Consider the following 69754-nt stretch of genomic DNA (forward strand, 5'->3'; position numbering starts at 1 on the left):
GTAAAGTGAGAATAACGGAAATGGGTAACTGGGTTATTGTTGGTTGATAATAATTAATTTAATTATTTATTGTGGGTTGAAAACCCTATATGCTCACCAGGCTCCCAATCCTGAACCACTCAGTTTTATTTGTATTACAGGAAGTGGCGCAAGGGCGTAAGATGGATGAACCATCAAGTTGTTTTGTTTACAAGTCTATATATGTATATATTTGTTGAATGACTTGTAATGTTATCGTTTATGCTTATTGGTCTATATCGGAACATGACACCCCGAGTTTTGATTATATAATGAAAAATACATTTCTTTTATGAAATGCTTTGGTAAACATTGTTTTATCATGTTTTGTTTTTGGGAACAAATTCCGCAACTCTTTCAAATCAAAAGGATTTACTCTGAAAATATTTAAAAGCATAAATGAAAATCGGTCTTTTCTGGCCGAGATTTTGGGGATGTCACACCCAAGTGGGACTTTTGCCTATAGACGCATGCCTTTTGGGCTATGCAATGCACCTGCGACTTTTCAAAGGTGTATGACAGCTATATTCCACGATATGGTGGAAAAATTCATGAATGTTTTTATGGATGACTTTTCCGTTTTCGGATCTTCTTTCCATGACTGTCTCACAAATCTTGACTCAATGCTTGCTAGGTGTGAGAAAACCGACTTGGTCCTCAATTGGGGAAAATGTCACTTCATGGTCAAGGAGGGTATAGTTTTGGGCCACAAAGTTTCCAAAAAGGGAATTGAAGTGGATCGGGCAAAGATTGACACCATTGCCAAATTACCCCCACCAACTAATGTGAAGGGCATTAGAAGTTTCCTAGGACACGCAGGTTTTTACCGGCGTTTCATAAAAGATTTTTCCAAAATAACTAGGCCTCTAACACAATTATTACTCAAAGATGCACCATTTAATTTTACTAAAGAGTGTTTAGAGGCATTTGAATTTTTAAAAGAAAAATTAACTAATGCCCCGATCATTATTGCACCAAATTGGAACTTGCCCTTTGAGATTATGTGTGATGCTAGTGACTATGCATTAGGAGCTGTCCCTGGTCAAAGGGTTGATAAGCACTTTCAACCCATATATTATGCTAGCAAGACTTTAAACCCAGCCCAAGAAAATTACACCACCACTGAAAAAGAGTTGTTAGCCGTGGTATATGCTTTTAACAAATTTCGCCCTTACTTGGTTCTATCTAAAACTACTGTTTTTACTGACCACTCGGCTATCAAGTATTTGTTTTCCAAACAGGATGCTAAGCCAAGACTGATACGATGGGTGCTACTTCTTCAAGAATTCGACATTGTGACAACCCGAAATTTCCATTCTGAATAAACCATATCAAGCCAATAGATGTAGATCAGTTACAGTGAAAATTCAGACTTAGAATATAAGTTTGGCAGTTTCAAGGTTTTACATCAAAAAGGGGTATTCGGAGAGTGGTTACACTAGGATTTTGTGCAACACTGTAAATCCCATTACCCTAGATCATTAGAATCTATTCCGAGAATAGAAATATTTTCTGCCAAAAATCTCAGGACTATAAATAGAATTCTGAACCAAATTGGTTCATTAGTTGAATTCCATTTAGAGAAAAACCAATTTCTCTCTCACGGATCTTCGGGTTTTCATCCCAGATTGTGAGTCTACTTCCCTAGATGTGTTTTAATACTTGTTATATACCTAATAACATTATTTACATATCCAAAACACAAGATCCGGGAGCTTACGACCCAAGAACGTTCTTGGGGTGTAAACTCCAAAACAAGGCCTAAAGGCCACCTAGTCCCAATTCCTTCTTAGGTATCTAGCTTAGGATGATATGTATGAACATATGAGACTAGAAATCAATCAAAACCATTTACTTTTAGGAGTTTATGGCCAAGGAACATCTCTTGGGCCGTAAACTCCAAGTGAAGGCACAAATGAGTGCCTAATGTCCCCATAGCCTTAAAACAAAAACCTAGTAGCCTTAAACTCATGATTTATGCCAACAAAACCATTAGAAATCATGGCTAGAAGGGAGTTTACGGCCAAGAAGCTCCCTAGGCCGTAAACTCCATGTTGTAGGTGCCAAAATGCCTTCAAACTTTCCCTAAGGCTTAGACTTTATTTTTGGCATGTACTCCTAAGTGTTTAGAACCTAGAAAACTCATGTAAACACAAGTGTGGAAGAGTTTACGGTCAAGAGTATTTCTTGGGCCGTAAACTCCTTTAAAGGGGTCAAAGGACACCCTAAACACTTCCTTAGGCCAAGGGACAATTTGGACAAGTACCTAGATGAGTTATGGACTAGCTAAAACAATTAGAACCCCATGTGTGAGGGATTTTACGGCCCAAAATGTTCTATGGCCGTAAACTCCAAGAAATGGGACCAAATGGTGCCATAAACCCTCCTAAAGCCAAGTACTAAAGCCTAGACTTGTTCCTAGAAATGTTTGAGACTTGAAAGCACCATAATCACCCTCCCAAGGGAGTTTACGGCCGTAAACTCCAAGGGAAAGGGTCTTTGGGCCGTAAACTCCCCAAAGGAGTCAATATGGTGCCCAAACACTTGTATAGGCCTTGAAACAATTCCCACTAAGGTTGTAGTAATTCTAAGTATCATTCCAAGCCTTGGTTCAGAGTTTACGGCCAGGAGCTTACTCTCTTGGGCTGTAAATTCCAAAGAATATGGTCTTTTGACCTTAAACTCACACTAGGGGCATTGCACTCCTTTGTTGCAACCCTTTAGCCTCCTAGCACTTGACCAAAAGTGTTGTCCTCGCGCTTAAATGTTATTACTTGTATAATTAGTGTAATAAACACTAATTATTTATACACATATGTTTTCATATGTAATTAGGATCATTGTGTGTGTCTAAGTCTCCACTTGACACCAAACACTTGTCCGATCCTTCCGTACGATAACAGTCCGTTCAATTCCAGTCACTTACTGCAGGTGAGTTCATACCCCTTAACTAATGTTTTAAACTCTTTTTAAATGTTTTATGGGGGGGGGGTACAAGTAGAATCATGCTACTTATTATGTCAATCACATGTGATTAGTAAGTAGGATTATATTACTTATTACATCAATCACATGTGATTAATATACAGCATTCAAATGATTTGGCTACTCATTAGCCGTTTTACCAAACAGTTTCCTCAAATGACTTTTTATAAACATTTTATATGTTTTAAACTCCTTTTTACACTGTACAGCTTACTCCGTACATTTCCTTTCAAACTTATTTACAACTGTGTTTCAAACAAATGTTTCCTTATACTTAAACTGTTTTATTAAACTTATGCCTTCAAATTGTTTTATAGATTGACATCAAGTCGATCTTTTCTTAAAATAATACTTATATTTCAAATGTCTTACAAAACTTATTTATGCTTTTATATTATAAATTGCATGCCTCTATATGTATAGTTATATAAGAAATGTTTAAAAGACTTAGGAAGGCTATCCACCCTATTTCCTTTTCGCGCCTTGAGATGTGGTATGGTGGGATATTGGGTATTCGTCCGAAGGTCGTTTAAATATTAGTTATATATCATGTGTACATATATAGTCATAAAAGGTCCTTCCAGTTCAACATATGCCCTTGGGTAGCAAGGGTATACATCCATGTCCATACGTACCACTTAGATTACTAGAAAGCTACCATATGGGTAGTTCAGGAAGATGCTAGAACCATTACTAGAATACGATATCATAAAATGAGTCAGTTCATTCATGAGTCAATACTTTCTAGAACTTTTCAGTACATTACATATACAAATATACTAGGACGAGAACATATACAGCTATACTAGAATGATTACATTACTATACTTGCTAGATAGAGAGAACACACATTACAGCTAGCACACGTAGAACATTACAGTACACTACTTTACTATTACATGATCGCTCTTACTTGAGTACAATTACATGATCACACTTACATGAGTACACTTACATATACATATAATAGACGTCACTAGGGGATATAGCACGGAACCAGTTCAGGATCTAACTATACTGATGAATCACACCGCAATTGTGATAGTTATATCGAGTATACATGATCATTCGGTAATGTGGATGCTCACGGCTTGCATTCAGGCAGGGGTCGTGGGTAGGTCCCAAAATCCCTTTGATAGGGGAGCGTATAGTCTGGGATCTAGACATCACATTATACCTTATCCCTCAAATAAGGCAGTTGAGTACCGATGTAGTTATTTATATTAAATACTACAGTACTTGGAAGTATTACCCTAGATTTAAGGTAATAGGTACGGTTGTAGTCTGCACTACACCATAGTATTGCATAGATTTTTCCATTACATATTTTTAGTGATAACCTCACTTAAACATAAATGTACAAACTATATTTTTGGATAATGATAGTTATACTTTGGAAAATACATCCTCTTACAAGAGACACACACACACAAACAGTTAGGTCTTGGTAGAAGACACTTTCATATACTAGAAGGAATCATAGGGATTTCTAAGGTTTTTCAAATGTTTACAGTTGTCTTACAAACAATTTCATACTTACAGTTCACATACAAATTCTTACATACAAATTAAGACACTAAATACTTATGATCTCACCAACTTCAAAGCTGCTACTCGCTTTCAAAATTACTTGTATCCTCAGGTCATCATAGACAGGTACCGATGCAAGGAGAAAAGAAGATGGAGCTTGTTCAAGACTTATCTTTCATTTTGATTTATGCTTTAGTGTTTATCAAAATTTGACAGAACACATTTGTATAATAATTATATTATTAATGTAATGGATGATGTTGTTGCTTGTTTACTACTTTACATTGTTGTTGATGTTATACATGACGTTCTCCGCCCCAGAACATTTCCGCCGTTCCTGGTTTTGGGGTGTGACAGACATAGAGATACGAGACAAGAAAGGAATGGAGAACGTAGCAGCTGATCACTTGTCAAGGCTAGAGAACCCGCAATTGCAAGAAGACAAAGATGGAAACGACTTTCCGGACGAATACATTATGATGTCAGTGGGAGAAGAGCCATGGTTCACAGACATAGCTAATTATTTAGCTACAAAATACATCCCGAAGGACTATAGCAGTCAACAAAAGAAGAAATTCTTTGCTAAAATAAAATATTACTTTTGGGACGACCCATACCTCTTCCGAAGCTGTGCGGATGGTATCATACGAAGATGTGTGTTCGGGAAGGAAAGCCGGAGAATACTAGAGCATTGCCATAGCGGGCCCACGGGAGGACATCATGGAGCACACTACACTGCAAAGAAGATCTTTGACATTGGGTTTTATTGGCCTACATTCTTGAAGAAGCTATTTTCACGCTTTGGCGTTCCGAAGGCCTTAATCAGTGACCGAGGCACACATTTTGCCAATGATCAATTGGAAAAGGTGCTAAAGAAATATGGGGTTACCCATAAGTTCTCCACATCATACCATCCACAAACTAGTGGACAAACCGAAGTGACAAATCAAGCCTTGAAGCGAATTTTAGAGAAATCGGTGGGAAGCAACCGCAAGGAATGGTCGGATAAGCTAAATGATGCGTTATGGGCTTTTCGTACAGCTTTCAAAACACCTATTGTGTAACACCCCCCTCTGGCACGTATCACAATATTGTCCGCTTTGGGCCACTCGGCACGAGGACTTCCCAGGGGGTCACCCATCCCGGTACTACTCCCGCCCGAGCACGCTTAACTGCAAAGTTCTTATGGGATCTGCTGCCCTCACGGCTTTAAAACGCGTTGTGTTAGGAAAGGTATCCACACCCCTTATAAGGAATGCTTAGTTCTCCTTTCCAGCCGATGTGGGCTCAGATCTAAACCACTTTTACCCCCCATTATAGGGTTCGACGTCCCTGTCGAACACATCGACCCGTGCCCTAGCTCTGATACCATTTGTAACATCCCCTCTGGCACGTATCACAATATTGTCCGCTTTGGGCCACTAGGCACGAGGACTTCCCAGGGGGTCACCCATCCCGGTACTACTCCCGCCCGAGCACGCTTAACTGCAGAGTTCTTATGGGATCTGCTGCCCTCACGGCTTTAAAACGTGTTGTGACAAGGAAGGTATCCACACCCCTTATAAGGAGTTATTTCGTACTCCTTCCAAGCCGATGTAGGATCAGGTGCAACCCACCATAAAGTGGTTTAGATCTGAGCCCACATCAGCTGGAAAGGAGAACTAAGCATTCTTTATAAGGGGTGTGGATACCTTTCCTAACACAACGCGTTTTAAAGCCGTGAAGACAGCAGATCCCATAAGAACTTTGCAGTTAAGCGTGCTCAGGCGGGAGTAGTACCGGGATGGGTGACCCCCTGGGAAGTCCTTGTGCCGAGTGGCCCAAAGCGGACAATATTGTGATACGTGCCAGAGGGGGGTGTTACAAATGGTATCAGAGCCAGGGCACGGGTCGATGTGTTCGACAGGGACGTCGAACCCTATAATGGGGGGTGAAGGTGGGTTGCACCTAATCCTACATCGGCTTGGAAGGAGAACGAAACATCTACTTTTAAGGGGTGTGGATACCTTCCTTGTCACAACGCGTTTTAAAGTCGTGAGGGCAGCAGATCCCATAAGAACTCTGCAGTTAAGCGTGCTCGGGCGGGAGTAGTACCAGGATGGGTGACCCCCTGGGAAGTCCTCGTACCGAGTGGCCCAAAGCGGACAATATTGTGATACGTGCCAGAGGGGGTGTTACAAATGGTATCAGAGCTAGGACACGAGTCGATGTGTTCGATGGGGACGTCGAACCCTATAATGGGGAGTGAAAGTGGGTTAGATCTGATCCCACATCGGCTGGGAAGGAGAACTAAGCATTCCTTATAAAGGGTGTGGATACCTTCCCTATCACAACGCGTTTTAAAGCCGTGAGGGCAGCAGATCCCATAAGAACTCTGCAGTTAAGCGTGCTCGGGCGGGAGTAGTACCGGGATGGGTGACCCCCTGGGAAGTCCTCGTGCCGAGTGGCCCAAAGCGGATAATATTGTGATACGTGCCAGAGGGGGATGTTACAAATGGTATCAGAGCCAGGGCACGGGTCGATGTGTTCGACAGGGACGTCGAACCCTATAATGGGGGGTGAAGGTGGGTTGCACCTGATCCTACATCGGCTTGGAAGGAGAACAAAACATCTCCTTATAAGGGGTGTGGATACCTTCCTTGTCACAACGCGTTTTAAAGCCGTGAGGGCAGCAGATCCCATAAGAACTTTGCAGTTAAGCGTGCTCGGGCGGGAGTAGTACCGGGATGGGTGACCCCCTGGGAAGTCCCCGTGCCGAGTGTCCCAAAGCGGACAATATTGTGATACGTGCCAGAGGGGGATGTTACATATTGGTACTACACCATATAGGTTAGTTTATGGAAAGCAATGTCATTTACCGGTTGAGCTAGAGCATAAGGCGTATTGGGCTTTAAAGAGGTGCAACTTCGACATGGAAGAACTAAAGAGCAACCAGTTGATGCACAAATGATTGCCCTTGAAGAGCTATGGAATGATGCATACTCTAGTTCTTGCTTTATAAAGAGAAGACCAAGAAATGGCATGATAAAAGGATTAAAGATAAAGAAATCCATGAAGGCCAAAAAGTGTTGCTTTTCAATTGACGGCACGCCCTTCAAAGTTGATGGTCATAGAGTAAAAAAATATGAAGAAGGAGTCCCCCAGAATGAAGGATTGGAAGAGTTACTGCTGGAAGGGATTGCAACTACGTAGAAGGGGAGGAGTCCAGCTAATGACTCCATAAAAAGAAGCGCTTCTCGGGAGGCAACCCGAGTCTCAAGTTTGCATTTTCTTTCCTTTTCTTTATTTTCATATTTTTTTTCATTTTTCTTCATCTACTTTTATGCCCATAATTGCTTGAGGACAAGCCATGCTTAGAGTGTGGGTGGATGGTTTAAAAACATGAATTAATACACTAATTTTTCTAAATACACAAAATTTTTCAATATGTGACATTTACTCGCCGAGTAGAGTCGTGTACTCGGCGAGTAGATGCCCGGTTCAGTTAAGATGTTGTTTAAAAGCACTTCTACTCGGCGAGTAGACCCATTCTACTCGGCGAGTAGCCAGTTTAAAAAGAGTGAAACATAAATCTGTAAAAAAGTGTTTTTTCACCATTCCATCCCATTACTCGCTGTGCAGCATCCTCTCAACCATTTTCAAGTTGCTTTCAAGATTTCTTCACTTTTCTACTCAATTCTCCCTATTTGAGCAAAAAGGTAACATCTTTACCCTTTAAATTCATGAAATGTTTGATTTTTATCATAGATTTGTCCAGGTTTTAAGTAATTTCGGATTTGGGGAGCTTTCCTCAAACTCTAGGGTTTTGATTTAGTCACGAATTAAATAATGTTAGGAGTATTTTCTTCAAGATCTATGGTTAGATAAGTAATTACAACAAAACCCTATGAAAAATTTGGACTTTTGGACAGTTTACACAGATCCGACACTCGATCTGTCATGGTGTTCATACTACTCGCCAAGTAGAGTCGTGTACTCGGCGAGTAGGTAACAGTCAGACCCAATTTTTTTTGTTTTTAATTACTGGGTGTTGTTTGTTTCTGTGTTCTTGATGTTTGTATATAGGTAACATGGCAAGAAGGGGTCAATCTTCGCGAGGGGGAAGCCATGGTGATATGCCATGGCTATCTTTTCAACAAATTACTTCAAAATCGTCAAAAACAAGAGCTCTAAACAGACTGGAGGCACTCAGGTAGAAGGAAACTCACCTTCCAAATGCAGTGGATTGGGGGTGGATGGGAAATGTTGGTTTGGAAGAAGAACTCACCCCGTACTTGGTAAAGGATTGCAATTTGGGATATGCCAACATCACTTGTGATGGGTGGTTGCAGTTATTTAAGATCCAAGAGCCGGTTTACGCTGAATTGTGCTAGGAATTTTTTGCTACCATGTCATTTCGAGGTGGTAGTGAGTTCTATAATCCTAACACAATCTCTTTCTCTTTGGGCGGGGAGCTGCGACAATGCAGCATAGTGGAGTTCTCATGGAGGTTGGGTGTTTATGACCAAGACATGGTGATGACGGACTATTTTGAAGCTTTCTTGGAAAATTGTCACAAAGAACTTCCCGAGGAGGTGGTGGCGTCTACATGGTGGAACACAATTGCCAACCGAGTCTACATTCCTTCCACCGTGCAAGAAGGTCACATTCGTTCTCCGATCCACCGACTCATTCACCGGTTTGTGGCTAGTACAATAAACATGCGGAAGGATGGGGACAAAGTCCCCACCCTTGACATCTTCTACTTGTGGAGCATCATCACTCTAGACGTTTTTTGCAACCTTCCTTACTGCATTGCCAAATTCCTTGCTGAGGGGGCGGTCAAAGAGAAGATCAATTCAAAGATAAATGGAGGCATGTTTATTACCCGACTAGCCAAGTTATTTGGGATCTTGGATTTGCCACAAGCTCAATCACTAACGGTTATCCACCCTCCACCATTCAACACTGCACTTTATAGGAGGGCACGGATAGTTGAAAAGTTTGGTGACTCCTTCACTATTCCACATGAAGATGAGCCGGTGGTCCCCGAGGAGCCGGGAAGGCGGGTCCGACAAAGGAGCGAACGGGTGCGGGAAGATCCACCGGTTATTCCGGTGGAGGACAATGATGGTTGGAGCCAAGTAGAGTACCGACACTACTTGGATGATATTGGTCGAGGGGTGAACTACACTAATCAATCTTTCGAATACCTCTTTCAACAAATGCAAATTGCCCCGAGACCTGGACCCGGCTATCCCTATATCATGAATTGGGATGAGAGGATGAGACAAAGAGACGGAGAGGGAGGAAGTGGAGCAGGAGGAGCTGGAATGGATGATGAAGATTGAAGAATTTGTTTTGTTTTTATGTTTTATGCTTATGATGTTTTGTTCTAGACAATTGTTAAACATTTTGGATTTTTATGGTGGTTGGATTATTATTGTCACTGTTAGTTGTTTATTTTTTTCAGGGATTGAAGATAGGGAAGCATACTAACTAGTGAGGGTCGAGAAAGGAATGAGAGATTTTCAAGCAATTATGGAGTTTTGTCCTTAGGATTGAGTCCGCGAGAGTCGAGGGTTATAGGGAGTGTTGCTGCTGAAGGAATTCGAGTGAGGGTCAATTTACATTTCCGATTTCAACACCAAAGTCGAGAGAAGCAGCAACTAGACCAATTTTGGAAAAACACTCACTACTCGCCGAGTGCACAAACTCTACTAGGCGAGTACATGCGATATTACACGATCTTATTTTGCATCAAGGCCTACTCGCCGAGTCCACGAGCCTACTCGCCGAGTAGCCTGCTACTTTTGGATTTTCAGAATTGTTTTGAGCACTTTCACTGCAACATTCATACACTCTTTGTGAGGGATTGCTACTGGAGACTTTCTAACGACCTTGTTACGTGGAATTTTCGAGCTGTCAACCACACGAGACGCATGCCACCCGTGCCATGGATGAGCTGTTCCCATGGCTAAAGTCAATTGAAGAAGGAGCTGAAGAAGAGAGTGTCAACCTATCGACTGCTACCCCAGGGGAGTTTGTTCCAATTCTCTTTATATTTTTATTTTTATTTTTGCATAGTATGCAATGAGGGCATTGCATAAAATAAGTGTGGGGTAGGTGGTTAGTCACATTTTAGAAAATTTAGAATCTTAATTTAGGCTAATTTTAAAAATTGTTGCATACCAAAAATATGACTTAGGGATTTAATTTAGAAAATTTTGGTAAAAGAAAATTAGGATTCCATGTTAGAATTATGTTGATAATTGCATGAAAACCCAAATGTTTAGTTGAGCCTATACACGTTCTAGTCCATTTGTGGCTTCCTTATTTCAGTGAAATCATAAGACAAAAACACGACCTTGCTCAGTCTGAGGGATGCAATATGTTTAGCAGCCTAAACCTGAAATGTATCCAGGAGAATTGTTATCATTAGCCAATAAAGGTTGAGATTGAGCGCCCCTGCTTAAGCATGTAGGGATTTGAGTGAAAAAAGTGAGGAATACATGTAAAAAAAAGAGAGAGAATTACTAGAAAAGTTGTAAGAATTTTGGAGCAAATAAAGTGAAGATCTAAAGATCAAAATTCCAAGAAATCCAAAAAGTTGAAGATACCAAAAATCAATCAATACAAGGTGGTGAATGCAAAGAGATCAAAGATCAAATTATCAAGGAAGTGAAGAATTCAAAGAGCTCCATAGTGGTATCGAAAAGTTGTAATTCTAGATTATGTATGCTTGGGTTGCTCAATTAAAAATACCTTGAGGGTAAAGAGGTTTTCTGAGGATGGATTCGGAGGGTTGCATAAAATGAGCATAGTTCGGGGTGAGTGGGCGAATGTTTATGAGGATTGTGAGTATCTGAAGTATGGGGGGTCTTTAGGAAAATTTTAGACACAAATGCATGCGTTGCGGTCTTGGCATAATGGCTGGGTTAGATTGGAGTTACTATATGTGATTCTAATATGCTTAAAATTTAGTTTTGCTTGGGGGCAAGCAAAAGTCAAGTGTGGGGTATTTTGATATGTGCATAATTAGTTAATTATTTAGCACATATTCTTAATCATTTTTAATTAATTATGTGTGACATCCCCATTTTCACGGCCAGAAAAGACCGATTTTGTTTATGCTTTATAAAAATCAGAGTACATCTTTTAATAAAAATGTTGCGGAATTTGTTCCCAGAAAAATACGATAAATACGTTATTAAAACATTTTCGAAGAAACGTATTTTATTCATTTCAAAATGTTTGGGATGTCATCGTTAATACAGAAACATAAGCATAAACAGAACTTACATTTATTTACACTAGCGATCTACATCTCTTTAAATCTCTCAGTGTAAAGTGACTTCATATCAACACCTGTGATATAAATAAACTGAGTGGGTCAGGTTGGGAAACCTGGTGAGTACATAGGGTTTTCAACCCACAATAATATAATTATTATGTTTAAACAATCAAACAATCAACCCAATTACCCATCCCCATTATCTTCTTTAGTCTTAAGGATCTACCCTAAGAATCAGTTATTCCTCGTTTATTTATTCCTAAGGATCATCCTAAGGAATCGACACGAAGTCCATCATTACCAAGGCTTATAGAATATATCTGGTGAACACATAGTCCGAAACATCTGGTAAACACTTAGTTCAAAAGTAACTAGTGAACACACTTAGTTCAAAATACCTAGTGAACACACTCAGTTCAAAGATACGTAGTGAACACACTCAGTTCAAAATACCTAATGAGCACCTAGTTCAAAAACACCTACAGGTTACGAGCTTACTAGCGTTCCATCGGACCATCTAGTATCGCCCATGGTCATCATCTATACTCCACTAGATGACTGGATCACTGACAACATCGTGTTATCAAAAAACAACTATTTCATCTACCCATGTTTTACCCAACACATTTTGTAGATATAAAATACATATACAGTTTAAATCATTTAAAACATGTATAAAAATCTTTCACCCAGCATAGACAACAAGTATTCAGACAATATGCACACACAACACGTAATATATATTAAAATACTTCATATCTATGTGTAAGATGAAATGGACTATGCACTCACAACACGTAAATTATATAATAAATACTTCATATCTATGTGTAAGCTGAAAGTAACTATGCACTCACCTGAGTAGGTGGTGACTCAACACTCGGACAGCGCTTCGATACTCTCAAAACGATATTCCTTCGATAAAACCTAGTACCGATACCACTAGGGTTTAGTTTAACGATAACCGCGACAAATTAATAGTCTGAATATTATTATTATTATATAAGCGTTAAATAACACTCAATATAACTCATAATAATAGCCCAAATAATTATTTTCAGGTCCTAATAATGTTACTATAATTAATTAGAAGTTATATTAAAACTAGCGTAGGCGTAGCTCACTTACAGCGGGTTTTTCGCAAAACCGGGATTCGCTGGAGCAGCGTTTCCCGAACCGAAAGGCTCTTTTCTCGGAACTCCGGGAGCCTCGGGGCTTCCTTCGGGTGCTAGGGGGTTTACCTAGGCTTTAGGGGGCTTAAGGAGGCTTAGAGAGAGAAACTAGAGAGAGAAAGAATGTTGGAGAGGTGTGAAGAGAAGTGAATGCCCGACACCTCTATTTATAGGAGGCCTGACTGGTGGACTCGCCGAGTCTGAGTCATGACTCGTCGAGTTGGTCCATGTGGTGGCCTTCTGGTGGTGCCACGTCACCCCCTATCGCGTATCAGCCCCCGAACTTAGAAAAATCATAACTTTCAAATACGATCTCCGTTTTCGACGTTCTTTATATCCACGCGTAGGTAAAATCAAGATCTACAACTTTCGTTTAGACTCCGTTGGCTAATTCTCGACCGATCTCATATTTAACAGTAGGAGGCGTTTAGACTGTTAAATGACCACGAAGAGTTCATAACTCCTTCATACGGACTCCGTTTTCGTCTGTCTTTTTACTGTCGAGTTCCTATTAATGAGATCTTCAACTATCATTTAGGTCGCGTAAGCCAAAGACCGCTCGAACTAAAATTCGAGTTTCGGGCTGTACACTGCTAAGCCGAATCTTAGAAAAATCATAACTTCCTCATACGAAGTCAGATTTGGGCGTTCTTTTTATCGATGTTCTTAGTTTAACATATTCTACGACTTTCATTTAGATCACTAAGGCTAAAAAGTCCTCCATCGTAAATTCACTATTTACGCTTCCCGATGTCGTGCCGGTTCCGTCGCGAAACTTCGACGGGCCATAACTTCTTCGTTATAACTCGGATTTTGGCGTTCTTTATATGTACGGAAACCTTGTGACATATTATACAACTTGGTTAAGACTATTTATTCTAAATAATCTTTTGTCGAAAAGTCATTTTTGACCCCTATTGCCTCTAAATTGACTAGCCCGGATCTGCGGGCGTTACATTATGTGAACAGTGTGGATAAAAGGTACTTAAAATGGTTTGAATTTTGTTTTCAGTCCAGAAGACATACTTGGAAGTAAAAGGGAGCAAGGGAAATCAATTGAAGACCAAAGAATGAAAATAAGAGACAAAAGACCACTTACTCGGCAAGTAGACGACTCTACTCGGCGAGTACATGAGGATGTTCCAGAAGATAGCTACGATTCCTAATTCAAGACGGATAACTATGCACCTACTCGACGAGTTGGTCCTGCTACTCGCCGAGTACACCCTGTTTTGAGATATCTATAAAAACCGAATCTTTATCCAATGGGGCAACATTCCTGTCAATTTTTGAAGGTTAAGCTGCGACTAAGTGCCCTAGAAGACGCTGAGGAACCCTAAGCTTCAATCTTTTTAAGAATTCAAGCAACTAGGTTAATCCTACCACTTAGATTTTGGAATTGAATATGTTTTATCTAGAAAAACTTGTTTTTGTTTCTACTACAACTATGAACTAAATTTGTTTTTGTTTCTATTTGGGGAATACCAAGGAAGTCCTATGGTTTAATTATTAGTTTTTGTTTGATTGTTTATTGGTGATCTAGTAAATTAAGTTTGTTAAAGAACCTTATGCATTAATCACTACTATTTTCTGTTAATTGGAAGACAATTAGGTTGCATGAACATCTCTTAGTTGTTCACCTCATATGTCTATGTGAACACTAAACCATATGCTTAGAAGTAATGATTATGAAACTAAGATTAATAAGACAATAGGAAGATTAATGTGTGAGCTTGTTTGAGAAACCATCAAACAAGAGGTTAATTGAATTAGTAATAAATTGACCACTACAAATCTTATTTAATCCAAATCATTAATCTAAGGAATTAATTAGTTTAAACACTTGATCACTGCTTAAATTAGTTAATTGTCTAAGGGTTAGGAGTAATGAACATGGACCTAACCATCATAATTGGTAACCAATAACAATTAATCTATCATAAATACAAATAACCATAGGAGTGAATTGGTTGAACCTAAATAGAAACATCTTTATCAAATTTGGTGAATTAGTTGTTGCCTTAGTTATTTAGTTAATTTAGTGTGCCTAAGTTTCTAGTCTTGCAAAACTAGAAGAAACCCCTTTTACTTTTATTAATTGTTTTAGTTAAAATTAGTTATTAGTTTAATTTTCCGTTCCCTAAGTTCGACACCTTAGTTACTAATCTATACCACTAAAAGACAGGTTCACTGCCTTTGTGTGCTAAATTTATTAATAAAAAAGTAGGGATAAAACAATTGCATTTTACACACATCAATTGGATAGAAATCGCATGTGATTTCGGTTAGGCTTAATATTATATTTTTTGGGTTTTGGGTTGGGCTTTGGTTATTAGGTCTAGGTATAAATAGTGTTATTTAGGCCTAGAATAGAGTAGGGGGCGTTCTTGGGAGCTTCCATATGCATAGGACATGATCTATAGAGAAAACAAGAGAAAACAGTGTGTAATCGGAATCTTGTCTACCGGACGATTAATCAATATATTGTGCACGTTGAAGATTAATTATCTTGTTCTTATTCATCTTATATCTTGCATTATTCACTTGATTGGGATTCCACACTATCAAGTGAATCCGATTGATACATCAAAGATTTTTTGGGACTTACAAGTGGTATCAGTCTATCAGAACATGGTTCGGTATCAATCGGGTCATTGCAAACGGTTTTTCTTGGAGTTTCTTAGTTTTTTTATTTATATTTTATGAAATTTTGGCCATTGTTCTTCGTGTTCTTCATATTTTGGAGTTTTGATCGAGTTTGGCTTTCAAGATTTGAAAATCCCATGTTTTTGGCAAATTTTGGGCATTTTAGGTCAAGATTTGTGAGATCTAAGCGGCAACCGTGGCATCCGGTCAAACCCTAGGCGGCCATCAGCGTGTTCAGAGCTCATTAGCGATTTTGGACGAAGGCGAGATTCACGATGCGAAGAACTCAGAATGAAGATTTACGGTCAGCAGCTTCGGTTCTCAGTCTGCACGATTTCGGTTCATGATTTCAGTATCCTGGTTAGGATGTTGCTATGCTATATGATCTGTAAGATCGATTTGTTTGTCTATGGACTGTTATGTGATTATATGTTATATGTGCACATGGTTGTTTATTTGGGGTTGGATTGAGGCGGGTCCTGCTTTTTGCTGTAGGCCAACATACCTACGGTAGACTGGATAGACTGCAGACCCGGAAGGGGCACATAGTCAGGCCGAAGGCCCAGTGAGAGGTCCGGATAGGCTGAAGGCCCGATAGGGCGGCCCAGACGTGTCGAGGCTCGGAGAGTGGACTAGACAGACTGAAGGCTCGGTGCGGGCGGTCCAGTCATACTTTAAACTCAGGGCGTGGACCAGGTGGACTGAAGGCCCGGTGCGGGCGGACCAGTCACACTGTAGACTCAAGATGCATGGTTGTTCTGTATTTGTTGATATGATATGATTGTGGTTATGCGATGTTGGTATCTTGGGGGTAACTCACTAAGCTTTCGGGCTTACAGTTTCAGTTTATTCTTTCAGGTTCAGCGGATGACTGCGGGAAGGCGAAGGCGTGACCGTACACTTCCTCAATTAACGATTATGATTTCTGGGAACTCTGATGTTTTAAACTATTTCAAAAAAATATTGTACTAAATGAATGGTTTTATATGAATTAAAAAGTTTTAATTTGGTTTGAATTTTATGGATGTTATAGATTACCATTCTGAAACCCCTACAATACCTAATTCTAGACTAAAACAAACGATCTGAAACACTGATGTGTGTAAAACCAACTAGTTTTAATCCTACTAACTTAAACACAAAGACAAACACATGAAAGGCAGTGTACCTATCGATTAGTAGTTTAGTTCAGGTAAGTAGGGTATCGAACACAGGGAACGGTAAACAATTAAAATAGAGGCTAATATTATCTAAATAAAACAAGTAATAGAAAGGAGTTTTCTCTAGTTTTGCAAGACTAGAAACTTAAACAATTAACTAAAACTTAAACTAAGAAACTAAGAGCTAAGCAAATAAAAATCAACTAAATTCAATAATAAAGAAGACTTCTGTTTAGGTTCGACTCATTTGTTCCCATGGATGATTTCGATGTATCAGATTAATTCTTAATTAGCTACCGACTAAGATGATTAGTTCCACTTTCGCTATTACTAATCCTTAGGAAACAAATTAACTCAAGCAGTGGCCAGTTGTCTAAATCAACGGATTTCCTAGTTATTGATTCGGGTTTAGAAAGACTTGTAATTAGCTAATCAAATTGGCGATTCAATTAACCTCTTGTTGATGGTGTATCACACAAGCTCACACATTAACTTACATATCTTCAAGTTAATTCTAGTTTCACATTCGTTATTCCTAGACATACAACTATGTGGTCACGTAAATCATATGAAATTAGCAACTAAGAGATGTTCATACAACTTAATTACTGATTTATTAATAGAAGAATAGTTATTGTCAACACATAAGGTTCTTTAACAAGCTTAACAAAACATAATTACGAATCAAAATTAATCCTACTCAAATAATCAATCCATGTTCACAAAATTCATCTACCTAAACAGAAGTTATGAGTTTTTAGCTCATGATTACAACAGAAACAAGCACAAAAACGAAATCAATTGGTAAAAACATAGTTCAAACAAGAGATTAGGTAAGAGTAAACTTGATTTTGACTTGATTCTCCTTAAAATTGAATGTAGGGTTGATTCCCTTGCTTCCCACGCTCCAACATCACCTTTAGTCGACAATTGGCCTCCAAGGGTTCATCTATCTGCTAGGGTATCGATCTGAAAGTCCCTTTATATAGATTTTCACAAAACAGGGGCTACTCGGCGAGTCCATTGACCTACTCGGCGAGTCCATCACTTAAAACCCATGTGCGGCAAGTCAGCGCGTCCAGAATCGCGAAACTTCTAACCAACTCGGCGAGTAATCGACCCTACTCGCCGAGTACGTTTGGAATCAGCATTTTCTCAAAACACGAAACTCGTCCGAAATTGTGTCTACTTTTCAGAACATTTTGAATCTCATCAATCGGAGTTACGGTTCATGAGATATGGCCAAAACACTGATGAGGGGTCAAGCTGTCCAGCAACGTCCTTCTTTCTTCAAAATCCAAGATCCAAGCCTCCAATCGCTAGTTCCGCTTCCTTTTCCTTCCGAGCATGTCATTATTACTGAAAAATGAAATTCTAAACTAATTAAGTACCTTTTGTTCATTAAATGAGATAAAATCAACATAAAGTATTAAGATAATGCATGAATTTTATAACCAAATATGCCCATATCAAAATACCCCACACTTGACTTTTGCTTGCCCCCAAGCAAAACTGAATTTTAGTACACTAATATTACATAAGACAATCCCAATCAAACCCAACCATTATGCCAAGACCGCAACGCATGCATTTGTGTCTAAAATTTTCCTAATAACCCCCCATACTCCAAATACTCATAATCCTCATAAACATTCGCCCACTTTTTCCGAACAATGCTCATTTTATGCATCCCTCCGAATCCATCCTCAGAAAACCTCTTAACCTCAAGGTATTTTTGGTTGAGCAACCCAAGCATACATAATCTAGACAATTACAATTTATGATACTACATTGGAGCTCTTTGGAATTCTTCACTTCTTTGACATTTGATCTTTAATTTGTTTGAATTCACCACCTTGTTTTTTGATTTTTAGTATCTTCAACCTTTTGAATTTCTTCGGAATTTTCGATCTTCTAATTTCATACTTAATTTTGATGCTCCAAAAATTCTTCAAACTTTTCTTGTAATTCTCTCTTTTTTTTTTAACATGTAACTCACTTTTTTTCACTCAAAACCCTACATGCTTAAGCAGGGGCGCTCAACTTCAACCTTTATTGGTTAACGATAATAATTTTCCTGGATAGATTTCTGGTACACGATGCTAAACATATTGCATCCTTCAAACTAAGCGAGGTCATGTTTTTGTCCCATGATTTCACTGGAATAAGGAAGCCACAAATGCACTAGAACGTATATAGGCTCAACTAAACATTTGGGTTTTCATGCAATCATCAAATATAATACTAGCATGATCCCTAATTGTTTTTTACCAAAGTTTCCTAAATTAGATCCTAGTAATTTTATGCATTTTTTTAAAAAAAAATTAAGCCTAAATTAGGATTCTAAATTGACTAATGTAATGTAACCAACCCCCTACCCCACACTTAAATCATGCAATGTCCCCATTGCATGTTATGCATGAAAAAGAAAAACACAAAAGTAAAGAGGGAATTGGAATAAACTCCCCTGGGATAGTAGTTGCGAGGTTGATCTTATTCATGTAAAGATCCAACTTCAGCTTCCTTTGGCATGGGAACAGCGCATCCATGCCTTGGGTGTCATTCGTCTCGTATGATTGACAGCTCCAAAATATCAAGGAAAAAGCTTCTTGGAAATGCTCGGAAATGATCTTCAAAAATATAGAATTTGCTGCCTTGAATTGAATCAAACCGTTGACTCAAAGATAAAAGAATGAGCAACTCGTCGAGTTATAAGGGTGCACTCGACGAGTTGAATCGTCATATAGGCAGAAATCGTGAATTTTTGTTGGAACTCGTCGAGTTATAAGGGTGCACTCGACGAGTTTTCGGCTCTGATCGCGCAAATTCTTCTTTCTGCTTCAAGTTTGTTTTTGAGGTCAAAGAGGGTATTAAGGTAATACACCTCCTTATATTCTTCAATGACAAAACTTGTTTTTAACCGTTAAAACCATCGGACTTATAAAATCACACAAATCTTCTAATCTTCTCGTCTACGACTCGACCACTCACTTTATTTCCTCACGCTTTATTCATTCATTCTATCCCTCACCCTATATTCTGAAAAGATCAAAAACAAATACCAAGTAATAATAAAAATAAATCAAAATAAAAATCCTAAATTATCCTTTAACACTAGAAGTTTAGAAAGAAAAAGAAAGGCAAACTCTAATGACGGGTTGCCTCCCGCAAGCGCTTCTTTTTGTGCGAGTCTTTAGCTGGACTCCCAACTTAATAAACATCTAATAAATTTGATGCCCATCCATCCATTGCATTAAATATTTTCTTTCGACCAATTTGTAAAATTCGACTCTTTGCTTCAAAAATTAACCAAATGAGATTGAATTCATAAAACCCAAGAATATTGACAAGGGTTGGAATCGGTTGGATACTAATCAAAAATGGATCGTGCTCAGAACTTTCTCCAAAGTTGGAGTCATCACCCCACGCTTCGAAACACAAACCGAAAGAATAGGGGGCCACGTCGTGGTAATGGTCAAACCACAACTTGGTTCCTGCAACTCAGGTTTTTCTTGTTCTTCATCTGACCCCTCTGCTAGCAATCTTTCTAGTTCCTCCAAATCTCTTTCTGGATTAAATTCTTCAGCTTTTAACTCTAGCTCTTGTGACTCAGATTGTTCTTGTGTGTTAGGCAAGATGTTATCTAACCATCTATCAAATTTCTTCAAACCTTCATCCCATCCACACTCCTCATCTTCTTGCTCAATTTCCTGTACTACTTCCTCAAGAAAAGCATCAAAAGCATCGAGATTTGGAAAATACATAATAAATAAAAATAAAAATAAACTAAATAAAAAAAATTAATGAACAAATAAAAAAAATAATAACAATTAGCAAATAAAATTAACTATTTAGAACCGTTCCCCGGCAACGGCGCCAAAAACTTGATGTGTGTAAAACCAACTAGTTTTAATCCTACTAACTTAAACACAAAGACAAACACACGAAAGGCAGTGTACCTATCGATTAGTAGTTTAGTTCAGGTAAGTAGGGTATCGAACACAGGGAACGGTAAACAATTAAAATAGAGGCTAATATTATCTAAATAAAACAAGTAATAGAAAGGAGTTTTCTCTAGTTTGGCAAGACTAGAAACTTAAACAATTAACTAAAACTTAAACTAAGAAACTAAGAGCTAAGCAAATAAAAATCAACTAAATTCATTAATAAAGAAGACTTCTGTTTAGGTTCGACTCATTGGTTCCCATGGATGATTTCTATGTATCAGATTAATTCTTCATTAGCTACCGACTAAGATGATTAGTTCCACTTTCGCTATTACTAATCCTTAGGAAACAAATTAACTCAAGCAGTGGCCAGTTGTCTAAATCAACGGATTTCCTAGTTATTGATTCGGGTTTAGAAAGACTTGTAATTAGCTAATCAAATTGGTGATTCAATTAACCTCTTGTTGATGGTGTATCACACAAGCTCACACATTAACTTACCTATCTTCAAGTTAATTCTAGTTTCACATTCGTTATTCCTAGACATACAACTATGTGGTCACGTAAATCATATGAAATTAGCAACTAAGAGATGTTCATACAACTTAATTACTGATTTATTAATAGAAGAATAGTTATTGTCAACACATAAGGTTCTTTAACAAGCTTAACAAAACATAATTACGAATCAAAATTAATCCTACTCAAATAATCAATCCATGTTCACAAAATTCATCTACCTAAACAGAAGTTATGAGTTTTTAGCTCATGATTACAGCAGAAACAAGCACAAAAACGAAATCAATTGGTAAAAACATAGTTCAAACAAGAGATTAGGTAAGAGTAAACTTGATTTTGACTTGATTCTCCTTAAAATTGAATGTAGGGTTGATTCCCTTGCTTCCCACGCTCCAACATCACCTTTAGTCGACAATTGGCCTCCAAGGGTTCATCTATCTGCTAGGGTATCGATCTGAAAGTCCCTTTATATAGATTTTCACAAAACAGGGGCTACTCGGCGAGTCCATTGACCTACTCGGCGAGTCCATCACTTAAAACCCATGTGCGGCAAGTCAGCGCGTCCAGAATCGCGAAACTTCTAACCAACTCGGCGAGTAATCGACCCTACTCGCCGAGTACGTTTGGAATCAGCATTTTCTCAAAACACGAAACTCGTCCGAAATTGTGTTTACTTTTCAGAACATTTTGAATCTCATCAATCGGAGTTACGGTTCATGAGATATGGCCAAAACACTGACGAGGGGTCAAGCTGTCCAGCAACGTCCTTCTTTCTTCAAAATCCAAGATCCAAGCCTCCAATCGCTAGTTCCGCTTCCTTTTCCTTCCGAGCATGTCATTATTACTGAAAAATGAAATTCTAAACTAATTAAGTACCTTTTGTTCATTAAATGAGATAAAATCAACATAAAGTATTAAGATAATGCATGAATTTTATAACCAAATATGCCCATATCAAAATACCCCACACTTGACTTTTGCTTGCCCCCAAGCAAAACTGAATTTTAGTACACTAATATTACATAAGACAATCCCAATCAAACCCAACCATTATGCCAAGACCGCAACGCATGCATTTGTGTCTAAAATTTTCCTAATAACCCCCCATACTCCAAATACTCATAATCCTCATAAACATTCGCCCACTTTTTCCGAACAATGCTCATTTTATGCATCCCTCCGAATCCATCCTCAGAAAACCTCTTAACCTCAAGGTATTTTTGGTTGAGCAACCCAAGCATACATAATCTAGACAATTACAATTTATGATACCACATTGGAGCTCTTTGGAATTCTTCACTTCTTTGACATTTGATCTTTAATTTGTTTGAATTCACCACCTTGTTTTTTGATTTTTAGTATCTTCAACCTTTTGAATTTCTTCGGAATTTTCGATCTTCTAATTTCATACTTAATTTTGATGCTCCAAAAATTCTTCAAACTTTTCTTGTAATTCTCTCTTTTTTTTTTAACATGTAACTCACTTTTTTTCACTCAAAACCCTACATGCTTAAGCAGGGGCGCTCAACTTCAACCTTTATTGGTTAACGATAATAATTTTCCTGGATAGATTTCTGGTACACGATGCTAAACATATTGCATCCTTCAAACTAAGCGAGGTCATGTTTTTGTCCCATGATTTCACTGGAATAAGGAAGCCACAAATGCACTAGAACGTATATAGGCTCAACTAAACATTTGGGTTTTCATGCAATCATCAAATATAATACTAGCATGATCCCTAATTGTTTTTTACCAAAGTTTCCTAAATTAGATCCTAGTAATTTTATGCATTTTTTTTAAAAAAAAATTAAGCCTAAATTAGGATTCTAAATTGACTAATGTAATGTAACCAACCCCCTACCCCACACTTAAATCATGCAATGTCCCCATTGCATGTTGTGCATGAAAAAGAAAAACACAAAAGTAAAGAGGGAATTGGAATAAACTCCCCTGGGATAGTAGTTGCGAGGTTGATCTTATTCATGTAAAGATCCAACTTCAGCTTCCTTTGGCATGGGAACAGCGCATCCATGCCTTGGGTGTCATTCGTCTCGTATGATTGACAGCTCCAAAATATCAAGGAAAAAGCTTCTTGGAAATGCTCGGAAATGATCTTCAAAAATATAGAATTTGCTGCCTTGAATTGAATCAAACCGTTGACTCAAAGATAAAAGAATGAGCAACTCGTCGAGTTATAAGGGTGCACTCGACGAGTTGAATCGTCATATAGGCAGAAATCGTGAATTTTTGTTGGAACTCGTCGAGTTATAAGGGTGCACTCGACGAGTTTTCGGCTCTGATCGTGCAAATTCTTCTTTCTGCTTCAAGTTTGTTTTTGAGGTCAAAGAGGGTATTAAGGTAATACACCTCCTTATATTCTTCAATGACAAAACTTGTTTTTAACCGTTAGAACCATCGGACTTATAAAATCACTCAAATCTTCTAATCTTCTCGTCTACGACTCGACCACTCACTTTATTTCCTCACGCTTTATTCATTCATTCTATCCCTCACCCTATATTCTGAAAAGATCAAAAACAAATACCAAGTAATAATAAAAATAAATCAAAATAAAAATCCTAAATTATCCTTTAACACTAGAAGTTTAGAAAGAAAAAGAAAAGCAAACTCTAATGACAGGTTGCCTCCCGCAAGCGCTTCTTTTTGTGCGAGTCTTTAGCTGGACTCCCAACTTAATAAACATCTAATAAATTTGATGCCCATCCATCCATTGCATTAAATATTTTCTTTAGACCAATTTGTAAAATTCGACTCTTTGCTTCAAAAATTAACCAAATGAGATTGAATTCATAAAACCCAAGAATATTGACAAGGGTTGGAATCGGTTGGATACTAATCAAAAATGGATCGTGCTCAGAACTTTCTCCAAAGTTGGAGTCATCACCCCACGCTTCGAAACACAAACCGAAAGAATAGGGGGCCACGTCGTGGTAATGGTCAAACCACAACTTGGTTCCTGCAACTCAGGTTTTTCTTGTTCTTCATCTGACCCCTCTGCTAGCAATATTTCTAGTTCCTCCAAATCTCTTTCTGGATTAAATTCTTCAGCTTTTAACTCTAGCTCTTGTGACTCAGATTGTTCTTGCGTGTTAGGAAAGATGTTATCTAACCATCTATCAAATTTCTTCAAATCTTCATCCCATCCACACTCCTCATCTTCTTGCTCAATTTCCTGTACTACTTCCTCAAGAAAAGCATCAAAAGCATCGAGATTTGGAAAATACATAATAAATAAAAATAAAAATAAACTAAATAAAAGAATTAATCAACAAATAAAAAAAATAATAACAATTAGCAAATAAAATTAACTATTTAGAACCGTTCCCCGGCAACGGCGCCAAAAATTTGATGTGTGTAAAACCAACTAGTTTTAATCCTACTAACTTAAACACAAAGACAAACACACGAAAGGCAGTGTACCTATCGATTAGTAGTTTAGTTCAGGTAAGTAGGGTATCGAACACAGGGAACGGTAAACAATTAAAATAGAGGCTAATATTATCTAAATAAAACAAGTAATAGAAAGGAGTTTTCTCTAGTTTTGCAAGACTAGAAACTTAAACAATTAACTAAAACTTAAACTAAGAAACTAAGAGCTAAGCAAATAAAAATCAACTAAATTCAATAATAAAGAAGACTTCTGTTTAGGTTCGACTCATTGGTTCCCATGGATGATTTCGATGTATCAGATTAATTCTTAATTAGCTACCGACTAAGATGATTAGTTCCACTTTCGCTATTACTAATCCTTAGGAAACAAATTAACTCAAGCAGTGGCCAGTTGTCTAAATCAACGGATTTCCTAGTTATTGATTCGGGTTTAGAAAGACTTGTAATTAGCTAATCAAATTGGTGATTCAATTAACCTCTTGTTGATGGTGTATCACACAAGCTCACACATTAACTTACCTATCTTCAAGTTAATTTTAGTTTCACATTCGTTATTCCTAGACATATAACTATGTGGTCACGTAAATCATATGAAATTAGCAACTAAGAGATGTTCATACAACTTAATTACTGATTTATTAATAGAAGAATAGTTATTGTCAACACATAAGGTTCTTTAACAAGCTTAACAAAACATAATTACGAATCAAAATTAATCCTACTCAAATAATCAATCCATGTTCACAAAATTCATCTACCTAAACAGAAGTTATGAGTTTTTAGCTCATAATTACAGCAGAAACAAGCACAAAAACGAAATCAATTGGTAAAAACATAGTTCAAACAAGAGATTAGGTAAGAGTAAACTTGATTTTGACTTGATTCTCCTTAAAATTGAATGTAGGGTTGATTCCCTTGCTTCCCACGCTCCAACATCACCTTTAGTCGACAATTGGCCTCCAAGGGTTCATCTATCTGCTAGGGTATCGATCTGAAAGTCCCTTTATATAGATTTTCACAAAACAGGGGCTACTCGGCGAGTCCATTGACCTACTCGGCGAGTCCATCACTTAAAACCCATGTGCGGCAAGTCAGCGCGTCCAGAATCGCGAAACTTCTAACCAACTCGGCGAGTAATCGACCCTACTCGCTGAGTACGTTTGGAATCAGCATTTTCTCAAAACACGAAAGTCGTCCGAAATTGTGTCTACTTTTCAGAAAATTTTGAATCTCATCAATCGGAGTTACGGTTCATGAGATATGGCCAAAACACTGACAAGGGGTCAAGCTGTCCAGCAACGTCCTTCTTTCTTCAAAATCCAAGATCCAAGCCTCCAATCGCTAGTTTCGCTTCCTTTTCCTTCCGAGCATGTCATTATTACTGAAAAATGAAATTCTAAACTAATTAAGTACCTTTTGTTCATTAAATGAGATAAAATCAACATAAAGTATTAAGATAATGCATGAATTTTATAACTAAATATGCCCATATCAAACACACTACAAAGTACTTACATAAAATTTATACACGTATAATGAGAAAAACATAAAAAAGGATATTCCATATTCAATCATACTATTCCAAAGTTATACCTCGTATTTAGGACCATTCCAAACAATTCTGAAATACGTAATTTGTTTTATAAAATCAAATACAAAGGTAACTTAAAGTGTAGAACTTACATGGTTTGACGAATCCATACTGCAAATTTGGTGCGAAATGCGGGTAGATCATGTTTTGGATCTGCAAATTCCGAAACACGTATTCCAGTTTTTTTATGTATGGGACCCATATATATACCATCGGGCTAAGGCCGGTTTTCGGGTCCAGAATGATCCATTATGGACTAAATGGTTAGTTAAAAAAGGTTATATTAAAAAAAAAGAACCAAAAAAATAATTTGTTTACTCGATTTTCGTTTATTATATGTTTATCTATAGTTATATTCTCCTTTTCATTTTTAATTACAAAACAAGTTTGTCTTATCTTGAACAAGGTTAATATTGATGTTGGTGCGGTTTCGAAGTGGACGTGGAGCTGGTCTAGAAATTTGTGCAGAGGTAGAGAAGCTAATCAATTTGTGAACTTGATGAGCATACTAGATAATTTCCAGTCTGCAAACGGTGTGGCTAGATGGAAATGGAATTGTACGAAGGATAAGGACTTCTCGGTAAAAGCTATAACGCGCTTAACTGAGAAGAATGGTGATGACCATGGTTTTTCTTTCATGCAACTAAAGTGGATTCCTTTGAAGATTAATTTTTTTGCGTGGAGATTGATCAAAGACATGATTCTTGCATTTCTTAATCTGTTGAAGCTAGGTATAAATGTGCTTTGTTCACCGTGTCTGTAACACCCGAAAATTCAAGCAAATTTAAAACTTTTTAAACAACCCAAAAACAATTAGTTATTACAAACTTGTTTTCAAAATGTAGAATATCAGAGTATCCCAGAAACATAGTCATAAAAAGTGAGGAGCTGTACGATCATGCCTTCGCCCTGCCATGATCCTCTGATGCACCTGAAACAATAAACTGAAACTATAAGCCCGAAAGCTTAGTGAGTTACCCCCAAAATACCGATACACATACAGTCCACATAACAATATCAACTTTCACATATCATATCAATCAAAACAGAACAACATGCATAGGGTCCACAACTTTACAAGTTGGACTACCCCTAGGCCCTCAGTACGAGTCTGGAATGCCTATCGGGCCCTCAACTCGTATTTGGAATGCCATCGAGCCCTCAGTACGAGTTTGGAATGTCTATCGGGCCCTCAACTCGTATCTGGAATGCTCCCGAGTCCTTAGTATGAGTCTGGAATGCCTACCGGGCCCTCAGCTCATATTTGGAATACTCTCGAGTCCTCAATATTGATGGGTTTTGAGCATTCTAACACTTCCTAAGTGTACATGCAACCCTAATAACCTTGGATCTATGTTTGTCTAATTGTCATGCAAAGTTGAATTCCAAGGTTATATTCCTATCTAGCATACATGGGGAACAATTTTAACATAAAGTATAGATAGAATAACTTACCTTGTTGTTGTTTGTGTTCCTTGAAACCTTGTGAGCCTAGCACCCTAAGTGTGATGCCTCAAATGCTTCACACAACACCAAATGCTCTTGGAAGAACTTATGAGAGAATACTCACTTCTTCAAAATCGGCCAAGCCCTCTTGTTTCTTAGTGTAGCCGATTTTGGGTGGAGAATATGTTACTTATATAGTGTTGACACATCTAGGGTTAAACCCTAATGTGTCATGACTCTTCATTTCCATGACCCATGGGTTTGTAACTCCCATGGAGCATCCTATGGGTGGAACCCAACTTGATAGTCCATGGAGCCTTTTAGCCCACTATACAAGATATGGATGATTTACATAATCAACCCATATATTTAATTAGTTATCTTTTGATCACTTAATTAATTCTAAATTAATTCTTGATCAAACTAATCAAATAATATTATTAATATATTAGAACTTATAATATATTAATAATCTCCAAGTGTTATTTCTCTCATTTAGTCTATCCAATTGCATGGTGCCATGCAACCCAAATGGACCATGCCGGGCCGGGTCAAGTACATACCAGAAATAGTTATGGACTTAGACACCTTATCCAACAGTCTCCCACTTGGATAAGTCTAATAACTATTACTGCAAGTATGACTTCAGGAACCGATCGGCAATCGTAGCTCTTTTCAAGGTTTCTCGAAATTGAGAAGATGATGGTACGCCATTTAAGATAAGTGATCATATAATCCTCTATTCTAGATATCAGTCGGACAAATACATGGAACAATGTCTTACTTATTGTCCAACATTTATTTCCCGATTTCCGATTTGTTTGACAAAGAACTTTATTGAACACATCAATTTAGTTCTGACCGGGCCCGGTACATAGTTCAAAACAAAATCATCGAGGGGCCCAGATATCAGCTTCTAATCCAAGAAGGAACAGATAAACTTCGACTCATATGTTTGTTCTACTACTCATTGAATTACACACAAGAGCACGATTTTATAACATCGAGTTACCAATGCGTTTTTCGTACAATCAATGCATAACCAACTTGTAAGTAACAAATCATATCTCTAGGTTTAAAGACTTATATGATATTACCGTCTCACGATCACTCGAGATAGAATTCCATGAAGTGATTCCAGTGAGCGTGGGTTGAGTCCAATGCTCAGAACTTATGAGCACTCATGATTGTTGTAGCCTTGTCCCAGACCTCTACAACCAAACATGACAGTCTTGATTCATACCTACTTCCGACATATGACCGACTGTGGAGGTTTGAATAATATGTTATACCAAACAAAATTATTCTGGAAGTCAAAACATGCAAAAGAAATATAGTAAACGATTGACAAGAGATATCAACACTTTACTCATAAATAAAACACTTTTATTCATCATCAAATGTCAATTACACTTTACAAATTTCGAGATTATCTAACTACTAAATCTAATATCATCCTTCAGCCCTATGCTCCGAGCATGCTGGAGATGCTTAACCCGAGTCAGTCCCTTCGTGAGGGGATCTGCCGGATTCTCATCCGATGATACCCTCTTTGCCACGAGGAGTCCTTCTTCGATCCGATGTCTGATGAAATGGTATTTTCTGTCGATGTGTCTGGATCTCCCGTGATCCCTTGGTTCCTTGGCTAAGGCAACAGCACTTTCACTATCACAGAAAATTTCCATCGGCTCTTTAATAGCTGGTACAACTCCAAGGTCTCCAATGAAGTTCCTCAGCCATAACGCCTCCTTTGCCGCTTCGCTAGCTGCAATATACTCTGATTCACAAGTAGAATCTTCCACTGTCTCTTGCTTGGAACTCTTCCAAGAAATTGCTCCTCCATTTAGGGTAAAGACCCAGCCCAAATGAGAGCGGAAGTTATCCCTATCAGTCTGGAAGCTAGCATCACTATACCCTACAACTCTCAAGTCATCACTCCCACCGAGGGTAAGGACCCAGTCCTTAGTCCTTCGTAGGTACTTGAGAATATTCTTTACCGCAGTCCAGTGTGCCTTGCCAGGGTTCCCCTGAAACCTGCTAACCATGCTCAAGGCAAAGGCTACATCAGGTCGAGTACACGTCATAGCATACATGATCGAACCTACAGCCGAAGCATAAGGTACTCGACTCATTTCTGCTATCTCAGCCTCAGTGCTAGGGCTTTGTGTCTTACTCAACTTGGCGCTACTCTGGATGGGCAACTCTCTTTTCTTGGAGTCTTGCATTCTGAATCTCTTCAGAACCTTCTCCAAGTAGGTACTTTGACTAAGTCCAATTAGTCTTTTACTCCGATCTCTCAAGATCCTTATCCCCAAAATATAGGCAGCTTCACCAAGGTCCTTCATAGCGAAACACTTTCCAAGCCAGGACTTTACTTCCTGCAGGGTTGGAATGTCGTTTCCTATGAGTAGTATGTCATCCACATACAATACCAAAAAGCTAACTATACTCCTACTAGCCTTGACATATACACAAGATTCATCTTCACTCCTAGAAAAGCCAAATTCCTTGACCTTTTCATCAAAGCAAAGATTCCATCTGCGAGGTGCTTGCTTTAATCCATAAATGGATTTCTCAAGCTTACACACTCTATTAGGGTACTCGTTGCTGACAAAACCCTCTGGCTGACTCATGTAAACATCTTCAGCCAACTTCCCATTAAGGAAAGCGGTTTTGACATCCATTTGCCAAATTTCATAGTCATGAAATGCGGCTATGGCTAACAGAACCCGAATAGACTTAATCTTGGCTACCGGAGAAAAGGTCTCATCATAGTCCACTCCAGGAATTTGAGAGAAGCCCTTTGCAACCAGTCTAGCCTTATAAGTGTGTACTTTACCATCCATGTCGGTCTTCTTCTTGAAGACCCATTTGCACCCTATAGTCTTTCGACCTGGTACATTCTCAACCAAGTTCCAAACTTGATTGTCATACATGGATTGTATCTCGCTATCCATAGCCTCTTTCCATTTAGCAGACTCGGGGCCTGCCATGGCTTCCTCGTAGCTGTTAGGGTCATCTTGACTTACTAGTGTCTCATCACTAATAAGTGTCTCACCTTCTGCAGTAATATGGAATCCATAGTAATGCTCAGGTGCACTCCTAACTCTCGTGGAACGCCTCAGAGGTACAGATTCGTCAATTGGCTCAACAGGAGTTTCCTCCTTAGGTTGAGGGCTAGAGTTTGAAGTTCCTTCACCACTTGACTCTTGAATTTCTTCAAGATCAATTTGCCTCCCACTGTCTCCTTGGCTTATAAACTCTCTTTCTCGAAAGACTCCTCTTCTTGCTACAAAGACCACATTGTCACTAGGTCTGTAGAAGAGGTAACCAAAGGATTGCTGTGGGTAGCCGATGAAAATACACCTCTCGCTTCGGGGTTCGAGCTTATCATGAGTCTCGCGTCTCACGAAAGCCTCGCAGCCCCAAATCTTGATGTGGTCTAGTTTAGGTACTTTACCAGTCCACATCTCGTGAGGAGTTTTGGCAACTTTCTTTGTAGGGGCTAGATTAAGGATATGGGCGGCAGTCTCTAAGGCATACCCCCATAATGAGATTGGTAGCGAAGCTCGACTCATCATGGAACGAACCATGTCCAACAAGGTTCGATTACGCCTCTCAGCCACACCATTCAACTGCGGTGTCCTGGGAGGTGTCAATTGTGAGACAATCCCACATTCCTTTAGATAGTCGAGGAACTCTGAACTAAGATACTCACCACCTCGATCGGATCGAAGCATCTTAATGTTCCTGCCCAATTGATTCTCGACTTCCTGTTTAAATTCCTTAAACTTCTCGAAAGTCTCTGACTTATGCTTGATTAAGTAGACATATCCATATCTATTGTAATCATCGGTAAAAGTCAAATAATAACGATTAGCATCCCTTGTGGCATGTTTGAATGGTCCACACACATCCGTGTGTATAAGGACCAACAAACCTTCACCCCTTTCACACGAGCCTGTGAAGGGTGACTTTGTCATTTTTCCAAGTAAGCATGATTCGCAACTATCATTTGACTTTAGGTCAAACGACTCCAAGACTCCATCTTTTTGGAGTTGGCCTATGCGTTTCTTGCTTATATGTCCAAGACGACAATGCCATAATGATGCTTTATCCAAGTTATTATTATTAGTAGAATCAATACACAAAACATTATTTCCTAAGTTATCTACAATAGATACAGCTTCATACACACCATCACAAGGTAATGCTTTAAAATACAGTACATTATTAAAGAAAGCATTAATCGAACCAACTTCATTATCAAACGAAAAGGTGAAACCTTGTTTGTACAATGCATGAAAGGAAATAATATTTCTTGCCGTTTCTGGCGAATAACAACATTTATTCAAATCTAAATTTAACCCACTACTTAGCGATAAAGTATAAACTCCAATCTTGGTGACAGGTGTAACTTTCCTATTCCCCATTATTAAGTTTATTCTTCCTTGCTCCACATTCTCACTTCTTCCTAGTCCCTGCAAGTCACAACAAATATGAATACCGCAACCGGTTGGAGTTTACAGCCATAGAACATTTTGGGCCGTAAAATCCCTCACACATGGGGTTCTAATTGTTTTAGCTAGTCCATAACTCATCTAGGTACTTGTCCAAATTGTCCCTTGGCCTAAGGAAGTGTTTAGGGTGTCCTTTGACCCCTTTAAAGGAGTTTACGGCCCAAGAAATACTCTTGGCCGTAAACTCTTCCACACTTGTGTTTACATGAGTTTTCTAGGTTCTAAACACTTAGGAGTACATGCCAAAAATAAAGTCTAAGCCTTAGGGAAAGTTTGAAGGCATTTTGGCACCTACAACATGGAGTTTACGGCCTAGGGAGCTTCTTGGCCGTAAACTCCCTTCTAGCCATGATTTCTAATGGTTTTGTTGGCATAAATCATGAGTTTAAGGCTACTAGGTTTTTGTTTTAAGGCTATGGGGACATTAGGCACTCATTTGTGCCTTCACTTGGAGTTTACGGCCCAAGAGATGTTCCTTGGCCATAAACTCCTAAAAGTAAATGGTTTTGATTGATTTCTAGTCTCATATGTTCATACATATCATCCTAAGCTAGATACCTAAGAAGGAATTGGGACTAGGTGGCCTTTAGGCCTTGTTTTGGAGTTTACACCCCAAGAACGTTCTTGGGCCGTAAGCTCCCGGATCTTGTGTTTTGGATATGTAAATAATGTTATTAGGTATATAACAAGTATTAAAACACATCTAGGGAAGTAGACTCACAATCTGGGATGAAAACCCGAAGATCCGTGAGAGAGAAATTGGTTTTTCTCTAAATGGAATTCAACTAATGAACCAATTTGGTTCAGAATTCTATTTATAGTCCTGAGATTTTTGGCAGAAAATATTTCTATTCTCGGAATGGATTCTAATGATCTAGGGTAATGGGATTTACAGTGTTGCACAAAATCCTAGTGTAACCACTCTCCGAATACCCCTTTTTGATGTAAAACCTTGAAACTGCCAAACTTATATTCTAAGTCTGAATTTTCACTGTAACTGATCTACATCTATTGGCTTGATATGGTTTATTCAGAATGGAAATTTCGGGTTGTCACAATGTCGAATTCTTGAAGAAGTAGCACCCATCGTATCAGTCTTGGCTTAGCATCCTGTTTGGAAAACAAATACTTGATAGCCGAGTGGTCAGTAAAAACAGTAGTTTTAGATAGAACCAAGTAAGGGCGAAATTTGTTAAAAGCATATACCACGGCTAACAACTCTTTTTCAGTGGTGGTGTAATTTTCTTGGGCTGGGTTTAAAGTCTTGCTAGCATAATATATGGGTTGAAAGTGCTTATCAACCCTTTGACCAGGGACAGCTCCTAATGCATAGTCACTAGCATCACACATAATCTCAAAGGGCAAGTTCCAATTTGGTGCAATAATGATCGGGGCATTAGTTAATTTTTCTTTTAAAAATTCAAATGCCTCTAAACACTCTTTAGTAAAATTAAATGGTGCATCTTTGAGTAATAATTGTGTTAGAGGCCTAGTTATTTTGGAAAAATCTTTTATGAAACGCCGGTAAAAACCTGCGTGTCCTAGGAAACTTCTAATGCCCTTCACATTAGTTGGTGGGGGTAATTTGGCAATGGTGTCAATCTTTGCCCGATCCACTTCAATTCCCTTTTTGGAAACTTTGTGGCCCAAAACTATACCCTCCTTGACCATGAAGTGACATTTTCCCCAATTGAGGACCAAGTCGGTTTTCTCACACCTAGCAAGCATTGAGTCAAGATTTGTGAGACAGTCATGGAAAGAAGATCCGAAAACGGAAAAGTCATCCATAAAAACATTCATGAATTTTTCCACCATATCGTGGAATATAGCTGTCATACACCTTTGAAAAGTCGCAGGTGCATTGCATAGCCCAAAAGGCATGCGTCTATAGGCAAAAGTCCCACTTGGGTGTGACATCCCCAAAATCTCGGCCAGAAAAGACCGATTTTCATTTATGCTTTTAAATATTTTCAGAGTAAATCCTTTTGATTTGAAAGAGTTGCGGAATTTGTTCCCAAAAACAAAACATGATAAAACAATGTTTACCAAAGCATTTCATAAAAGAAATGTATTTTTCATTATATAATCAAAACTCGGGGTGTCATGTTCCGATATAGACCAATAAGCATAAACGATAACATTACAAGTCATTCAACAAATATATACATATATAGACTTGTAAACAAAACAACTTGATGGTTCATCCATCTTACGCCCTTGCGCCACTTCCTGTAATACAAATAAAACTGAGTGGTTCAGGCTTGGGAGCCTGGTGAGCATATAGGGTTTTCAACCCACAATAAATAATTAAATTAATTATTATCAACCAACAATAACCCAGTTACCCATTTCCGTTATTCTCACTTTACGTCCCTAAAATAACTAACACAAGGGACCTAATCTAAGAATATTTTCATCGGGGTGACAACACATGCTGCGGGGGTTCCTCAACAATATAAGTCAAATAAGGCAACCATGAGGGGGATGGAATACAGAGAATGAACACCCAAGTTCATTAACACCTACAGGTTATGAGCCTGCTAGCGTTCCACCAGACTGTCTAGAAAAGTCCGTGGTCGTCATCTAAATTCCGCTAGATGACTGGATCAAAACAACAACGAGGCCTCTCATCTGTTTATTACACACCAACTATCTACCCATGTTCTACCCAACATATTAGTAGATAAAAACATACATTTTTATACATATTTTTAAAACCTGTATAGCATGCTTGATCAATACATTTTCCATATAACAGATGAGGCACACACACATAACACGTATTTCGTATAGAAATAATCAAATCTGTAAGATAGAAGAAAGTGAATATACATTCACACACATAACAACAAAATATACACATAACACGTATCTCGTATAAAATACTTCATAGTTATACGTTATGAGAAAGTAACAACGCATTCACATGTATAAACGACAATAAACTTAATACCCTCGAACCATACTTGTATTATTATTGCGTTTATGAAAGGTAGTATACACTCACATGATCAGAAGATGATCGGACAGCACTACGACTCGCAAAATTAATAATCCTCCGCAGATCTGGAAGATCTCTACGAAAATCGAACTTCTCGCGGGCAGAGCTTCGGCTCGGAAACCGCACTTCTCGGGATCTTCGGGATCTCGGGACTCGGGAATATTACCGGGGCTTCGGGATGGCTTCAGGGGTAAAAACACAGAGCTTCGGCACAAAAACGAGAGGAAATTAGCAATTAAACCCGGACCCCTCGCATCCTATTTATAGGAGGCTGGAAGCCTCTCGTACGCGGGGCGTACTGGTCCGAGAAACGTCATCGCTTACGTATCCGAAGCCACTTGCTGCGATGTCGACACTTTCGGAGTACGCGGGGCGTACTCACTTACGCGGCACGTAAGTCGGATCAGACCTGTGACTCACCTTCGGATAATGCTTCCGAATTTTGATTTAAAAATAAATACAAATTAATTAATAAACTTCGGAAATTCATATCTTCTTCATATGAACTCCGTTTTCAACGTTCTTGATATCCACGGAAAGGTGAGACTATGCTCTACAACTTTCGTTTAGACTCCGTCGGCTAATTTTGAATTTATTTTTATTATTTATTTTTAATAGGCCGGGACAGAAAAGTTCGTTATAAATTCATAACTTTTTCGTTTGACGTCCGTTCTCGCCTAACTTTTTATCGCTTTGATACTAACAACGAGATCTTCTATTCTCGTTTAGATCACTAAGGCTAAGTATCGCTCTAACGTAAATTTCACTTTTTACGTTAATCAGCGTTGCCGGTTCTGTCGCGAAACTTTGACAGGTCATAACTTCCTCGTTATAACTCGGATTTCGGCATTCTTTATATCTCCGGAAACCTTGTTTCAACTACTACAACATTATCTAAAGATATCAAGTTTATTTTACACTTAAATTTTGACGCTTATTTTTATTCGAGTAAATTACACGAATGGTCCCTATGGTTTAGGGAAATTTGCGCGTTTGGTCCCTAACTTATTTTTTTAACTCGGTAGGTCCCTACTGTTTGTTTTTGTTACGCGTTTGGTCCCTGTCTTAGTTAAAAAGATTATTTTTCCCTTGGTTTTTTAATTTATTTAGATAAACACACCCACAATTCCACCCACTCACCTTACCTTACTTATCCCACTATTTTTTCCTATTTAAATAATAATATTTTTAGGAAAGACAGGGACCAAGCACATAACAAAAACACAAAGTAGGGACCAAACATGTAATAAAAGCAAACAGTAGGGACCTTCCGAATTAAAAAAATAAGTTAGGGACCAAACGTGTAAATTACCCTAAACCATAGGGACCATTCGTGTAATTTACTCTTTTTATTCTTAATTAATCAAACCACATAATTAAGCAATTAAGCACAAAACACATAATACTCAAATAATACAATCTTATTATTTCAAAACGGGTTACAAAGGTTAACCTAGACCATTACATTGCTAAAAATGGCAAGCCCGGAAACACAGGCGTTACATTGGGCATGTGAATGTGGTCTTTTCTTGGTCCATTGGGTCTATGGGTATTTGAAAATAACCCAAAAATCCATCTAGAAAGCTGATGGGTTTTGAGCATTCTAACACTTCCTAAGTGTACATGCAACCCTAATAACCTTGGATCTATGTTTGTCTAATTGTCATGCAAAGTTGAATTCCAAGGTTATATTCCTATCTAGCATACATGGGGAACAATTTTAACATAAAGTATAGATAGAATAACTTACCTTGTTGTTGTTTGTGTTCCTTGAAACCTTGTGAGCCTAGCACCCCAAGTGTGATGCCTCAAATGCTTCACACAACACCAAATGCTCTTGGAAGAACTTATGAGAGAATACTCACTTCTCAAAATCGGCCAAGCCCTCTTGATTCTTAGTGTAGCCGATTTTGGGTGGAGAACATGTTACTTATATAGTGTTGACACATCTAGGGTTAAACCCTAATGTGTCATGACTCTTCATTTCCATAACCCATGGGTTTGTAACTCCCATGGAGCATCCATGGAGCATCCTATGGGTGGAACCCAACTTGATAGTCCATGGAGCCTTTTAGCCCACTATACAAGATATGGATGATTTACATAATCAACCCATATATTTAATTAGTTATCTTTTGATCACTTAATTAATTCTAAATTAATTCTTGATCAAACTAATCAAATAATATTATTAATATATTACAACTTATAATATATTAATAATCTCCAAGTGTTATTTCTCTCATTTAGTCTATCCAATTGCATGGTGCCATGCAACCCAAATGGACCATGCCGGGTCGGGTCAAGTACATACCAGAAATAGTTATGGACTTAGACACCTTATCCAACAGTCTCCCACTTGGATAAGTCTAATAACTATTACTGCAAGTATGACTTCAGGAACCGATCGGCAATCGTAGCTCTTTACAAGATTTCTCGAAACTGAGAAGATGATGGTACGCCATTTAAGATAAGTGATCATATAATCCTCTGTTCTAGATATCAGTCGGACAAATACATGGAACAATGTCTTACTTATTTTCCAACATTTGTTTCCCGATTTACGATTTGTTTGACAAAGAACTTTATTGAACACATCAATTTAGTTCTGACCGGGCCCGGTACATAGGTCAAAACAAAATCATCGAGGGGCCCAGATATCAGCTTATAATCCAAGAAGGAACAGATAAACTTCGACTCATATGTTTGTTCTACTACTCATTGAATTACACACAAGAGCACGATTTTATAACATCGAGTTACCAATGCGTTTTTCGTACAATCAATGCATAACCAACTTGTAAGTAACAAATCATATCTCTAGGTTTAAAGATTTATATGATATTACCGTCTCACGATCACTCGATATAGAATTCCATGAAGTGATTCCAGTGAGCGTGGGTTGAGTCCAATGCTTAGAACTTATGAGCACTCATGATTGTTGTAGCCTTGTCCCAGACCTCTACAACCAAACATGACAGTCTTGATTCATACCTACTTCTGACATATGACCGACTGTGGAGGTTTGAATAATATGTTATACCAAACAAAATTATTCTGGAAGTCAAAACATGCAAAAGAAATATAGTAAACGATTGACAAGAGATAGCAACACTTTACTCATAAATAAAACACTTTTATTCATCATCAAATGTCAATTACACTTTACAAATTTCGAGGTTATCTAACTACTAAATCTAATATCATCCTTCAGCCCTATGCTCCGAGCATGCTGGAGATGCTTAACCCGAGTCAGTCCCTTCGTGAGGGGATCTGCTGGGTTCTCATCCGATGATACCCTCTTTGCCACGAGGAGTCCTTCTTCGATCCGATGTCTGATGAAATGGTATTTTCTGTCGATGTGTCTGGATCTCCCGTGATCCCTTGGTTCCTTGGCTAAGGCAACAACACTTTCACTATCACAGAAAATTTCCATCGGCTCTTTAATAGCTGGTACAACTCCAAGGTCTCCAATGAAGTTCCTCAGCCATAACGCCTCCTTTGCCGCTTCGCTAGCTGCAATATACTCTGATTCACAAGTAGAATCTGCCACTGTCTCTTGCTTGGAACTCTTCCAAGAAATTGCTCCTCCATTTAGGGTAAAGACCCAGCCCGACTGAGAGCGGAAGTTATCCCTATCAGTCTGGAAGCTAGCATCACTATACCCTACAACTCTCAAGTCATCACTCCCACCGAGGGTAAGGACCCAGTCCTTAGTCCTTCGTAGGTACTTGAGAATATTCTTTACCGCAGTCCAGTGTGCCTTGCCAGGGTTCCCCTGAAACCTGCTAACCATGCTCAAAGCAAAGGCTACATCAGGTCGAGTACACGTCATAGCATACATGATCGAACCTACAGCCGAAGCATAAGGTACTCGACTCATTTCTGCTATCTCAGCCTCAGTGCTAGGGCTTTGTGTCTTACTCAGTTTGGCGTTACTCTGGATGGGCAACTCTCCTTTCTTGGAGTCTTGCAATCTGAATCTCTTCAGAACCTTCTCCAAGTAGGTACTTTGACTAAGTCCAATTAGTCTTTTACTCCGATCTCTCAAGATCCTTATCCCCAAAATATAGGCAGCTTCACCAAGGTCCTTCATAGAGAAACACTTTCCAAGCCAGGACTTTACTTCCTGCAGGGTTGGAATGTCGTTTCCTATGAGTAGTATGTCATCCACATACAATACCAAAAAGCTAACTATACTCCCACTAGCCTTGACATATACACAAGATTCATCTTCACTCCTAGAAAAGCCAAATTCCTTGACCTTTTCATCAAAGCAAAGATTCCATCTGCGAGGTGCTTGCTTTAATCCATAAATGGATTTCTCAAGCTTACACACTCTATTAGGGTACTCGTTGCTGACAAAACCCTCTGGCTGACTCATGTAAACATCTTCAGCCAACTTCCCATTAAGGAAAGCGGTTTTGACATCCATTTGCCAAATTTCATAGTCATGAAATGCGGCTATGGCTAACAGAACCCGAATAGACTTAATCTTGGCTACCGGAGAAAAGGTCTCATCATAATCCACTCCAGGAATTTGAGAGAAGCCCTTTGCAACCAGTCTAGCCTTATAAGTGTGTACTTTACCATCCATGTCGGTCTTCTTCTTGAAGACCCATTTGCACCCTACAGTCTTTCGACCTGGTACATTCTCAACCAAGTTCCAAACTTGATTGTCATACATGGATTGTATCTCGCTATCCATGGCCTCTTTCCATTTGGCAGACTCGGGGCCCGCCATGGCTTCCTCGTAGCTGTTAGGGTCATCTTGACTTACTAGTGTCTCATCACTAATAAGTGTCTCACCTTCTGCAGTAATATGGAATCCATAGTAATGCTCAGGTGCACTCCTAACTCTCGTGGAACGCCTCAGAGGTACAGATTCGTCAATTGGCTCAACAGGAGTTTCCTCCTCAGGTTGAGGGCTAGAGTTTGAAGTTCCTTCACCACTTGACTCTTGAATTTCTTCAAGATCAACTTGCCTCCCACTGTCTCCTTGGCTTATAAACTCTCTTTCTCGAAAGACTCCTCTTCTTGCTACAAAGACCACATTGTCACTAGGTCTGTAGAAGAGGTAACCAAAGGATTGCTGTGGGTAGCCGATGAAAATACACCTCTCGCTTCGGGGTTCGAGCTTATCATGAGTCTCGCGTATCACGAAAGCCTCGCATCCCCAAATCTTGATGTGGTCTAGTTTAGGTACTTTACCAGTCCACATCTCGTGAGGAGTTTTGGCAACTTTCTTTGTAGGGACTAGATTAAGGATATGGGCGGCAGTCTCTAAGGCATACCCCCAAAATGAGATTGGTAGCAAAGCTCGACTCATCATGGAACGAACCATGTCCAACAAGGTTCGATTACGCCTCTCAGCCACACCATTCAACTGCGGTGTCCTGGGAGGTGTCAATTGTGAGACAATCCCACATTCCTTTAGATAGTCGAGGAACTCTGAACTAAGATACTCACCACCTCGATCGGATCGAAGCATCTTAATGTTCCTGCCCAATTGATTCTCGACTTCCTATTTAAATTCCTTAAACTTCTCGAAAGTCTCTGACTTATGCTTGATTAAGTAGACATATCCATATCTACTGTAATCATCAGTAAAAGTCAAATAATAACGATTAGCATCTCTTGTGGCATGTTTGAATGGTCCACACACATCCGTGTGTATAAGGTCCAACAAACCTTCACCCCTTTCACACGAGCCTGTGAAGGGTGACTTTGTCATTTTTCCTAGTAAGCATGATTCGCAACTATCATTTGACTTTAGGTCAAACGACTCCAAGACTCCATCCTTTTGGAGTTGGCCTATGCGTTTCTTGCTTATATGTCCAAGACGACAATGCCATAATGATGCTTTATCCAAGTTATTATTATTAGTAGAATCAATACACAAAACATTATTTCCTAAGTTATCTACAATAGATACAGCTTCATACACACCATCACAAGGTAATGCTTTAAAATACAGTACATTATTAAAGAAAGCATTAATCGAACCAACTTCATTATCAAACGAAAAGGTGAAACCTTGTTTGTACAATGCATGAAAGGAAATAATATTTCTTGCCATTTCTGGCGAATAACAACATTTATTCAAATCTAAATTTAACCCACTACTTAGCGATAAAGTATAAACTCCAATCTTGGTGACAGGTGTAACTTTCCTATTCCCCATTATTAAGTTTATTCTTCCTTGCTCCACATTCTCACTTCTTCCTAGTCCCTGCAAGTCACAACAAATATGAATACCGCAACCGGTATCAAGGACCCAAGATTTCGAATGGGGTGAGTTATTAGAAATGATAGTGTAAATACCTGCATGGTTGGGTTTGACTTTCTCATCCTTCACATCTTGCTGGTACTTTGGGCAGTTCCGCTTCCAATGAGCTTTTTCATGGCAATAGAAGCATTCAGCCTCTTTTGGGTCAGAAGAAGGAGTAATGAAACCTTTCTTGGTTCCACTTGAAGAAGAGCCATCAAGGGTCCGAGCCTTGGTACCCTTTGAAGATCTCTTTCTCTTCCTCCCTCGACTTTGCCCGATTGCCAAGACCGGAGTTGAGTCTGGAGTAGGAGTGATAGCAACCGACTTCCCCTTAAGACCTGTTTCTGCGGTCTTGAGGAGTCCCTGAAGTTTGCTGAGGGTGACCTCTTCCTTGTTCATGTGATATGTCATGCGGAATTGATCATAGCACGATGGTAAGGAGTGCAAAATGATATCTATTGCAAGCTCCTCAGGGAAGTTCACATTGAGCTTCAGCAAACGATCCACATACCTTTGCATTTTCTGCATGTGGCTCGTGAAGGACTCTCCGTCCTTCATCATGGTTGTTATCATGGAGCAGATGACTTCGTACCTCTCTTGTCGTGCACTTTGATGGTATCTTTCCATCAAATCTTGGTGCATTTCATAAGGGTAGAAATCCTCATAAGACTTTTGGAGTTCAGCTGTCATGGTGGCCAACATGATGCAAGCCACCTTGGTTGCATCTCTTTCATGAGTATGAAAGTCAGCGATCTCCTGGGGAGTTGCAGTGGACTCGTCAATTTCCTTAAGCTCCTTGTCAAGGACATATTCTTTGTCCTCGTAGCGGGTAATCATCCTGATGTTTCTGATCCACTTATTGAAGTTGGATCCATCAAAGGTGACTTTCCCACACAAACTCATAAGAGTAAAGGAGCCATTAGGATTCGAGCCAGAAGCATTATTTGAAGACATCTGAAAGAGAAGAACAAGTTTAGTTTAGATTTAAGAGAGTCCTTAATAAAACACCCAAATGTAATATTAAGGCTAGGATCCAATCACAATATAATATAACTTAGAAGAGGTATGCCGTAATCTAAGCTATACCATATTTGAAAGGTAGGTGAATGACGATTCACCAATTTCCACCACGAAAACCGAAATATTAAATATTTAGTTTTTATTGGTTTTAGAAATTCCTAGATTCTTTGAGATCCAATGAACTTTTCAAAGGCATGTTTCAATCTCGGGAGTGCCCTCCAGGTTTTGTGACTGGGATGCCGAGGATCACAAAACGAGGTGTGAAGTAACCATGCAAATCACTTGGTACCCTTAAAGTTTATCACTCAAACGATGTGCCGGTAAACCACACACGCTCCACCGATACTATAATAAACCTTAAGTCACCCTTTACCTACGTTGTTAAGTCCAAGTTAGTGTGCCGGTTAACCACACACGCTCCACCAACGACTCCGACAAAGTGTAAAGTGTAATTTCATGGATTAGCACCTTATTCACATTTTTCCTAAAGTAACTAAGATTGGGAATTTAATAAACATTTAGTTACTTTATAATATTCATCATACTTTGAATGAGAATTTATAAGTCCTTGTCTTACCCGTTCGGCTAACGACCCTCCACCAGTCAAGCAAGCGGTGGGTGAGAATATTCACCCATTAAGTCACCATTTTATAGGCAACAACCTTATACCCACCTTATAGACCGGCTTCGTGAATGAGGCGTACTAGCGGTAAGACGACTTTATTCTTATACATATATATATAATTATTAAATTATCATAATATAAGTATAAGGGTTGAATTTTAACTTTTAAAATTCTAGGGGTTGGAACTTAAAGTTTTAACTTAACTTTACTTGTTCCAAAACTTGAGGGCAAGTTTTGTAACTTTCAAAACTTTTCATTTCTTGTAACTTATGAGTTTAATAGAGTAATAAAATGAAGACTCTTCATTTTTCTAACTCTTGTGTTTTCTTAATGGTTTTTAACTCAAGTGTGACTCTTGGTTTTCCATAACTTAAGGATAAGTTATGGACTCCATTAAAACACATTATGATCAAGAATTAATCTACCAAATAGGTTACAAATAATTCCTATGATCATCTAAAACATCATAAGAACAAGAACATGAATATGAACACAATCAAAAATTACATAAAACTTTGTAATTTTGATAACTAGTTGTTGTAAATGAATTAGCAAAGACATTACACCACCAAAAACAAGTTTTCAATTACCAAAACAGTTTAGGGTAATGTTTCTAATTCATTTTCCAGCAACTGAATCGAAATTCTGCACTCATTCGACCCTACTCGCCGAGTGCATAAACTGACTCGCCGAGTTGGTTGAAGATACTCATGGACTCGACGAGTCCCCCCTATAGACTCGACGAGTCCATTCGCAGACAGCAAAATTTCCGATTCTGTTTTCAACTTTTAAGCACAAATAAGAACAAACAAGACTAGGCTCTGATACCACTGATGGGTTTTGAGCATTCTAACACTTCCTAAGTGTACATGCAACCCTAATAACCTTGGATCTATGTTTGTCTAATTGTCATGCAAAGTTGAATTCCAAGGTTATATTCCTATCTAGCATACATGGGGAACAATTTTAACATAAAGTATAGATAGAATAACTTACCTTGTTGTTGTTTGTGTTCCTTGAAACCTTGTGAGCCTAGCACCCCAAGTGTGATGCCTCAAATGCTTCACACAACACCAAATGCTCTTGGAAGAACTTATGAGAGAATACTCACTTCTTCAAAATCGGCCAAGCCCTCTTGTTTCTTAGTGTAGCCGATTTTGGGTGGAGAATATGTTACTTATATAGTGTTGACACATCTAGGGTTAAACCCTAATGTGTCATGACTCTTCATTTTCATGACCCATGGGTTTGTAACTCCCATGGAGCATCCATGGAGCATCCTATGGGTGGAACCCAACTTGATAGTCCATGGAGCCTTTTAGCCCACTATACAAGATATGGATGATTTACATAATCAACCCATATATTTAATTAGTTATCTTTTGATCACTTAATTAATTCTAAATTAATTCTTGATCAAACTAATCAAATAATATTATTAATATATTAGAACTTATAATATATTAATAATCTCCAAGTGTTATTTCTCTCATTTAGTCTATCCAATTGCATGGTGCCATGCAACCCAAATGGACCATGTCGGGCCGGGTCAAGTACATACCAGAAATAGTTATGGACTTAGACACCTTATCCAACAAATATGAGTCTGGAATGCCTACTGGGCCCTCAACTCATATCTGGAATACTCTAGGGTTTGTTGGCTACCGCACGGAGTAGTACAACCACAACCCATCCCACATAACATGTCGACATGTAACAGATAAATGCACTACATGTAATCAATCAGTATCATAGGCAGTCCTACAGATATACCCGACTAGCATATCAACTGGCATACATTACTAACTCAACTCAACATATCAATAACTACTAGGATATAAAATCTAATGGGCCGGCCTTGGTGCCTTAGACCCCTTAGTATAGTGAGGATAACTCACCTCGCAACTACTGACTGAAGAGATAAGATCACGCCGCTCCAACCTCCGACACGAACTCCACCGCTGATCAATACCAAATGACTAAACTCCGTAAATACCAATAATTACCAAAATACCCTTGGAAGTCAACTGGTCAACTCTTGGTCAAAGTCAAAGTCCTCAGTCAACGTCAAACTTCCTGACTGACTCTACTCGCCGAGTCAGGGCGCTGACTCGTCAAGTCCTTAGGCCCTGAACACTCACATATTACGACCCAACTCGCCGAGTCTCCCCAAGACTCGCTGACTCCCACGAACTCTGAGTCCCTTCATGCTCAACTCACCGAGTTATCCTTCGACTCACCGATTCACGACTTAACCAGAAAGGTTAGGATTCCACGACCAGACTCGCCGAGTCCAAGAACAGACTCGTCAAGTCCAAGGTAATCTTCAACAGACTCGCCGAGTTGTTCTTCCAACTCATCGAGTTCCTGCCTATCTTCTTCCAACTCGCCAAATTCACCCATGTGACTCGCCGAGTACCTCTAGTTCTTAATCCATACAGTGGCTCCAATCCATAGATCCACTCCCCTACAATCCATCCATCACGTAAAGTGGCAAACTTTACGTGAATCCAAAGAGATCTAAGCATAATACACTATTGGGACAAAAGAACTTCACCTACATCTCTTGATCATAGACTTTATGGCTCCTAGGGTCATTGCAAGCCTAGATCTGAGGTAGCAACCTCAGATCTTACACCAAACTCAAGATGGACCTCATTTATGCCCCAAAACCCCCACAATTGATAGATCTAGATGCACAAAAGCTCAAGCAACGAATTATTACCTCAAAAGGAAGCTCTAACTGAAGAATGAACCAAATCTCTTCAAAGCCCCTTGCTCCAACCTCCTAATCTTCAAAGATCTCTTCACCAAGCACTTATCAAGGTTCCAAATACTCTCCAATGCTCTCACAAACGGATTTAGGGTTTCTAGACTTCAAAAAGGGCTAAGGGGACTGAGGGGAGGGCATTAAGTCCTTTAAATAGGGTGCAACCCCGAAGATTAAGGTTTTTTCTCTCTTCAGTACCAACTCGCCGAGTCCAGCCTCCGACTCGCCGAGTTGGTCACTTAACGTGTGTCCAGAATCGCGACTCGACTCGCTTAGTCGGCCTTCCATAATTACACTAAGAACCCTGAACTTGCACTTCTGAACTTGGGGTGTTACAATGCCCTTTATGTAGGATTGAAGAAGAGAGTATTATTGATCATAATTTTTTCACTTGCGTTATCGCTGCAAAATTGTGGAGTTGGCTGGTGGAGTGGTCAAAGATTATGCTAAAGGAGCCTAGTTGTTGTTCGGATTTACTGGAGTTGCATAATCAAAAGACAAGTGATAAAAGAATCAAAAAACTGAAAATATCTCTCATTTACTCCACGCTTTGGGTGATTTGGAAAGCTCGAAATGCATTAGTCTATAGAAATGAAAGGCGAGCAGTAATGTTTATGGCAGATAATAATAGTGTCAACACGTTTAACTAGATAAAAATAAGATTAAGTCATGTAATCTTAATTGATATATGTGGTGTGCGTCTCCTATGTTGTGTTTCTCTAGTAATCAGGCAAAACTGAAAATGTCTCATTGAGTCCACACTTTGGGTGATTTGGAAAGCTGAAATGCGTTAGTCTATAGAAATGAAAGGCGGACATAATGTTTATGACAAATGATATTAGTGTTAGCACGTTTAATTAGATAAAAAAATAGGGTTAAGTCATGTAATCTTGATTGGTATATGTGGTGTATGTCTCTTCTGTTATGTTTCTCTTGTAATCAGGTTTGAGCTGCTCGCTTAATTTTTTTTTCTCCGTGTTAATAATACTAGGTGTAAGACCTGTATATTATACGGGTTGATTTAAAAAAAATAAATAAACATTAAAGTGTAAACAAAAAATATTTTTTAATGTATAACTTTAAAATAAGAAATGAATAAACGTATTTATTGCAATTTAATATCATATATGTAATATTTAATACTTTAATACTTAACATATATATAACTTTAATTTTAAATATTGAAACAAACCAAAAATTAACAATTGGATAATATTTATTTCAAAAATACTACAAAATAATAAGTGTCAAAACTTATGAGAGATTGACATGTATTAAAAAAAACATTAATTTATTAAGGAGATCCTACGTGTAAAACTCGTGTATTACATGGGTTGATTATAGAAAATAAAATATTAAAATATAAATAATAAGTATTTTTTAAAATAAAAGGTTGAAATAAGGAATAAACATATTAATTGCAGTTTATTATAATATTTATTACATTTGATACTTTATATATATAAGTATAAGATTATGTAATTTTTTAATTTTAAAAATCAAAAAATCATATATGAATATTATTTATCTAAAAAATATCACAAAATGACAAGTGTTAAATTGTTTTAGAGATTATTAGAGATATTGATATGTGAAAAAAAAAAAAAAAAATCATTTTAGTAGAAAGGATTTGCTTGGTTTTAAAAAAAAATTATAAAACAAGAAAAGAAACCTCTAATATATTGCTAGGGTTTTGCTCTATTATTCGCAGACAGTCAAAACCATGGAGGTGCCAAAATCGACTCCCTGGAGCAACATTGTAAAGCAAAACCCCCCACCGCAAAACCCTAATAATCACCACCATGATCAGTCACAATCGGCCGCTGCAGCTCTTGTCGGAAGCTGTAAGTCCACCAAAGGCATTGCGGTCGCCGTGGTGGATGCAAACGCCATCATACAAGGAGGAGAACAGCTCCACAACTCCGCCGACAAGTTTGTCTCCGTTTCCGATGTCATCCAGGAAGTACGGGATCCTACTTCTCGTCACCGCCTCAATTTTCTACCGTTCACCGTTGACACCATGGAACCTTCCCCTGAATCACTTAAAAAAGGTCCGCGTTAACACCTTTTTTTCAGTTCAATTAACTACTCGAACAGAGGAAGCTTAATTGATAAAATTTATGATGTTTTTTACACGATTGATTGAAGTAATTAATGGTTTTATTCTTTTAGAATACAAGTCATGGTTTTCTAAGAACTATCAGGCAACTAATCTATAGTTAAAGCAATAAGTGATTCCTTTCAATACATCAAATATCCTTGCTGAGATATTCTTCAGGTTGAGAGAAACCCATTGATTAATACAATTCGATAGCAGACTATTGATCTGTGTTATTACTTGCTAATCAAATCAGTCTTTATGAAACTATCAGTGTAACTAAATTTACTTGTTTTATTATCTAAAATTTTCCATTTTGATTACATATAGAATATGCAGAAAGTCAAAAGAATTCTTGATTCTGTTTTCTGAAAATGTCTTTTTGTGTCCCGTTTTTTCAGTGATAAGCTTTGCAAGAGCAACTGGAGATCTACAAACACTCTCAGATGTTGATCTCAAACTCATTGCATTGACTCATACCTTGGAGTCCCAAATCCATGGAACCAGTCATCTTCGAGATATCCCTCCACCTATTCGCACAGTTAATGTAAAGAGGCTTCCTGAGAAAGAATTACCAGGATGGGGATCCAATGTCCCTAACTTAGCTCAATGGGAAGCTTTAGAACACACAGTTGGTGATGGATCAGGACCCGAATCAAGAATCCTCCCTCTGAAAGATCTGAACATGAATCTCCTCCCTGGAGACAAAGATCAAAGCAACGAAGATTCCACATCAGCAAATGGGTCTGAACCACAATATAACGAGAACCGAAAGTATTTCCCTAAGAAGAAAGAGATTGTTATCGAAGGGAAAAAGAATGTAGCAGATGGGATTGATGCATCTCAGGGGGAATTTGATGATGATACAGATGATTGGCTCCCAGCTGTTAGCCGAAGCACTCATAGGAGGTTCTTAAGGAGGAAAGCTAGACGTGAAATGTATGATTCAGCAACTGAAAAGGATATTCAAAATGATGCAAACATGCAAACCCAAAACGAAGACCATACTGATGATACTAAATGCCCGGATCTGATCGATGAAAATTCAGAAGAAAAAAGAAGCAATGGTGATGATGATCTTTCAACAGTTTTGGATCAAATGAGGCTTGAAGAAGAGTCTTCTAAAGCTTCTGAAAATGATGAGACTAATTGGGTTGTTGTAGATGATGAAGAAAAGGAGACAGAAACCATTAGTGAGATGAATGAAAGTGTTGATGCATCATCATTTGTTGATGATGAAAGCAGTGAGCAAAGCTGGATGCTAAGATCACTTTCTGAGTCAACTGTCGCGTGTGTCACTGCTGATTTTGCAATGCAAAATGTTATTTTACAGATGGGCTTACGGTTAGTCGCGCCAGGTGGAATGCAGATTCGTGAGCTTCACAGGTTTGTGTGTGTGTGTGTGTGTTTTATACTGTGTTTGGCATGCATTGGACAATGTCAGTAACAATTGAAAGTACTGTGACAGTGACAGTGTCAGACAGACTGTGACAACAGAACATGACAACATTGTACTGTGTAATGTTTTTGTAGGTGGATATTGAAATGTCATGCGTGTTTTAAGGTGACAATGGAAATCGGTAGGATTTTTTGTCCAAGTTGTGGGAATGGAGGCACTTTAAGGAAGGTGGCTGTTACTGTTGGTGAAAACGGAACTATTATTGCAGGGCGTAGACCACGTATATCAGTGCGTGGCACAAAGGTTAGTAATTTAGTATTCTAAAGCAAAATGACCATTTTGCCCTTTGTATCCTAATGAGTTTTTTTTATTTTTATGTATGCAGTTTTCACTGCCTCTTCCACAAGGAGGAAGAGATGCGATAACAAAGAATCCTATTTTACGTGAGGATCAACTTCCACAAAGGTTCTTGCATCCCAAGAACAAGAAGAAGAACAAAGAGGTGAAATTAGTAAATTACGGTTCTACCCTCCCAATTACACAAGTGTTTATGAATAAAAGCAAAGGGTATATAATATGTGTTGTGTTTTTTGTTTTATACGTGTATAGGCGGATGATATTTTTGCTACAAATGAAATGTTTACTCATCATACGGATAAGAAGGCGCCTTTGCAACCACCTGTGAGGAAAGCCATGGCGGTTTTTAGTGGCAGGAGGAACCCTAATGACAATCACTATTCTCGTGCTAAGCATTAATTAGACTTATTTATATTTTTTTCATGGGTTTTTGTTTTATTGCCTAAGTTTTTATTGAGAATTTGTTAGTCACATTGGTTGTTTTTGCTTATTTATATGAATGCAATTTTGGTTTTACTTTTTGTTACTAGCTATCATATATGAAATGCAATTTTGTTATGTCTAGTATGAAAAGAAAAAAAAAAGATCATATTTGTTTGCCAATTTGCAATTTCTCAAACTTGTTTGCCATTCCGTTGTGATTCTACAAACTTGTAAACATATGAAACAATCATTTAACTTGTAAACTTGTAAACGTATGAAACAATCTTTACATTACTTTTGTTTTCAGTTACATCAAAAGCAAAAAGAATTCAGAATTACAGAATTCTTCAAGTTTCAAGATTTGTCGTGGCTACTTGCAGCATTTCGTCTTGCACAACATCCCACAAAATATATAATAGTCTGACATCAATCAATCAAAGATCAAGTTCAAATATAAGTTTAACGTTTTGAGACATTTTCAAGTAAAAATGGAAATTTTGGGACTTACCAAGACAACAAACAAGACCACGTTAAAGATAGCAACCACACGCCATTCTTTTTTCATGTATTCTGCTACTCCAGCTCTAAAAATGCACAATACAAGATTATATAAACCAAAAATAATAAGACAAATATGGGAAAATGAAAAAAAAGAAAAAAGAAAAGCTTACTTGCAGGAATCACAGTTGTAGCACTTGATGGGTTTTCGATTCTTGTAAAGTTTGCAGTCTTTATTGGAGCTGATTGGATGGAAGGTCAAGTCATAGTAAGAGGCATTCACAACAGGGTAGCCACACCTATACATATATACACCATTTTGACTAGTCAACACTTAACAGGATAGGAAATGACATATCAGATTGTACTGGGTTTGATATACAATGTCAATGAGGCAAAAAAATTTAATTTTGCCCCACCAAAACAAGTGTAAAAGACATGGATACCCTTTGTATCAAGGAGGTTTCACCAAATCTGACCAAAATGGCGGCTGCATTGTAAAATGACCATTACGCCCTTCAATTTGATTTCAAATTGTAAAAAGATCAAGTGAAGTTAATCTGAATGCCAGGGTATTTGTGTCATTTTTGACAGATTTCTGAAAATGGTGCTGAAAAATGGTGAAATGACCCTTAGCCTGTAGTTCGATTTTATATTGTAAAAAACATCAAGTAAAGTTAATCTAATGTTCAGGGGTATTTTCGTCATTTTGAACAGATTTCTGATCAAAATGCTGCGGAAAACGATAAAATGACTGTTATGCACTTCACTTAGATTTCAAAATTGTAAAAACATAAAGTGAAACCGATCAAAAGTTCAGGGGTATTTTCGTCATTTTCACCAGATTTGGTGGAACTAACACGAAATGGAGAGTTGGAAGACTCTTTTGACTGTTTTTATTAATTGTTTGGTGTTGTAATTGGAACTTTAGCCAACATACACAGATGGTGGTCTGCAACAACCAGCTTCAATGGGAGTTAATTTTGCCAATTCATATTGTTTAAGAGTCTGCAAAAAAAAAAAAACAATTATCATCACATTCTTGAAAATCCCCAAAAATTAAACCAATCAAATACAAACCTTGAATCTTTTAGCTAAGTTACTACAATCATCAGCTTTCACAAGACAAGTTTGCAAGTGCTTCCAGTTATGTGTGTTATTTAACTAAACCCCAAAATCAAGAAACAAAAAAAAAGGAAAGTTAATTTTCAAGATTTTATGTTTACAATCTTAGATTCACAATCATTTCTTACTTCTTTTAGAAACCATGTATTGTAATCTTGAAGTCGATACTCCTTAAATCTAACCAAAAAGGAAACTTAGAAACAAACCAAAAGATAATTAATACTACAAGAGTGAAAAAGATTGCGACTAAAATTGTACCTCAAACCCACAACATTATGACCAGTGCCATTGTTAGTTATAATAAACCTACAAAAAAACAAAAAAGTTTTTTTTTTTTTTTTTTTTTTTTTCTTCATAATTTGGTTCATGTGTAAAGAGGGTTGAATAATAGAATTCCATGGTGAAAGGTGAAATATACTTACGCTAATACCGTAAATAAAATAATTCCCAATAAAATCAAGCAAAGCATGATCAAATACTGCATCATAATATAAACTTTCAGTAACAATTTACTAGTAACAGTAATAATAAAAGTTGAGACTACAACGAATATACCATCCATAGTAAAATAGAGTTGTTCTTTAGCGCGCCAAAAAACCCGATAATTGATCTGAAATGGGACATGACTTGATAAAGAAAAGTTTGCAGAAAAAGAAAGGTTTTTCTTTCCCGATTAAGACATGTGAGGGGATATCTTACATCAAGAATATTAGAGCGCCAAGACCCAAAATTGGAAGAGTGAGCGACTTTCTACAACCATCATGATGAGCGCTAATCCACACGCCAAAACCAATTACACCTACAGCTACAAACTACACAATGATAAAAAATTGGTGAGCTATTTTGTAGATATGAAATGAGTAGAAGCTAGAAAAGGTTGTATATTGCTGCAAAATCTGGTTTAAGCATTTCGACAAACAGCTAGAGCGCATGCAAAGCAAAAGTTTCGGATTTCGATAAACAAATTGCTCGGTGTTTCCACAGGCATACCATAGTCAGAAAATTAATCCATCTGATCACGAATGTGCTTACTCCTGTGCTCATTTCCTTCCCGAATAAACTCCGATTTCTTGTTCTTCAATCGAATAAAACAAGTTGATTTCCCTGTGTTTTCAAAGTCAAAAATGGGAAGCGGTAAAGGGGGAAAAGGGAAGATTTGAGATAAAGATGGGAACTTTTGAGGGTTGTTTTGGGGAATTCACGTAGCTTGAAAAGTTATGGGATTGTTGAAGAATGTGCAATAAAACACACAAAGCAACGACAAGACAAATTATTTGTTAACAAGCAGACAACAACGCAGAAACAGAAAGAGGTGAACTTCAAGATATAGTTACAGGTAGAGTTTATATTAGAACCCTATATTATGATAAAATGGACGGTATAGTCCCTATCTTATCAATTTCTATATTTTTGATACACTTTAGTTTGTTATATGAACCCTATATACTTGGTATAATTTACGACAGTGAAGTAAATGATATACTTTCTTGACAAAATTGCAAAAATGGTCCCTGCCGTATGCATTTTTTTGGGGTTTTAGTCCAAACATCGACTTTTTGGATTCGTGATCCTTATGAGCTGGTTACGTGTAGTTTTGGTCCCTAGAAAAATTGAAAAGACTAAAATACCCTTGGGGTATTTCTTTTTCATTTTTCTTTCATTTTTAATCTATTTTTATAATTAAAAAAATTAAAAAAAACTCTCTCTCACACACACACACTCTCTCTCTCGTTGAACCACCACCAGAGGTTGAAACCGGCCGCCGGAAAAGTGCAGCAGCCCTCCACAGCCCTTCTCCACCTCTTTCTCTTGTCAAGTAATAACCCCAACACCCTCTTCTACATGGATACTTTCTCTGTCGCTCCGAAAGCTGCCAAAGATGAAGAACGAGCCACGAAGGGCTTGTCGGAGACACCAACTGCCACCTCTACCCTGTCTCTTCCTTTCGCCGAGCAAGCACCTTCTTCATCCTCTCCTTTTGTATTCTTTAATGAATCATCAATAATCCTATCCTATTTGAACAGTTCACCTTCTATCAGTCCATCGTGAGTTGTAGGTTAAGGGAAGAGGCAATTTTGCAATTCGTTATCAACTGGCTTCAATTGACGAAATGAAGCACACAACTGAAATCGTGCTGGTGAAGTTAAAGAGACCGAGACGGCGAGAGCTTACCAATGACGACAACAGTTGGTGGTGGATCGGAGATTCTCAACAGCAGTAGTGGTAGTCAATGGGTAGAAGGAAGCAGTCCTCTGATGATGATTTGCAAAGGGAGGAAGACGGAGACGATCGTTGTAGTCGGTGGTTCAGAAGATGGCGAGAAAGGGTGCTTGGGCTGCTATAATAGACGAGCAACAACCAGGAAAGGAAAATGGGGTGTTTGGGTGATTCAGTCGATGAAATGGATAGAAGGAGGGTGAAGACAATCGGTGGTGATGTTTCCGGCCACCTCTTCACTAATCTGTTAGCGAAATACACATAGGAGGGGGTTCGGTGGCCCTTATCGACTTGTGTATTTTGAAGAACAAGATAAGAGAGAGAGAGAGAGAGAGAGAGAGAGAGAGAGAGAGAGTGAATGGGGTGTGGGCCCCACTTTATTATCAATAAAACATTAAATTAAATAGAAAAATATATAAAAAATATATTAAGAGGGCAATTTAGTCATTTCAATTTTCAGAGGGATAATTTTTACATACAAACTAGTCCAAAAGGACCACGAATAAAAAAAAGTTGTGGTTTGGACTAAAACCTCAAAAAAAATAAAAATACATACCACAGGGACTTTTTTGCAATTTTGTCTACTTTTTTTATAAATACTCTTAAAACAATATATTTTATTTTCGTTTACGATCAAATAACATTTACTCACAATGTTCATTGTGTAATTAAAAGCTTAAAATTTCTACCTTATTAAGTATCAAGACTTTTTTATTTTAAAAAAGCTATATAAAACCTCTCTTCCTATCGTGAAAGTTTTTTTTTTTTTTTTTTTTTTTTTTTTTTTTTTTTTAAATAACTCAAAACTTTATTTTTTCAAAAAAAAATTGTTAATTAACAATATTTTCTTTTGAGCTTTTTCAAACATTATGGTAGGCTCTATATAAATAAGTTTGACAACCAAACGTAACCATCAAATATGGCTATTAAAGTGGTATCCCCTCCTTTAAACCATCTCCTAGCCACCTTAATCAACAACTACCAAACACCTTTACACCTTCCTTCATCATTTCGTGAACAACCGAACACCACCCTAACCTTGTTCATACAACCAACAAAACACCATAAAAACCTCACCATCACACATATACATACAATGTTCTTTGTTCTCTTATACACATCGGTTTTTGAAATTATAAGAATGGGAAGGTAGAAAACCTGCATGAAAGAACTAAAAGCAAACCTTTTCATCGGTTCCTTGGAAATCCTTTGATCATCGAGTTCTTGTTTACTTATATTCTTCAATTGGAACCCCTGTTTATGTGCAAATTCATATTTACAATAGAGGATTCGATTTATGTTCTTGCTACCAAGACATACACACACACACTGCAGATAGAGAGGGCTTATGATTGAGCATAGAATAAGGAGGCAGATATTTATAAAGTTATGGTTAATGTATTTAAGGAGAAGAAATCAAGTGTAAGAAAATGTTGATTTGAGTGGACAAACATGTGTCGGCCGCATCATGCTGACCGAACAACCACATTTCTCTAAGTGAGTGCGTGACATAGTGGACATGTTATTCCAGATTAGAGGGACGACATAAGTAGGTCAATGTCCACATTACGCCCCTACAAAGCTAAAAAAAAATTGAAGGGCTATTTAAACTAATTTGAGAAAATTTGTTACCTAACAATGATACTAACCCTAAAAAACCAATTTGGACATATCTGTCACACATCAAATTTGTAACACAAAACCTAAAAGTATTAAAATAAAGTACATTTAGTATATTCTATAAAAATAAATGAAACATAAACTTACAAAACCTAAAAGTATAAAAATAAAATACATTCAGTATATTCTATAAAAATAAGTGAAACATAAACTTGAAAGGAAATTAAACTATTGAAGTATAAAAACATGGATTATACATACAAATATGGGTATCAACCATTCTATAGAAACTTCATTTCTCCAAAAGGAGAAACATCAATAATAGATTAGAAGAAACCAACGATTAGTGCAAAATAAGACTGACACATGACAAGATTAATAAGAGTTTGCTCATATTGGTTTGCTAGAATGTTAAGATAGTCGTCATAATTTTCTCTTCCTTTTGTAAAAAAAATCAATAAGATGATATAAACAATTGATCAGAAGTGTTTATAAGTTATATTGTTACAAACGTATATTCACCTCGTCTTATGTCTCTACTCGAATTCAATTAGGCATTGCTGCTTACCAAGATGCCTTCCTACGTTCTTTTATGTGAAAATTTCATATATGTCAATTTTAAAAATTAAAATATCATATTTGTCCAATTTAATTTCATAATATCATATTTATTTTTTATAAACCTTTAAAATATCATATTTGTTCAAAAAAAAAAATTTATAATGTTTTTAATAGTTTATAATCATCTTTTATATTTAGAATTATTATAATAATTAAAAATTTTAACCATATTATTCCTATATCTGTAATAATGAAACGTGTACTTCTATATTGTTTGAATGTCGTTTTCTTGATAATCAAAACGATTCATCTTAAGCTCTCTCCATGGAACGTATGCATTGATTGTTTAGTTTTTGTTATTGTTGAATATTATCATGATGTATATGGAGAATATTTTAGAAACTACTATTGATATTATGATGTTTAAAAAGCATATATAATATTTTGATATTTAAGAAGGACATATATATATATATATATATATATATATATATATATATATATATATATATATATATATATATATATATATATATATAATAAGTGCATATACGATATTTTAAAATTTTATGAATGATAAATATGATATTTAGAAATTAAATTGAGCAAATATGATATTTTGATATTTAATAAGAGTATATACGAAATTCTCCTTTTTTATTAGCCGCCACTTCTCGATCTTAAGTTACCAACTGCGCTTAAATGTTTAATGGATTAGCGTGGTCAAAATAAAATGTATGTACCTACAAGAGCTATTGAAAATCTGCTGCTCTTGCCAGCCCATGTTGCCCTCCCCTTGGGTCGGCTCTAACCCTGCTATTAGTGGCACAATGTTCCCCTACGGTCTACGGAGCTGTTGCTCCACCTCACCACCCCACATCATAAGGAATGACCATAACACACACCACAAACTCTTCAAATATAAGCAAATTACACTAGCCATACACCATACAACTACCCAAATAATGGTAGCCAAAATGTTCTTTTAACTTATTCCTAGAATAACCACAAAATGTAGTCAAAATGGTTGGTTAATTATACCACGATAACGATACCTAGGAACGGCCTACTAAATATCTTTAACCTAAAATCACCCCATGTGATAATTTACCATATCATAACCTTTAAATAAATTATTTAGCATGCAAACACAATTATAATTTGAAACATCTTACAACATGATTTACAACCTATCTTTGTTTAACCTATATCTACAGTTAGTAACCATCTCCATATGAAATATTTAAAAGGAATGAGACATGCACAATCTTCCATATAATTTGAAAATTTATGAGTATACTAAAAAGATATATACAAGAAGTACATTTTTTTTGTAGCGACCATCGATCATTTTCTTACATATCACAAAACCATGTGTTTCTCATCATCATCCTTAATTTGAATGTAAAGCAAATAAAAAAGAGTTTAAATCTTTGTAATCATTTTGAGATTTTATAATTTAATTTATTCCTAATTTGATTCATTTTCTTTCGACAGTTAAGACGTTCACTTTTCATTTTACTCCTGTTCTTCTTCCGGTGCTCCATCTTTTTCCTCTTTTTCCTCTGTTGCCTCTTCGCCGCCTTCTTTTGATGCTGTAGCTTTCTTCACCGCTTCTTTGAGGTGAGAATAACTTCCTTTCTCTTTAAAAAGCTGTGAGAAATGTGGTTTGCAGAATAGATTTCCGTCTAAAGCCGCATAATTTGATGGAGTAAGAAAGCAACCTCCTCGAGTGCATCGGAAACATGCTTTATGATAAAACTCACCTTCCACAGTTACCTAAACAGTATGACACACACACACGTATATATCTTTCTGTTAGTGTATGTATATGTATCTTATTATTCTACTGTATTTGGTATAACTATCTATAGCACAACCAATTTACTTTATTGTATTATTGTATATATATTCTAAGGAACGAGACTCACTATCATTATGACTCAATATTTTCGATTTAATAGGTTTTAAAGTTTGTATGATTTCTTATCAACATGCATGACATCATATATGTACTTCATAAGAAGTTCATATCAAGAAACAAGATGTCATTTCATAAAGAACATATTACGTTATATGGGTAATAAAAAATCATATTATTTTTAACACGTGTTAAACCGAAAATAAAATATCATAGTTGTAGCTGTGGAAATTTCGTTAAAAACTTGATGGCTTCGATTGACCACAACCAATATAGCGGTTATAGCGAAAAAAAAGTGGATTTAAAGTATAATTCAAATACTGTTTAAAATGACTTATAGAGAATACTTATGTTAGTTTATAGAAAAGTATAAATAAGGCACAAACCTTTTCCAGTGGATACACAGTTTTCTTGCAAACTGCACATTTATCTTGGGTTCCAGAAAACAAGGCAGAAAATTTATTTGGGGCTTTTCCCTGTAAACAAATTAATTAACATAAGTTTATCTCTTTAATTTAAATTTTAAAAGATGCACAAAGTTTGGTCCTTATCTTTGAAGGCCCAGTTTAAATCTGACATTATGAAAATTGGCCTAATATTGGGCTTATTGGGCTTGGTAAGAATGGATTCAGGTCCAAGTATATTGTGCACCTTTTCCATAACAATATATATATATATATATATATATATATATATATATATATATATATATATATATATATATATATATATATATATATATAGTTTTAAAAAATTGTTAATATTACGTACCGTATCACTCGGTTTATTCGCAGCTGTTATGATAATAATAAATTAAGTTAGAAAAAATAAAAATAAATAATTATATGAAGAAAAAAAATGGAACTTACGTGTGACTTTAGGAAGACCTCCTCTCTCCTTGAACTTTTGCTCAAAATGTGGTTTGCAAAATAGGACTCCTTCCAGTGAGGAATAGGTGCTTATCTAGTAAACACAATAATTTCATTATATGCATACGTAATTACATATACATTATACACACACAAATACATCATATAAGCCATTTATCAATTTAATGCATACCAGAACTTAATTTTGCTATTATAGGATTAAATACGCACTAAAATATGCATAAATCAATGGCCCAGTTCTATAAAATTTACTATAGTTTGTTTATCTTTTAACTAACTATCCAAATTGTTTTAACCACTTAATGAATTGCAAAACACAATTAGTTATTTTGTAAGTTCATTTGAAAAAAAAAATCAATGTTTTAATGGTTAAATTATACACAATATTCGAATGCTTAAACCAGATAAATTCCAAACCATAATGATTTTATAGAATTTAGGAGTAATTTTTGAAAAAAAAAACAACAAACTCGCAAGGTTAAACCAAACAAAAAATTACTTATATGGTTAAACCAAATTAAATCAAAGAATAATAATTTTTATATGAAATTTGGCATAAATCAATTTGATAATTAGTATTACAGTCATAATCTTGAATAACAATTTGATATGTTAGATAAATCATGTCGGGTTTCCCCGCTACGACTTCTATTTACTTGATTTAAATAAATAATTTTATATTGATAAATCCTTAATCGTATTTTTAGCTACAAATAAAAGTGGAATCATAAATTCAAGATTGAACCTTATGATGAATTCCACAGAAAGAAAATTTTCTACTTCTTTGTTTCAAATCCTACCATGCATATTCGGAATTATGAATCTTATTAATTTAAGAGAACATGTGAGATCAAATCCATTAACAAATTGTATGTATTTGTCATTCCAAATCCCAATTTCATACAAACGAATAATCAAGAGTTAATTAAGAAACAAAAGAATTAATAAATTAAATACCGTAAGTTTGCCGTTACATTGGCTGCATGTGAAGCATGTTTTATGATAATTGATTCCATCAGCTGATATCATTTCAAGAAAATAAACAGTTTTCTCACAGACTTTGCATTTTTCTAAAGTCCCTGTGAATGCCATTTCTTTCTTCTTTATCTGTTCTTTAAATCTGAATCTAAAACTATTCTCTAATAATATGAAATTGAATAAGTAATTTTGACAAGAAAAAAAAGGGAAGGTGGGGAAACATCCATCTTTTCAAGGACTTAATTTAGTGTTTAAATGCATTTCCTTTCCTAATAAAATGTTCGACTTAAGAATTTTGAGTTCAATGGTGTTATTGGTGGACAACGTTGTATTGGATTTGAGAGAAACTAGGAATGTATTTATGAAAGGAGTGCACATTTAGATATTTTAAATTATATAAAACGACTTTTATCGAGATATTAGAAAGAAACAACATTTACCATTGTATCTTTTATTTATATTTATTTTTTCAATTCGTTAGATTAAAACAATTGTTACAACTAACAAACTTTACCGGTGATAATGATATGAAAGGGTAATGGATTTTTGATTTTATTCATATTTAGTCATTAATTTTTTTTCATTATCTATTTGTCATTAAACTATTGAAACTGTTCACATTTTACCCTTATGACCGGTAACAATTTCAATATATGTGAACAATTTCAATAATTCAGTAGCAAAATAAATAATGAAAAAAAATTTAGTGACTAAATGTGAACAAAATTGAAAATTCGTTTCCCTATTAAATTATCATAATATTATACTCCGAAAAAGATATAAAAAACGAATTATTTCACCATGCTCCTTAAGTTGTTCCTAACATTTCTAGTTATTAAGGGTTACCTAATTTTTTTTTAGTTCATAAAGTTATATCAATTTAATTTTGACCTTAGACACCTAATCTAACATTATTGACTACCAATAGAGTGTTTTGATTCTATCTAAATATCGATGCTCAACTTCATGTTATGCAAGTTAGCTTGAAATCTTTATGAAGACAACATCCTTAATGTAAATCCAATAGTTATTGATATTAGATTTAAAATTAATGTTGCTGCTTAGTTTCATTAAAGAATCAACTTTTTTTTCCTCTCTTGGATGTTGTTGGTTAGTTCGTTGGCCAGTTTCCGTTTATATTTGACTATGTGTGTTTCTTGTACTATACAATTTTATTTTTAAAATACAATCGTTAAAAATGATAAAAATAAAAATAAAAAAATTCTAACTAACGAGAGAGAATTCCTTTAATAAACTTTTACATACGGGGCTACTTTTGAAAAATTAACCGTATGCATGTGTTTGATTATATGTATGTTTTCAACTATATGTATTTATATGTTAACACAAGTTGCATAAGAAAAATTAAAAAGAATAATAATATTAAAAATACTTCTAAATGTATGTTGTGTGTAATATGAAAATTTCGATATCCATTTTAATAGTAAATATACTATATCAATACATGGAATATAACAACATATATAATGTATCAAGTATGTATTTTTTTTATAAACACCATATATAGTTTAATATATGTCAATTGATATGTTGCATAATTTTATAACACAAAATTCATACATATAATATTAGAATAATTTTTATACATATAATATTGCATAATTCTATAACATAAAACTTATACATATAATATTTGTTTCGTTATTTTTTGTTTTTGTTTTTTTATATTTTTTTCAGGGTATAATATTAGGATAATTTGATAGGGAAACGAACTTTCAACTTTGTTGACATTTAGTTACTAAACGTTTTTTCATTATCTATTTGCCACTGAACTATTGAAACTGTTCATATTTTACCCTTATGACCGGCTGTTACCGGTCACAAGGGTAAAATGTGAACAGTTTCAATAATTCAGTGACAAATAGATAATGAAAAAAAAGTATAGTGACTAAATGTGAACAAATTCGAAAGTCCATTACCCTTTCAAGTCATTATCCCTTTACCAAATTACCCTTGTTCCTTTCATCACTACTACTGCCACCACCATCGTTGCCACCTCCACCATCACCATCTCTACCACCACCACTATCACTTACCTTTGCCACCACCACCGCCTCCTGTAACACCATTACTGCCACCACAACCACCACAGCCTACCATTGCCACCGCCGCCAGTGTTGTCGTCACCACCACCACTACCATTACCACCGCCACTACCAACACCGTCACCATCGCCGCCACCACCACAATCATCACCATTGCCACCATTATTGTTACCATTACCCATTATCACTGCAACTACCACCGTCACCATCGCCACAGATACAAATGCCGCCACCACCTACCACCGCCAACACCTACTACCACCGCCACCTATGCCACCGCCTACAACCCACCACCAACATCACTACCTACCGCCACCACCAACATCATCACTTACACCACCACTGCCAATACTACCACTACCACCATCACTTACCTCCTCCGTCACCACCCAACATCATCGCAACCACCACCCAACAAAATCGTTACCTACCATTACTAACATCATCACTATCGCTGCGACCGCTACCACCACCACCGCCACTATCGAAACCACCACCCACCACTACCGTCTCCACCACCTACCATCATTGCCACTATCGCCACCACTAACATCCACAACAACCGCCATCACAACCACTACTACCTACCTACCTACCTACCACCACCACTACTACTGCTACCACCACTCACCACCTCCGCCACCACCCGCATCATCGCCACAACCACCGAACACCACCGCCATCACCCGTATTTTCTCTTTTTATAATTTATATAATATATTCTTACATGAAGTTATAAAACAAAGTAATGTTAAACAAAAACAATAAGAACGATTATGTCATTTTACATCATTCAAATTTTATTTTCTGCCAACCAACATAATTTGGAATTGGATTCTAATTCATGATAAATTCCAATTCCTATAAAAACATTATGTGAATTAAAGATCACCTTAGTTCTAAAGTAGTAGTCATAGGCACACCAACCTTTCTCCTTTTTAATAAAACAATTTGTTGTTTTCTTCAATTTTAATGTTGAAAACCACCAAGAACACCATAAAAATATATAAACATTTAAAAAAAGTAAACAAGGAAAATCCAAAATATATGCGGTCATTTATAACATTAGTGTGGTATAAGGCTTAAACGAACATTTTAGAAAAATTTAAGAGTTTTTGTGAAAATAAAAATAAGTTTAGGTTTGACCACAAAGAATAGGTGATCAACCATTTTTAGTGCTAAAACATTTCATTTAACCTCCTTAACTTTACATTTGATGGAATTGATGGATACCTAATGATGTTTTGAGCCAATGAGGTCAAATTTAACTTGACGGAGACACACTTCACTTTTCCTCTTCCAAAGATTTTTAGGGAATAGTATCGAGTTCTATCCAAAGCAATGAAGCCCCTTAATGGAAAACTGGGTTGCTAAGGATGATGTTGTTATCTCTTCAGGGAGAGATCGAACATGGGTTCGTTGGGTGTTATGACATACTGTCCTATCGGATGTCACTATCACCAAATCGTTGTTTAAAAAAAATGATGTTTTGAATATCGATGAATCTATGGGTGGTTCATCAACTATACGGTATATAATTCACTAATTTAATCTTTATATAAATCACAATTTGACTAATTAGATAAATAATTTCACCAGATTAATAATAATTTATTTGGATTTCAATTAGTGAAATTAATCTATGATTAGTGAACCAAATGAGTGATTCACTAAGCATTCAAGAAATAAGACTACTTGATTTAAACACTAGATGTTGATGCTTGAAAACGATTTGGATTTTAATTACTTCATAAGTTTATAATCTTCACCAAGTTTCAAGCTCCCCCTCTCGTTTCTAGGCGGAAAACGTTATTATGAGAGAGGAAGAGGGCAAATTGAAGACTTCAAAACTTTCATTATTTGGCAAGAATAGCACTTCATTTCATCATTCTTGCAAACTAAACTCAAGCTGATATTTTTCTAACATTGCAAGTCCTTAAGTTAATAGTTTGACCCAAAACAATATTTATCCTTACAAATAAGGTCCACCACAAGTTATGGAGGTTAAGTCCAAGTTACAAACCTCATCTCCTATGAGGTTTGATGAGAGAGTGCACTGTGACTAAGTAGAGTGAAGGTGAGTCTTAAGATCCATCTATTTATTTAAAGATAGTATAAGATATGGATGAAAAAAATAGATATTTACCTTATAATTTTTAAGTGACCTATCTTCAAAACTTTGCCAAAAGAAAATAGATCAAAATATATAAAGCCCATAATTTATATTTTAATCCACTTAAAATAGCTCAATGTTTCAATCAATTTAAACTATAATAATTATGTAATAACCTGATCTATTTAAAATAAAATAAAAAAGCAAAAAGACTTGAAAATTGAAATCTTGCTTGGCTTAAGGTGTGATGGAAATCTCTGAAGGGAGTATGTTTCAGTAAATCCATATTTATTTGAGTTTACGTTTGTATATACCCGTAGATAATGGTAGTTTCCGCAATTACCCAAATTAGCTAGATTGGTAGGATTTCTAAACCGTTTATTTTTTTAGAGGATACGATATCCAAAACCATTTAACTCCCTTCTTTTTCAACTTTATTCATTGGAAACACTCAAAATTCAAGTTAACTTTATGAGCTATATGAGTTAAAAATGGCTTTTGTGGCCTCAACCAATTGATATTTCGTGTTGTGTAGGGTTGTATGATATTGCTACAACAATGGTCGAGATTGGAGGATATCATAAAAATTAAACCTAAAATTTAGACTTTTTTTTGGCAAGTGATTCAAGTCTGTCTCATTAAAGTGATAGGATTATCTTAGAATAGGATAATAACAGTCTTTTTTATATAAAACTTGAACCAGGTATCTAAAAGTATATTTAATTTTTAATAATCTATCGAAAGTTATCACATGTATATTTAATTTTTAATAATCTATCGAATACTGATGGTTACATGTGATCTAATGTTTAATGTTTCCAATTAGCCCCTGGTTCGCTGGGTGTTAACCATTGGCACATCTAATGCGGTTTTTGGCTGCGCCCATTGTCCTCTCGATCATACCTTGTGCTACCATAAAATTTATTTTGATTTTCATTAATTTTTTTTTTATCAAATTAACTAGTGAACATGCAATACAATGATTGATTAGGCATATTTTAGGCATGTTTAAGCACTTGACAGAATTATAGGCCGGGGTACACTTTTCAAAAATTCATGTAAAAGTTTCTCATGATAAATTACTTCTAAAACTTTATATTTTCAACTTTCTAGGAATGACTCCCTTGAAGGAGTGGTAATGTAGTACTCCCAATTAAATTACAATGTAGGCTGTCGTTTTATTTATTTATTTATTTTTTATTTTTTTTAACAATAAATCTAATATACTCTTATAAACTTCTCTTTTAATTTCACTTATCTTGAACCTTCAATCTCAAGGAGGAAAGACAACATCAGATACCTCATAATTACGTTTCTTATATATATATATATATATATATATATATATATATATATATATGAGTGAGATACGTTGAGAACTTATAGTTTCCCGAGAACCTGAGAATTAAATATGGATAATTAACTAATTAAGGACATGATCGTCATCTTACCGATCACATTTCATGTTTTTTTAATTGGAATATTAATAAAAAGTTCTAAAAATTAACATGATAAATCAAATTTCAGATTTAAAAAATAATAATAATAATAATAATAATTTTTGATTTATTTTTTAAAATGGAGATTTTTTTAAATTTTTAATTGAAAAAGGATATTTTAAAAAAATTGCATTTTTTTTATAAAAAAACTAAAAAACTGCATTTTTTTTCAAAAAAACTACAATTTAAAAAAAAGTACAACTTTTTTTAAAACTGCATTTTAAAAAAAAGTTGTAATTTTTTTTTTATAAAATGCAGTTTTTTTAAAAACTAAATTTTTAATAATCAATAAATTAAAAAAACAAGAATAATTTAAAAAAAACTCTAATTTTTTAAACAAAAAAATCAACGTTTTCATGTATTTATGTCAAGATTTCTATATGCATCTTTCTTATACCATAATATTTGTAAGTAATCATATAAAAATCCATTTTTATTTAATAATCCATAAATACAATAGTACAAGTATTTTATTCAATACAAAATGAAATATAAAAAAAAAATACTACAAAATTTCAAAGCGTTTTCATGTCTTTATGTCAAGATTTCTATATTTTCTTTAAGTTGTCATTTTTCACCTCTTTAATAGTTTCCACAAATTCTTGCAAATCTACAAGATTTTTTTATATTAATGCAAGAAAACTAAAAAAAAGTACATGTGTGCATATAGACGTAATTCATATGTGATTCACTTGAATTACATATAATTTATATGAAATTTACTTGTGAGTTACATGTGATTCATATGTGAATCACAAGTGATTCACATGTAAATCATAAGTGATTCATGAAGCTCAATATAGAAGCAATTAAAATAAACCATATGGTTAGAAAAAATAAATAATTAAGATGATTTACATGTGAATTACATGTGATTCACATGTAAATCACAAATGATTCACATGTTCCACAAGCGATTCACATGCGAATCAAATGTAAATCACAATATCTGATAAATGGACCTTTTCTTCCCCATCATTTGAACCTTGAAGTTGAATTCTGAATTTTAGCAGCATTTGTAGATTCATGTTTGTTAGTAGTATTAGGTTGTTGATCCATTGTTGTTCTAATTATTGTCATCCTTAAACGCCACAAAATGACCTGTACTGTAGTGGCAAAATGTAAAAATGATGCATAATTTTAGATCGGTTAAACACTTAAATTTGTATTGATAACAACCAAATATCATCATTTCTTATAACAAGCCTATACATCATGATTTGGTGAAAATCAGAGCAACTTAGGTTTAGTTTAGTGATGTTGTTCATATTTGTAATGTTGATCGTGTATGTGTATGTGATATGATAGTGAAGAAATAGCAGTGCAGTGTGTATTCTTAAAGCTCCTTACAACAATCAAATCCATAGACTTGAAGCAGAATCCACTTAATTTGAAAAAAAATCATGATCACAATCAACCCCTCATAAGTTCAAGCTGTAACACCCCGTTTATTTGATAAATAAATAATCAAATTAATGAATGAGTAGTAGCCCTAAAATTTATAATTATATAGCAAGGTGTTGGTCTCGAGGAGTTAACTATCATGATTTTAGAAATTGGGGGTTAAAAGTGTAGTTTCGTACCGATTTTGTAATTAATTATGAAGACAGGGACCGCTTGATAAATTATCGGGATTTAATTTGAATAGATTTTGGGAAACAAAGGCTAAATGGTAAATTCTATATTCAATTTGTAAGGTTTTCTGAGGGTGGGGGCTATTTAGTAAGTTTTGAGACTTTTTATGAAAAGATTTATGGAAATAGGGGCTAAGGAGTAATTTTGGACTTATTTGAAAATAATTGTTTAGGAAGGGGCTACTTGGTAAACTGTTTGACTGCATTTGAAGAGATTTTAGATGGATGGGGTTAAAAGGGTAACTTATGGATTTATTTTGAAAGAAAGGAGGGAATGAGGGACTGAATATGTTATTATGCAATTAAGTTCACAGGGGGTTTGGGGTATATAACCCGTCACCCCCCAATCTAACCCTAACCCTGACTGTTGAGCGCAGCCAGCATCACCGTAGGTCGTCTAGTCGCCACCATCTCCACCGTAGTTGGACGTCGGTGTTGTCGGGAAGAACCTATGAGACCGATGTTGCTTTTGGGAAGGACCGGTTGGAGGGCTGCGGTTGGGTCTCGACGTTGTAGATGCCACCATTCGGCTGTTACTTCAAGTGTGCTGCCGCCACCTCCATCTCTTCGATCTCTGGTGGCACCGCCACTGGTGAGGAGGTCACAAATCAACCACCACAGCAGTTGTAACTGTTCTAAACCGCTACCTTTCATCTTCCTCTTCTATTTATCCCGTCGCTTGCCACCGCAAGGGTGGAGGTGGTTAGATGCAGTCCGGCGTGCACTCGCATGTGTTGACCTGTAACCGGGCAGAAGACCAAGAGAAACCATCGCCACCACCATGAGGTGGTGGCTGTTATCGCAAACTGTTGCCGTTGCCGCCATATAGCTTCCTTCTACTGCTTTCTGCCGGATCTTGACACCACCAACCATTGCTACGAGTTATGTTTGGGTGTGTATTCGAACAGATCTATTGCGTTTGGTTTTCATTAGGTTGTTGCGGTTTGTTTAGCCGGAAAAGCCAACACCACCACCTACCACCACCAGCCACCACAAGGTGGCTGTGTGTGTGTTTATAACTTTTAGTGTGTGTTTATTTTTGAAATATGCATTGTAAATTGTAAAAAAATGGAATAATGGAAAGAAGCTTAAAACCACCACCGTGAGGTGGTGGCTGCTACCTCTTGCCGCCAATCGAGCTCAAGGTTTGTGATGCGTGTAATCAACCGAGCTCAAGTAAGTTTTCCACAAGATACCCATACATGTTATGATATGTTATGTTATGATATGATTATGAGAATTGCATTCTAGATTAGGGCTAAGGATCTAGGAGGATGCCTTATATGCCTATTATATGTGCTTGTAGACTTGCATGCTAGTACTGGTTGGTCGGTGATAGGATAGCCTCTTTAGGTTATGCCTGATTGTATGAGCCTTTGAATTGCATGTATAGATTACTAATTAGAGGATAGGATGGTTTGATTGAAATATTATGGTTAGATTTTCCATTGTCTAAATGTTGCTTGCTTTGTGATTTATGGGACTCTTAGTAATGTGAGCTAGCTATTAAGTGAATATGCTAAGCCAGATGTGGCACAGGCTGGATAATCTCAGAGTGATATATTTGACCCTATTGTGCAACTCTTGTCTGAGTCTAACCGTTTTAGGGATGGGTCTATTACTCGAAGGATTATCGGATCTCTGTTGTATGTGGCTATATTCATGAGGTAGCTAGTTGACATTACTGGGAATCTTTCAACAGCTTAGGACTGGGTAGGTACGGGAACCTAGGGAAGCCTAGGATATGTTTCAGTGGGTTAGTAGTGAGGCTCAGTGAGACTTGGGTGTACCAGTTTGAGGTGAGACTTGGGTGTACCAGTTTGAGGAAGTGACTTAGAGGATTCGGGAGGATTGTTGAGGAAAGTATGGATAGGTGTGGAAGGTAGTATTGGGCTCGTACTACTGAGAGCACATGATCCGTACTCGAATCGGTGAGAGTCTTGGAGAATCTGAGAAGCTTTGGGGAGAAGTTTGTGACCTGGTTTGGGGATAGAGGATGTTTCAGTTGTTGCAGCTTAGCCATTGGCAAGCGAGCTAGTGAGCGTGACAGGGTGTCAGACCCTGAAGGATATGATTTCCAAGAGGTTGCAGATGCGAGATCGATTTGGAGCACTTTGAGAAGAGGGGTTCATGCCAGGTACGTATAGTAGAGGATTCCGAGAAGATACCCATGACTTCTGATCATCGGGTGAAAGGCCAGCAATGCCAGAGTCAGTGCAACACGTACGAGAAAGTGCACAAGGGAGTTTGTCACTCCAAGGGCTTAGGCTACTACATGTGTGGAAGGGTTGATCATGTCAGCTGAAGGTGATCAGTATTCCTCCAGATGTTACGGGTATGTCATCTTCTTCTGCTGATAGATAAATGTTGGGGATACATATCGCTTTAGGATTGTGAGTGAGTTTGGATAAGTCAGATATCAGGTTGGTTTCCTACTAGTGTTTGGG

At 36.8% G+C, this 69754-nt stretch overlaps 3 protein-coding genes across 3 annotated transcripts; 1 reads left to right on the plus strand and 2 right to left on the minus strand.

Moving 5' to 3' along the window:
- Positions 1 to 47588: 47588 nt before the first annotated feature.
- On the plus strand, positions 47589 to 50288 carry LOC145000252 (RNA-binding NOB1-like protein). Its single transcript, XM_078959445.1, has 5 exons — positions 47589 to 47959; positions 48408 to 49392; positions 49540 to 49708; positions 49791 to 49907; positions 50015 to 50288. The coding sequence occupies exons 1-5, from the start codon at positions 47632 to 47634 to the stop codon at positions 50159 to 50161; spliced, it is 1746 nt and encodes a 581-aa protein (XP_078815571.1). The 5' UTR covers positions 47589 to 47631; the 3' UTR covers positions 50162 to 50288.
- A 134-nt stretch (positions 50289 to 50422) lies between these two features.
- Positions 50423 to 53099, minus strand: TET10 (tetraspanin10). Its single transcript, XM_078959447.1, has 11 exons — positions 52799 to 53099; positions 52508 to 52620; positions 52364 to 52418; positions 52231 to 52286; positions 52067 to 52114; positions 51937 to 51985; positions 51764 to 51847; positions 51624 to 51691; positions 50857 to 50982; positions 50694 to 50769; positions 50423 to 50605 (listed from the first exon to the last, which is right to left on the minus strand). The coding sequence occupies exons 1-11, from the start codon at positions 52850 to 52852 to the stop codon at positions 50540 to 50542; spliced, it is 795 nt and encodes a 264-aa protein (XP_078815573.1). The 5' UTR covers positions 52853 to 53099; the 3' UTR covers positions 50423 to 50539.
- Positions 53100 to 57493: 4394 nt separating this feature from the next.
- LOC145001031 (LIM domain-containing protein WLIM2a-like) lies at positions 57494 to 60225 on the minus strand. The gene is made up of 5 exons (XM_078960351.1): positions 59975 to 60225; positions 58997 to 59090; positions 58899 to 58921; positions 58514 to 58603; positions 57494 to 57985 (listed from the first exon to the last, which is right to left on the minus strand). Exons 1-5 carry the CDS (start codon positions 60107 to 60109, stop codon positions 57725 to 57727), a joined length of 603 nt encoding a protein of 200 aa, XP_078816477.1. The 5' UTR covers positions 60110 to 60225; the 3' UTR covers positions 57494 to 57724.
- Between the last annotated feature and the right edge of the window lie 9529 nt (positions 60226 to 69754).

This window comes from Lactuca saligna, chromosome 6 (assembly GCF_052625555.1).
Source record: "Lactuca saligna cultivar CGN05327 chromosome 6, ASM5262555v1, whole genome shotgun sequence".
Lineage (NCBI taxonomy): Eukaryota > Viridiplantae > Streptophyta > Magnoliopsida > Asterales > Asteraceae > Lactuca > Lactuca saligna.

Bases quoted from the DNA above. Each gene is read 5' to 3' on its own strand.
- LOC145000252 (XM_078959445.1), top strand. From the start codon at position 47,632: ATGGAGGTGCCAAAATCGACTCCCTGGAGCAACATTGTAAAGCAAAAC. The intron at 49,393-49,539 runs GTTTGTGTGTGT...ATGTTTTTGTAG, and splicing joins CAGATTCGTGAGCTTCACAG to GTGGATATTGAAATGTCATG. The intron at 49,908-50,014 runs GTGAAATTAGTA...ATACGTGTATAG, and splicing joins ACAAGAAGAAGAACAAAGAG to GCGGATGATATTTTTGCTAC.
- TET10 (XM_078959447.1), bottom strand. From the start codon at position 52,852: ATGAGCACAGGAGTAAGCACATTCGTGATCAGATGGATTAATTTTCTG. The intron at 52,115-52,230 runs GTAAGTATATTT...GTTTTTTTGTAG, and splicing joins ATTTTATTTACGGTATTAGC to GTTTATTATAACTAACAATG. The intron at 51,692-51,763 runs GTTTGTATTTGA...TTTTTTTTGCAG, and splicing joins ACTTAGCTAAAAGATTCAAG to ACTCTTAAACAATATGAATT.
- LOC145001031 (XM_078960351.1), bottom strand. From the start codon at position 60,109: ATGGCATTCACAGGGACTTTAGAAAAATGCAAAGTCTGTGAGAAAACT. The intron at 59,091-59,974 runs GTATTTAATTTA...TGTGTTTACTAG, and splicing joins AATGTAACGGCAAACTTACG to ATAAGCACCTATTCCTCACT. The intron at 58,922-58,996 runs GTAAGTTCCATT...TTATCATAACAG, and splicing joins AGGTCTTCCTAAAGTCACAC to CTGCGAATAAACCGAGTGAT.